The following is a 71,899-nucleotide window of genomic DNA, read 5'->3' on the forward strand; positions in this document are numbered from 1 at the left end:
TACACAGCTGAATGCTACAGGGCCAACTAAAGACACACATTTGGCCTCTTCCCCATTCTCTCCATAATTAATAATTCAATTTTTCAGTTACTTTATTAATTGAATTATACATAGAACAGCTTTTGGGTGTGGTGTTGCCTGTCCCTGAAAAGAAAAAGTAATTGCAATTTTTCTCCAGGTTCTCCTATTCTCAGTTATTCATCTGCTACAAATATTACTTTAGTAATGACAAGGTGGCAGCAACAAAGCATTTGGATTAATGTAATACCAGAAGTGAGAAAATTGTTGGATATTAATTCCAAAGGGTTAGGCATTCCCAAGCCCCTGTTGATTACACCCACATTTCTGGCAGTAGAAACCTAGGGTTTTTTTTTTTAAATTTTAAGCCCTTTGCCACCAATACTTTAATTATTCTTCCCTTCAATTCTTCATTCCTCTGTTTATCCTTAATAGCAGAGAATCCTTAATATCAGAATGTCCTTAACAGCAGAATAGCAGGATGGTTTGGGTTGGAAGGGACCTTAAAGCCCATCCAGTTCCACCCCTGCCATGGCAGGGACACCTTCCACTGTCCCAGGCTGCTCCCAGCCCCATCCAACCTGGCCTTGGACACTTCCAGGGATACAACATTTATTTATCCCTTAAAGCAATCAATTACTGAAGTTTAAGATGTGCAATATCTTTTAGAAAAAAAAAATTTGAGTCCAAAAGCAAAACCTTTGTATGCTTGAGAGGGTTTTTTTCCACAGTACCATTTTTTCCCTACAGACAAAACTGACAGAAACCAAAGCACAGAAAAGTTTGGTAATAAAAGAGAAAAAAAAATTGCTCTTTCTGTGAGTAGAAAGTTTTGTTAAAAACACACTTTCTTCTAAATTAGTATTATTTTCAGAAAGCTTCTCTATGCTTCAAAAGAGAGTTTCCTTCAGATGAAAAACGTAGGGTTTTTCTTGAGATGAAAACAACGTTGAAAAGTTTTTTGTTTGAAGTTACATTCAAGGAGTCACATTTTTTTCAGCTACCAAATATCCATAAAAAAGTCAGCCTGAGGATTTTGTTTTCCAATTAAAAGCAGACATTTTTCAATGGAGAGTTTTTGAAGATGAAAAATCTTCAGGAACTTAACCACAGCCTTAAGTGTTCAGAACTTAATCCTAACACATCTCTATCCAGATTTGTCAGTGATTTATTACCATAGTGCACTATTTGATATGCTAATAATTATTTTGATATTAATAATGTAATTTCTTGTTTGTTTAATTTTTACTTAATTCTTAAAACTCTTCCTATAGAAAGAAATACCAGTAACAAACTTTCCCTTTTTCTGTATACCTGCAAAGTTCTATCAAATAGAGGATCTGGACATTGAATAACACACATTATACTCATAATATTTTTATGAGAAAAGAAATTTTTACTGTCTTCCCCATGGAGACAGGAAGTTGGGAACAGAAGTTTAATTCCAGTTAAACTCTAATTAATTTTAAATATCTTGGTGTTTAGGTACAACACAATTCCCCAAAGCTCCAGGTGGGATAAGTGGGTGGGAGAAGCCTCTTCCTGGGAACGTTTTGCTCTCCTCCAGACACAAATCTCTTAGGATCCCCTTCCTTTCCCATTTACTACTTTGGGAACAAATTGTATCTCATCAAAGTTGGATGAGTCTGCGCCAAAGAGATTCCCAGGGGGAGGAGGAGGAAAGTATTTTGTCAGAGGAAAAAATGGCAACTGTGTCTTATACTCCAGACAAGACCTTGGTGGTCAATACCTGCTGATTTATTAATAAAATGTGTTTTATAGAGATTTATCCTTATTATTACTGTGAAATATCTTTATTTGGTTTAAGCAGGATTTGGTAAAGGGAGATTTCCTTAGAGATTTTTTTCCAGCACACAAGGACAGGAGCAGCTTTTAGGTGGGTGTAGAAGCTCGTACAGAAGTTGAACAGGAGCCTGAAAACCCCTTGTGAATTAACAGCCTAGCCAGGGGCCTGGGGACACTTCTGCCACCAAAGGCCATCCCACAGCAGTGACTTCTTTACATTCCCATGGGTGAAAGGCAGAAAAATGCCTCCAACAGAGTGAAGCAGCCCAAGAACTTTGCTGGCTGAAGCTCGCATGAGCTGAGAAGTTGGGTAGATTCATCTGAATTATTTCAAGAAATTCTAATGGCTGTTTGGAAAGCTCCAGAAGCAGGTGCCAAACACCTTGTGTCACCTGAGCAGCAAGGCCAGCAGCACTGCTGTGCTGGGAGCAGTGGAGCTCTGAGGATTTACACCAGGCACTGCAGGCTTTGGGTCACAGCATTTCTTTGGTTGTCCATCTCTAGCATCCACTCGGTTTGTAACTCCCATCCTGAAATCCCCTGTTCCTTTCCCAAATATAAAATGGCATGGAAAATTCAGCTTTCCAGAGGGAGCGTGGGTTTGTTGTTTCTTTTGAGCAGCAGTGCCAGGAGTTCAAGTTCATTTTAGATGAAATTCATCCTGCGAGGAGGAGATTGCTGCAGAGTGTGAGGAGATTTGCAAAGCTCATCACTCCCCTGCTGCCTTCAGCCTGTGGGCTCCTGTGTGAAGGGCTGCTCCCCTGAGGACATGGACATCCAGGCATCTTCTTTAACAGTCACATCAGAAAAACTTCTTTCCCCAAGTCTCCAGACTCTGAGCAAAGCAGCAGCTCTCTGAGCTTTGTGGTTCACTCTGCTCAAAAAAAAAAAATTAGCCATTGGAGGATGATATTCCTGTATGCGCCCCAGAGATGCTGCACTCAAGTGCTTAGTCTGACATTAGGTCTGCATGAGTTAATTAAAAAATAATAATTTTTTCTTCTCTTCTTCTGGCTGTTTCCAGCCAGGCAGATATGCTGAAATCACAAAACCAGCAAAGGGATTGCTTTAACTAGGAGATAGGATATGAATTCAGCATATTTTCTGCATAGAAATATGACATTTGTATGGAAATGACCCATTTTCTTGAACAGGCAGCTATACATCACAGAAGTTTCACTGTAACGTTTATGCAAAAGAGATTGGGAAGCACTTTCCCATAAAGTGCTGATTTCCCCCAGACGAAATAATAAGGCAAAGCACAATCCAGAAGCTCAGGAGAAACATTTCACTCAATGTCATATGTTCTGGGTGTTTGTTTTGATTTCCACGATGATTTCATGTTTGTCTCTCTGTCTTCCCCCTGAAGGAAGTGAAGGGCTTAGGAAGGAATAATCCATTCTCCCTTTTTTCTTTCTTAATCACATCCCAGCTTCCAAATGACGGCAGGACATTTCTACCCTGCTCCAAGGACCAGGACAGCCTGGGAATGGTCAGGGTGGAGGCACAAGGAGGTTTTTCTGCAGGACCGGACAAGGGCTCTGCCACAGGGAGCCAAAATGCCCGTGACAAATCCACGCTCCCATGACCTACATTTCTTGGAATATTTGCACAATGCATGTGGAATTCAGCAATCAGGCATCACTCTGAGCACACAGCTCAAGGAATGTTGAGGGATCAGTACTCTGCAGCTTTTCCTTTCAAATGCAGCGTGTTATGGCCTGGTATTCCAAGGGCTGAGCTGCTTCTGGCTCCGGGGCCAAACCCAGAGTAAGGATCAGCAACACAAAATCAAAACCAACACCAACTCCAACACATCTTATCCATAAAAAGGTGCTATAACCATAGAATACATAACTAGCAAATCATTTTTAGGCTGCTTTTATTACAAAATTACAATTTGAATTAATAGTTGCACAACTACAAGATTGTTTTTATGCCAGTGCTGAATGAAACGCTCTGACCTCGTTCAACCCCACCGAAGTCAAGTGCAAAATTCACCCTGATATGAATGAGAAATTCTTTGAGCTTATCATGAATTAAGGTATAGGTATATCTCGTTCTGATGATGAATTGAAATTATTTAAAATCAATTAGAACAGAAAAGACACATCCCAAACTAGATGTTCACTGAGCTCAGATTCTTGATTTACAGCCCAACATCCTGACCCTAAATGGAAATCCATATATCACTGAGGCAACATAATCAGACTTCAGATAACTTACTTTAGAGCAGGAATTTTTTTCCCCTGTTCAAGCCAGTTGCTGGGAAATTAACAGCAACCAGAGTAATTAGCAGTGCAGATATTTCACCATCAAAACTCTGAGAGCATAGCAGAGGTTTCCAATGCACACTCAACAACCCCTTTCCTTTGCCTATAAAACCAGCCCTGAGTCATTTTGGCCACCCCTTTATTTCACAAATATGGAACAGCTCTGGAGCAGCTCATGATTTACTGGAAGTCCTCTGGAAGAGTAAAAACCTTCCAGGCTTGTGCTCAGCCACTAAGCACCACTCCTTTCTAAACAGAAAAGAAAATTTAAGTTGTTTGTGCCAATATGACATTAATGGAAGCAGCTTCTTTTTGGGGGGGTGTTACAGAAAAGGACACGCCATGAAAATGTGATTTCCCTTAGTTGCATGACTATTTATATAGAGAAATAGAAATTCATATAAATGTATACATTTCTATAGATACACATTTTGTACACTGTAGGCATATACATACATACATACATATATACACAGGGTGTTATATACACATCCAGATTTGTATATACATATATATAAATATATATACACACGCAAATGCACACACAGCTTGCTTTGGAGCCAGCTAGAGTTATAAATTCTCCCTCCCCCACAGAGCCAAGATGATCTGAGCTGCCTCTGCTCAACACCCCACGGTTGTCTCTCCAGCCCGAATTAAATATAATCCTCATTATTCTGCCTCTCTGGTGCCTGAGAATCTTGGCAACCTCTCTGGGTGACTCGAGATGCAGCAATTCCTCCTGCCTTGCCTCTCCTAACCTATTCTAGGAGAGGCAATATGCTGCTAAGATTAAGTGTCCAAAATGCTAATATGTCTGAGAAGTGCCTCCACTGACCTACATCGGGAATGTAGGTCGGAAAGGAGCTATTTTTAACCAAAATGCCCACATTTTAATTACAGTCCAAAGCAAGCCACATTCCTGACTCTCCCAGAAGTTTGCAAAGATTGAATTTTACACTTCAATAGTGTAATTCTAGGTACATACTTAGATTTACACACAGTATATACAGCACATACTCAGCGTTTCTGTGACACACGAGCACTCACTCCTGCTTGGAGCTGACAGCGACTAATTTTAGGAACATCTCCTCCTTCTCCCTGATGCGTACCTGTTAGAGATCCTTCTTATCAGGGCTTTGTGCTCTGAAGGCTTGGACAGACTCTGGTTGGCTCTGGTTGGCAAAGGCCTGTGACACCACCACGGCCAACCTGGCGAGGCTGCCAGCAAGCTGAGGGCACTCCAGGCGGGGCAGAGGGAAGTCTCGAGGTGCAATACACCACTCTACAGAAAAACCCAACAGAGAGAACTGTGTTTTCAGTTGGTCTCCACTCCAGGCACGAACAGAGGGGTCAGGGTGTGTCCTCAGCCCAAGGAGGATCTGTGCATGCAGACAGGTAAAAGCAATTCTGGGAATGCCAGCGACCTGCAGGCTGGTGAGAGCTTGGGCTAAAGGCAGGAAAAATAGGGGCTGGGAGCTATTTGTTACCTGCTCTAAAACAAGGCTTTGCAACAAGAATTTCATGTAGTTATTGGCTGTCTCGAAGCCAGTGAGAGACACTTGACTTTCAGGTGCCATTCTCACTGTCAGCCTTGGCAAAATTCCCACTTGTCACAGCTTAACCATCGCCTTTCCATCCATCAGCCTCCATGGCTGCAGTGTCACAGCCCCCCACTGCTAACAGGAGGAATATATATATATATATATATATATATATATATATATATATATATTTACATCAATTAGATACATCCACAATTCTTCATTGGTTTAAAACTGAAGGGGATAATTAAGCATGGACTGAACAATTACTCTCTGCCTTAATCAGTGCCTTGACTCCTCTCAGGATCCCTCAGGGCTGTGACTTGCCCTTTTTTTGAAGAAAACACTGACATCAACTGGATCTAAAAAAGACTTTTTACTTGCCATATTTCTTTGCTTGCCAATACTATCCACTTTCCAAAGCAGCCAGGTTTTTGGGTCACTGCAAGAAAACATAACAGAAGTGATGCCACAGGAAATGTCTCTCTGATTAAGAAGAATGCATTTAGCTACAGATTTATTCCAGCAGTGCTTTGGGGACAACTGATCAGTCCTGCCCTTGCATGGCAATTTAACAGCACCAGAGAAACCTGGATGTGTTCCCTAAAAAAGACAGACAAACTTAACTGATCAGCATCCATTACCTAATTTTTGTAAAGCTCGTTTTTCCCCTAAGCAACACAACATGAATTTTCTCAGTGCTCCCAGTGCACATGGGGCCAGTGGCTCCAGCAGTGCAGGACCCCAAGGACAGGATTTCTCAGGTGGAGCAGCTTGGCTGGTCCCATCCAATCCTGAAACCTCACTAACGGGGATTTCTAGCATCTTCCTTTGAGTCAGACTGTGCTGGGCACTCTCAGGACACAGCAGAATGAAGACATTTCGGCTCTGAGTGGCAATTCCTGCGCTCTTTGGAGCAGATCTCCTTCACTCTCCAAAGAAAAGAAGCACAAGAATGAAAGTTCTATTATAAGAATTTTCATACTGCAATGTTTCCCTCTCTCTGGTCATACCAGTGATAAAAACAAACTGAACAATCACAGAACAAAAAAAAAACCCCACAAACCCAAACCATTAATAAACTTTGATTTGCAAAGCCTCCAAAGTTCAAAGATGGACTTTAGTTCAAGGGTTATTCAGATAATGGACATTTTATATATATATTTAAACACATAAAATAATTTAGAGACCAAGTACAAAACCAAAGGTTTATGTATCTTTCTATAAAACTCAGTTTAGGACAGTTACTGTTGGGACTGACTTAGTTTTAAACAAGTACAGCCTGAAAAAATGATCAACATACACATTCCTATAATTCTTTAAGGTGTAATCCACCTACTGTCTCTGAAAAAGCAAGAAAAAAATGCATAAAAGCCCCATAAGCAGTATATTAATGCCACTGTAATATTTGGGGAATGTCATTGACTGCAGATAAGGTCCCTGCAGGACAAAAAGTCACAAACATTTCTTCAGCTTTTTTCTGGTTGTTTGGTTGGTTTTTAGAGTTACTGTTACAGGAGTCCCTCCTCAGGAATGGTGCCAAGAGCCACCACCACTGGCAGGGATGGTAGTGCCACCAGAAGCAGCAGCACAAATGAAGTCTTTCCCATTCCAAAAGTGGTTTATCACAATTCAGGAATTCCTGCTTGGAATCATTCAAGCCCTACTGCAAAATCCGATCACTGCAGAGAACCTCCCTCCCTGGCACCGTGCTCCAAGGACAAGCCAAATTGCTGTGCCACATGCCATGGGCAGCATATTCCTCCACAGGCAGTGGCATTTGTTGGAATTCCCAAGTACAGAGAGAGTCACTCCTTGGCTAACCTGAAATATCTCTTCGGGATTCATAGAACATATAGGATATTCTTGAGAGATTTAGAAAATTCTAGTGGAAAAAGTAAAGTAAATGGACATTAAAGATTCAGGACATAGGACTTGGTTGTGAATATTTTATATTTGCTCTGCCCTCTGTTTGTATCTCTTCTTTTTAAGGCACCCAGCAGCTGAGTCTTGCATGTCTACACCTCTAAATAATGCCTAAAAACCCTACACTCCAGATCAACACCTTAATATTCAAAAATATCAGGATTGATGCAGCACCCACCCTACAGAGACCACCCAGCATGAATGTGGGCATTCCTACAGCTCTGCTCTTTGAGCCCTTTCCTCTCATTTTCCCACAAAAATTATCCATCTGACACCATCCTGAAAAACACAATACTGAACAATTTAGCAGAGAAAATGCCACCACAGGGAAGTGTTCCCAAATGCTTCCACAGGGATCAAAAGTAACCTACAAGTGTCACCCCAGCAGCCTCCTGGGGAACTCTGTGCTTTGCTCTCTGAGCAAAGTCAATGGTTTCATAGAAATCTGCCAAACTGCCCCAACAACCTGAATAAAAATGTGATAAGGACAGAATTTTACAACTGGGAAACTGCAAGGATCAAGGAAAAGGCATTTTAAAGAAGTTGTAGGAAACACAGTTGTCAGAGCCTGTCAATCACAGAAGCACAGATGCCCTGGGTTGGAAGGGACCTCCATATTCTTGCCCTCAAAGAGAAAAAATAATACTAATAAAGTATTTCCAAATAATTTGCAATTGTTACATTAGTAATCTTCTTGGCTAGTTGGTCACCAACGACATTAGAGCTAAACAAATTTGTCTTTAAAATCAAAAGTCTTAGAGATTGTTCAGTTAATTTGTGAGTGAGGTCAGTCAAAGAATCACTGAATTGATGGCAAACCCATTTTCTCTGTACCATTACTCATTTTATTCCGAAACAGTCCCATGGAGTACTTGTCTCAAAATACTTGAATCCACTTAATAGATGCTGTAATTTTCTGAGATCAGATTTTGCTCTTCATTCAAGTCTGTTGACTAAAACTGAGCATAATGTGGTGTCTCAACATTGGCTTCCAAGGGAGCAGAATTGAGCCTCCGCTCCATTCCCACTCAAGGGTTTGTTCCAAGCACATTCCAATTCCTTCTACTGCCCAACCAAACCCGAAATATTTCAAGAACTGGGAAAAAAAAAAGTGTATCTCCACTCACAACAGAATTAAAAAATAGGATTTTTTTTTTGTACAAAGAGCTGTTGTGAGCTACATCCTGGGTCGATGTGCATTTCCCCCATGGAGAAAAACCGTGTTGTACTGTGTACAACACAAATACATAATTGTGTGCACACAAATACATACATACATAAATTCACTGAGGACCTCAGCTACAGATTGAAAACCAAGCCTTGGAAAAACTCAGAAAATAGGAATATGCAGCACAGAGCAGCCTGATTTCCCAGTGTCCACAAATCCACGTTGTAAAAGCGAGTGCCTTTGGAAGAAGGGCAATCCTGGAACAAGTTCACCCTGGGGTGGCTGGAGCGCTGCCCAGAGTCGCACCCGTGGTAAAGCAATGTCCTGAGCAATGAACTCCCACACTTAGGGCCAAATTCTACATGCTACTCTTCACGTGAACATTTCTGTTAAACCTCAACCCGAACCATCACATCTTCTTCATGTGAAGTGGACACTTGAAGCAAGTGGAAACAGCACAGAGATCATCAAGTGCTGCTGGCACACCCGAGTGCTCACATTTTGGAGAGACCTTTCCCTCCTTTCAAAGTTCTCAGAGAACAAGTTGGACAAACCCACACATTTCTAGCTTAAAACCAAATCAGCTGTGCTGCCACATTCAAAGGTGGTTTTGTCTGGAAAGGTCTCTGGCAAAATCTGGAGCTGCCACTGCTTAACTCATGTTCACTGAAGCTCCTAAGAAATGAGATTCTCACTCTTCAATAACACTCTAACCAGAGCAGTAGGCAACAGACTTTCCAAAATTCACATTATTACTCATACCGTAACATTTGACATCTTTCTATGGCTGTTGATACACTCAAGAGATCCATGAAGCCATTTCCAAACAAATTTTTTAACCTAGGGTACAATGTGATGGTGACATCAATGACAACATCCAGAAAATACAAAAAGCACCAATAATTGAGCACCAGGATCATCCTTTCCATTTCCCTGTGTGCAGCTGTTGGCTGGGACTGGGGCTTACCTGGCCTTGCTGTTCTTTTCCACCTGTAGGAAGAATTTCAATGGTCAGTGAGGGAATAAACCAAACACTTGCTGAAGGTTTTACTACCACAGGCTGAGCTGCTCAGGCTGACACCAGGTGAAATCAGCTAAACCATGAAATCAGCTAAAAAAATATTTATTTCACATAGCATCCCATCAAGCAGCTCCAATGCAACTGCAGATCATTTGACTTTATTTGATTCCTTCCCAGTAGCATTAATGCTACCAATGCTACTGCTGATAAAGACAGAATTATCATTAATGCTCCCTATTAATTAGGAGGAACCTGGCTTGGAACATGCAAAGTGTCACCCACTGCAGGTCAGAGATGATGGATCCACTTTTTTTTTCCTGCAGTGAGAAAGGAATGCTGCTACCCACTCAGCCTCAGCTCAACACAATGAAAAAGCAAAATAAAAGTCATCAAAACACCCTTTAGACATCACACTTAGACATTGTCAACACTTCCAGAGCAAATCATCCCCAAATCATCTCAGTACGCAACAGAAAGGAAGTTTCCTACGCAAGGAAAGAAAAATAACTCAACGTAAGCCAAAAATTATCTCTTTTAATACAAAATTCCATTCTCATAGAACAAATTTATTTCCACTGAATAAATAGATCTGCTCACCGTCCACAGGTGAGATTACTGCCTGTAGTAAGGATGAAATTCTCTTGCCTTTCTGCAGTTTAATTAAAATATAAACATTATTTGCAACCGGCTTTACTCTATTTGGATACAAGTATGAATGCTTGGGGCTTTGAGGACATTGCCAAATGTATACAGCACCACTCTCACTGGGGGTTGTACTTTAACCTGATTTATACAGCTCCACGCATCACTTGCATGTAGGCTTATCAATGTAATTATTACAATTATGATAAGAAGGATCTGGCCTTTGCACTTGCATGTTTAATACTCTTAGCACGTGCATGCTCTTCCACTATCTATTAAAAACTCAGCAAAACAAACAAATGAGCAAACCCCAACGGGTCAGAGCTGAAGGCAGCAGTGAGGAAACACAATCTCAACTCAACAGAGAAAATTGCAATGGGTAATATTTTTACTCATAGCATGGAGGGTGATGCCAGATTTACAGAGGTTCTTAGCTGTCCCTCCATCTCCAGACACACACAGCTGCTGCCAAGGCTGGGGAAACGACTCTCCAAGAGAAAAAGCTCACCATGAGCATCCTGCCCGGAGCTGTAAATAGCGACATTGTGGGGAGAACAAGTATTTATGGGTTTATCTCTGTTAAAACACATTGTGCGGGGTGAAACCGAGCTGTTCCCCAAGGAAGAGCAGGTGGTGGGGAGGGTGACCTTGGCAAAGTGACCCTTTGCCAGGAGGTGACAGACCCCGGTCCCCTCAGGACAGCGGCAGGAGCGCTCCCAGCAGCACCCTTGGGGGAATAACCTCGATTCACCCGGATAAACCACCCTGACCGCCGTTCAGACAAATGGTGCTGATGGACACATTGGGGATTTCTGGACTGACCCCACTCTCTGAAGGCCCTCAGGGCAGCGCCCGGCTGTGGGGGCTGCCCTTGGCGGCCTCGCCCGTCCCTGGCTAAGGCGCCCGCGGGTTCATTCGGCAGGGCGGACGGAGACGGGGAGCGGCGTCGGGAACGGCTCCAGGCCGGGATGTAATCCAGGATCGAGTCCAGGACCGGGTCCGGGATCAACCCCGGGATCAACCCCGGGATCGAGCCCGGGCGCTCCGGCCCCGCCACCGCCCCTCAGCGCTGGGGCTGGGGCGCCACCTGGCGGCCGCGAGGGGCTGCGCTCCGCGCCCGGCCCGGGACCCGCGGGGACACAACAGCGGGGACAGCGCCGGACAGAGGGACAGCGGGACAGAGGGACACCGCCAGGGACAAGACACCAACGTGAACAAGATACCAACCGGGACCCGCCCGGGCAGGGAAATCCCATGGTCTTTGGTCTCCCTCCGGTTGCCGCGGGAGTGGGAGAAGGGGCAGCGCGGCCTCTGGGATGCTTTGCTTTCCCAGATCGCATCCCCCCATTCCAAACTGGAAATGCGGTTTAATCCGGAGGGGTGGGAGCTCTTTGAGTGCTCACCCCGTTGCCAGCACAGGCAACATCCCTGCGGTGCCTCCCGGTGCCTCCAGCAGGCCGGGAAGCAGCGCTCCGGCGGGATGCGCTCCCAATTTTCCCGATATTTTTAACTGTCAGGACAGTGCGGCAGGGATACAGATCGCAAATCGGATTTGTGACAGTCTCGGGTGGTATCTTGGCAAGAGACGCTGTACAGGGTTTTTTTTTCTTTTTCTATGTTAACATCACAGTGCATCGAACTGTTATTCATAAAATAGCGTTCAAGATTATGGGGGGAAGGAAATCTCTGTGAAGGAAGCTGAAGTTTCAGGTTCAAGCTTTGTATTCCTATATATATATATATATTTGGGGGTGTATATATATATATATATATATATCTGCATTTTTTTTTCAAAACGTTTTATTAGGAAAGCTATACCAGACGCATCACTGTACAATGATTTAACATTACCTTTACAATTTATATTCACTTGAAATTACAGAATAAATATATGCACATTGTTGTACCTTTGTGTGTGTGTGCGTGTGTGCGTGTATGGGTGCATGAGAGAAAACATTAAAAGTGCTTCCTACAAAGCTGTTAGTGAGAGGTGCCCATTAGCTTTTGTTTTTTTTTTTTTCTTTTTTTTTTTTTTTTTTTTTTTTTTAATCTGTATATTTGCATGTCGCTTTTATTAGGAAAGTGCGGATGTCCTCCAAAAAAAAACCATGGCGTCATGATGAAGTGTCACTGAGCATCCCCTAGGTGTGTGCGCCACGTGGTGACATCCTTTGGGCTGCTCGGCTCCGGGTGGCTTCCCCCAGCCCCCGGGACTGCCCCCGGGATTCCCCCCGCGGCCCCCGAGCCCCCCTGGAGGGGCTGGGCTGGCGGGGGGTGCGCGGAGGGTGAGGGTGAGGAGTGTGCGTGCGAGGGAGGGAGAGAGACAAGAGTGAGACATTCGAGCAAGACCCTCCCCTCCCTTCCCTCTTGCAGTTTCCAGGCATGCAGCAAACTGCGCTCGTTTGCTTCTTTGCATTATTATTTTTTTTTCCTCTTTTAAATAAATGTACAGAATCTGTGCCATGATGGGCAAGAAGAAAGCAGGCCAGAAAATGCCATCTTCCCTCCCCCTCCCCTCCAAGGGAAAAATATCAAGGAAGTTTGCTGCCAACGGAAAAAGAAAAAAAATTCAAAAAAAAAGGAGAAAAAAAAAAAAAAAAGAGCCAACGAACAAAACAAACAACAAGAATAAAGAAAACAAAAGAAAAGGGAAAAGAAAAAAGAGAGAAAGAGACACACATAGAATTTACTTGATCAGGATCAATACAAAGATCCCCGATAATAATAATAATAATAATAATATAATAATATACCTTTAGACATGGCACAGTCAAAGTCTCAGTTTCAGTATAAAAAATAATGATTGATTAACATCTGCTGGCAAAAGTCTGCGAAGGCACTTCGTCGATTACTGATCTGAGAAGGGCCCTGCCCCGCAGCGCGCACATCTGGCGGGGCAGAGCGCACAGCTGTATCCTCTGCTCGCGGGCGGCGGGGCCGGGCGGGCGGCGGGGCGGCGGTCAGAACCGGTACGTGGTCTTCTCCAGGACTTCGAGGTAATCCGGCTTGGTTTGGAGTTTGGCCCTTAACTCGAGGTATTCGCTTGTGGGGGTTTGGTGGTCCGGGAAGCCCTTGCCGGCCGCGAAGAGCAGGGTCTCCTTCAGCCTGGCGTCCTGCTGCAGGTCCGGGTATTGCATGCCGGGGGGGTGGACGTGCAGTTCCTTCAGCTTGGGCACGGTGCCGTACAGGCAGTCCACGAAGCCCACGGCGCAGGGCGGCGGGCGGTCGCGGTCCCGCGGGGCTCCCCCCGCCGCCGCCGCCGCCGCCCCGAGCGCGCCCGCCGCCAGCCCTCCGCCCGCGGGGTGCTGGGGGTGCACGGCCACGATGGTGTTGAGCTGCGAGCTGGACACGGCCAGGCTCCACTCCTGCTCCTTCTCCAGCAAGGTGCGGTAGCTGCTGCCCGGCTCCGGCGCGGCGGCGGGGGCGGCGGGGTGGGCGAAGCCGCGCTCGCCGCCGCCCCGCAGCAGCTCGGCCGCCTCGCCGCCGCCGCCGCCCGCCGCCTCTTCCTCCTCCCGCGGCTTGTAGATGGGGTTGTTGCACATCTGGGTCACCGGGTGCGGGATGTAGTCGTAGACGTGGCCCGCCGGGGGCGCCTTCTCCGGGGACCGCTCCCCGGGACCCCCCCCGCCGCCGCCGCCGCCCCCGCCGCCGCCGCCGCCGCCCTCAGGGAAGGCTGCTGCTCCTGCCATCCCCACTTCTGCCCCACCCATCACCTCTCCCACCATCGCACCAGCCCAGCCGTCTGTGCCGCTCACACAGCTCTCCATGCCTATGGAGCTGCCCATCTTCTCACCGCTCATGATGCAAACCATGCCCCTGCAGACATTGCCAGCACAGCTGCCGCCTCAGCTGGGCCCTGTAGACCCCCTGCCCGCCGACTTGGCCCAGTTGTACCAGCATCAGCTCAACCCCAGCCTTCTCCAGCAGCAGCAGAACAAGAGGCCACGCACACGGATCACCGATGACCAGCTCAGAGTCCTTCGGCAGTATTTTGACATTAACAATTCCCCAAGTGAGGAACAGATCAAAGAGATGGCAGACAAATCTGGATTGCCCCAGAAAGTGATCAAGCACTGGTTCAGAAACACCCTGTTCAAGGAGCGCCAACGCAACAAGGACTCCCCGTACAACTTCAGCAACCCTCCCATTACCAGTCTGGAAGAGCTGAAGATAGACTCACGGCCTCCTTCTCCAGAGCCTCAAAAGCAGGAGTACTGGGGAAGCAAGCGGTCCTCTCGAACACGTTTTACTGACTACCAGCTCAGAGTCCTGCAAGATTTCTTTGATGCCAATGCTTACCCAAAGGATGATGAATTTGAGCAGCTTTCTAACTTGCTGAACCTCCCAACACGTGTTATAGTGGTGTGGTTTCAGAATGCGCGCAGGTCGCGGCGGGCCAGCGGCTCGGGGCTGGCGCACAGCACCTCGCCCACCACGCTGACGGAGCTGAGCGCCTCCAGCCACTGCTTCAGCGGCACCAGCTCGCAGGTGCAGTCCCAGGGGTTGAGCTTCAGGTCGATCTGCACGATGGCGTGCAGGTGCTCCAGCACCCCGGCCACCGGCAGCGCCAAGAAGTGGTTGTTGCGCAGGTTGAGGCGCGCCAGGGAGGTGCCGGCGAAGGCGTCGGTGGGCAGCGTGCGGAGCAGGTTGTCGTTGAGGAAGAGGAGCTTCAGGTTGGGCATGAGGCTGAAGGCCGCCGGCTGGATTTCCCTGATCAGGTTGTACTCGAAGTACAGGTAATGCAAACTCTGCAGGCCCCGGAACATGCCCGGGGTGAGCCGCTCGATGTCGTTCCCGTTCAGGTACAGGCTCTTGAGGTTCGGCAGGTTGATGAACGCCCCGTCCTGCACGTAGGAGATCCGGTTGTTCCCCAGGTGTAAGAGATCCAAGGAGGAAAAATTCCAGAAATCGGAGCGGTAGATTTTCTGGATCAAATTCCCGCTCAGGTACAGCTTCTTGGCATTCAAGGGCCTGGGCAGGAGCTCGGAGATGTTGTGGAATCCCCGCTCCTTGCAGTTGACCGTCAGGCCCAGGTCGTTGATGTGCAAACTGCAAGAGCAGCCGGTGGGGCAGATGATGGGGATGGGGGGCCGGGTCTGGTAGGCAGCCACGGGAGGTTGGTTGGGCCCGGGGTACAGGCCACGGGGGGTCGGGGGAGGCCGGGGCGCCCGGGGCTGCTTGGTGGGCTTGGGCTGCTTGTTGGACGTTTTGTACTCAACGGAGGAAGCGGTGAAATGGAAGGAGGACAGCATGGAGGAAGGCTTCGTAGGCCACGCGTTCTCCTTGCTGGAGGACAGCTGAGGGATGCCCAGGCTGGCTTCCACCTCGGAGTCAGACAGCATGGGGCAGAGCTTGCTTCTCTTGATTTCCCGCAGGTCCTTCCCGTGGAAGTGGAAGGGGGTCTCACAGGTGATGTCCCCCACCAGAGCGGTGTAGGGGATGCGCTCCAGCCAGCTCTTGAGCTGCACAATCTCGCACGTACAGTTCCACGGGTTCTCCTCCAGCTGGATCTCCATCAGGCTCCTGCCAATGTGGTCCAACATCCCGCGGTACGAAAGGACTTTGAGGCGGTTCCCCCGCAAGTCCAAGTGGGTTAAGGACACAGACTTAAATAAATTGGTGGGAAGCATGGGGATAAGATTGTCATTTAGGATAAGGACCCTCAATTTACTTAGGTTTCGAAATGCCCCGCTTTCAATCCGTTTAATGACATTGTAATCTGCCTGCAGATATTCCAGACTTTCCAAACCCAGGAAAGTGTCGTTCCTGAAAATGTCCAATTTGTTTTCGTGCAAATACAACCTCTTCAGAACTCGGAGCCCGTTAAAAGCCCCCGTCTGAATGTCCTGCAGTGCATTGTTCCCAAGGTTAATAGACACAGCATTGTTCAAGTGAAGAAAACTGTTGGTGTACAATTTCCTCATGGAATTCCTCTGCAGATAAAGTTTAAAAGGTCTCGACCACGACTCTGTTATCTGACTAATATTTATAAATCCCTTGTTGTCACAATGTATATGGAAAAGGCTCTCCTTCACTTCACAGTAACATGGATCAAAGCAGGGCTCATCCAGTTCCTCCGAGTCCTCTATCAAGGGAATAGGTGTAGTCCATGCTAGAGCAATTGTGCTTAGAAGAATTATCCACAACATCCTTCCTTTATGAAGCGTCTCTGCCGTGGAAGGTTTCATCATTTGTTGATGTTTACAAAACTGCAACGGGAAGAGAAACACAGATTTCAGTATTTCTGCCCTGCCCCTCTCCTTTTCCTAAGCCCCTACCTGCTGGACTCATGTCGGGCTCCTGGAAAGTTCAGCAATTGTTGGGCAGACGTTCCCAACCAACTCCAGGGGTGTCGGCTGGGCGAGCCTTGCCCTGATTTATACTTGAGAGATGTTAGAGGGCTCCATCACGCGATAGCAGCCTGCCTCGCTCCCCTCCCCGTGGTAAATGCCACCTATAAAGAGGACAGCACATGCAGCCCCACACGGCACCACGAGCACACCGAACGTGTTGCGTCTCTCCACGTTTCCCAGGCTTCGGAACTGCCCGGATCTCATCCCCGGGTGCAGTTTTAGCCCAGGAGCCATCACAGCCCGCCTCGATTCCGGGGGGGAAACACACCAAGTGTGGGCACATTTCTCCAGTGTCGCACCACATCCTTCATCCATGCAAACTCCCAAAGTTATTGAACCTCCGCCCTCCGATCTCCCTCCCTCCCAGCTCGATGTGTTCCACACGCGAGTTCCAGGGAATGTGCGAGCTGTGCTGATGTCCCTGGCAGAACGGCTCCCCTCAGAAACCCCCACAGCATCTTCACCGGAGTAAATGGTTAACGACCCTGATTGGGAAGGAAATCTTCCCCTCGCAAATGCGCCGGTGAATTAATGCAACTGGTATATTATCAGATAAATACACACCACATATTAGTCATTTTAGCTGATTAAAGCATTTAGAGATGATTAATCTTTCTAAAGCACATGCCCATGCGATCAGCGGATCTAAAGGGAAGTGACAGCTGAAGAGGCACCTAGGATTGAAACGCTCAGCCTGCCTTGGATTAGGGCATTTTGTGCCCCCAGGACCAAGCAGGAGACCCGGTTAAAAAGCTGAAAGTGGAAGAAAAAAAATACCTTGACACTTACCAGCCGATAAATTCTCTATCCTACTATACACGATTCCGAATGAAGACACCATTCTTCTCCAATCAGATGAAAATAATACTGCCCTAATGAGATGCAGCTCCTTCAACATATGGTTTCACCCTTCCTTTCACCAGATATTTTAAATGTATGGGCACAGGGAAACGCTAAGGATGGGAATAATAGCAGTGGTGATGCAGCCTTCCTTGAATCCCTGAAATGCCCATTAGAATGATTCGGAGCGATCATTGCTTTTAGTCTCAATCTCCCAATAAAAAGGTCCTTTTTGCCTTCCTCGTGTAAGAGCTAGAAAAAATTGCCCCCCATCCGTAAACTTAAGAGCAGAAAGATGCATTTAGGGGAGAGAAATGCCAGAGGAACAGAAATCCTTAGGATCAACTTGCAAATGAAACCCTCCCCTGTGGGAAAGAGGAGATGGTTGAAAGCACGAAAAGAGAAATACCCTCTGCAATTAAAACCAGCATCTAACTGGGGAGAAGGGAGAGAGACGAGAGCTATGTTGCAGTATCAATCTCTCTGTCTCCTTTGCAAAATATTAGCCACTTAAGTTCTTTCTCTTCTGCAAGGGCTGTAATAAAAATAAAAAAATAAATAAAGAGGATTATTATATCTTCTTTTGGGAAGAGGGGGGTGTCTTTGACCCTAGGCGGAAACAAAAGGATCCAGAAAGGTTGTACTTACCGGTTTGCAGGAGAGATTTTAGCACATCGTTACCAAAAAAAAAAAAAAAAGGCAAAAGAAAGGAAGGGGGAAAAAAGAAAGCTCGAGTTTAAAGATTGCTGGTTTGTCTCTGCCTCTCCCTCTCTGTGGCTCTCTCTCCCTCTCTCTCTACTCCTGCTGAAGCTGAGGCAAAAGGAAAAAAAAAAAAAAGAAGCAAGCCTGAAACGTGCTGGGAATGCAATGAGCCCCTCAATGATCCTTTTTAGGATGCAGAGCTGCTGTTTGGCACACTCAATGGAGGAGGGAGGAGAGGGGCTGCTGCAGGCTCCAGCGCCGCCGCCGCCTTCTCCGGGCAGCAGCGGCAGCGCGGAGCGGGCGGCGGGGCGCGGCGGCGAGCGCGGGTGCGCTGCGTGCGCGGGTGTGCGCGGGGTGCGGGGCGCTGCGGGGCCGTGTGCGTGTGTGTGAGTGTGTGTGCGCGCGTGTGTGTGTGTGCGCTGCCGCTCCTGCCCTGGATCAGGCTCCTCCACGTCATGAAAATCAGCTTCAAGAAGGGGAACAAACGGAGGGGGCGCGCTCGGCTTCAGGTCGGGGGCGCGCATTTGGGAAGCCCTGACTACACAGTTTTTTTCCCTTGCCTTTTCTTTTTTTTTTCCCCCTATCCTTTTTTTTTTTTTTTTTTTTCTCCTTTTTTTTTTTTTTTTTAAGAGGGAAGGAGGGGGCTGGTTGGCGGAGAGGATGGGAAGTGGGAAACGGGCAGATGGGGGAGGAAAAAGAAGAATCAGAGAGGGGAAAAAAGCCGCCGGGATGGGGCAGAATTTGCACCCACCCCCCACTCCCCTTTCCAAAAAAAAACCCCAAAAAAACGGAGGGAAAAACAGATAACAAAAAGCCCAAGTCGGGAGGAAATCAGAGCTGCTCTGACTGCGAGTGCCAGCCGAGGGATGCGGCGGGGAGCAGCCCGGGGGTCCCAGCAGCCCGGGGGTCCCGCTCCGGCCGCCCCGCTGCCCGCGCATCCACCGCCTCCTCCGCTCGGTGCTGCCCGCCCGTCCCGGGGCCGCTCCCGCCCCGAGCCTCGCCGGGATCCCGCAGCTTCCCGCAGAGCCAAACACCTCGGGGAGACTCCCGGCACCTCCCGCATCCTCCCGGCGTGTGCGCGGAGGCGGAGGGGCCGCGCCCGCGGTGCCCGCCCGCCCCGGGAGCCGCCGCAGGTAACGGGGCTGCGCGGGGCGCGGCGGATCCGCGGAGGGGGCGCAGCGGGTGAAAGTTGGTGGGTGAGATGCGCAGGGGGCTCGGGGGGCTGCGGGCTCTGCCTGCCCCGGGGTTCGGGAGGGAAGGGCTGCGGGCAGGGAAGGGGGCGAGCCCCGCGCTGCTCCGCGCATCCCCGCCGTCCGCACCCGCGCACAGCCCTGCGCATCCCTACGCGCACAGCGCCCGCCCGGCCCCGCGCACACATCCGCGCGGATCCCCGCGGATCTCCCGGGGCGTCCCGCACCCCCCGCTCCGCGCGGAACGCGGATCCCCCTCCCGCACCCCGCGGTGGCTCGGCCGGGAGAGACTTAACTGGAACCGCGGCTCGGGAGAGAAAAGTTCAGGGGCAGAGCCGCGGGTGCGGGCGGGAGGTGCCGGGGGCTCCGCGGGGTCCCGCCGCCCCGGGGCCGCTCTGCGCGGGCAGGGGCGCAGCCTCCGCGCCCGCGGACGCGCAGCATCTTCGCCCGGCTGCCGAGCTCTCCTCCACCGGTGCAATATGGACGCACCGCTCCCTCCTAATTAAATTGCTGCATCATTCATTTTCTGACGCGGGAGCGACATGGGGTTCGGCAGGCTCCGTGCACTGACACCCCCCGTTCGGAATGGGGGGGAGGCGGGGAAAAAGGGCCAAAGGGGGAATCACAACAGTTTGTTCTCGCAACAAGCTTGCACGGCGGGCTTGGCAACAACTCAGGAAAGCGACCTCAAAGAGCAAACCCCGCTGGGTTTGGGGGGCAGCGCCCCTTCCCCATGGATGCCGCCCGTGGGGCAGGGTCGGGGTGCGCGGGGGGATCCCTGACCTTGCATCTTTCCCAAACGCCCCCGAATACCGCTCGTTTTCCTCGCCTGGGCTGCTGCCGTCGGGTTGTGCGGAGGGGCTGGCAGAGAGGGATGGCCATGGGATGCGGAGCGGGGAGCGCTGCGGGCACGGACGGACATCCCGCCGGGTCCCCCCGCAGGCAGGACCCGCCCCGGGACACACGGACACCCCTGTGCCCCTGCCCGGCTGTGACACGGGACAGCCCCGCGGGATGCCCCGGGGGAGGAGGAGGAGGAGGAGGGAAGGGACGGTCCCGCACCTCCCTTCCCATCCTTTATGCCCCTCAGAGGGCTGAGGAGACTCAAATCGACACAGAGAGGCGGCTCTCGCAGTGTTTGTCCAGGCCATGTCCCCTTGTCCCCTCAGCCAGCAGGCAGAAGTCACCGCGGGCCATCCCCTGCATCTCCCTCCAGCCACAGCAGCTCCCGGCCCGTGTCTCTGCTCGGAGACCGGTGTGAGTGTGACTGGCAGCAGCTCCGGGGAAGGGTACGGCTGATGTAACCAAGATTAGGACGTCACTCGATTATTAATGATAATTATTATTATTGGCAAGCGAGCCATCTCCTTGCCAAAGCCCATCCTGGAGCTGTGGGGGTGCTGTCAGCAGGGTGGGAGCTGGCAGGTGCCCTTTGGCTGCCTCTTGCCAGCCTCAGCTGTCATCACTGAAATGCACCTTTCTCCCCTTATTGTGAGAATAAGGGAGGGAGACCCAACTTAGAGGTGGCTGCTTGGGCAATTATTGTACTTTGCAGAATTATCCTTACAAGGTTCTGTTTCCACCAGAGGAGAGCGTTCCCCTGCTGCAGTCACTGCTCAGCAGGCACTGAGTGCTCCAGCAGCCTGCAGTGGGAACCATCCCCTTCCCCTCCCTGCCCATCCCTTCCCAGCAGAAGTGGCAGTGGTGGAGAGAAAAGAGGGAGTTTTCTCCCAAAGCTCGCCCTGACTGTCCAGAAAGAAATATTCTGAGCTTTAATAGTCTCTCTGTCCCCAGCAATCCATGGCAAGGGCAAAAGCAGTAAAGAGTGCAAGGGGGAGGGAAGCTCTGCTGTAATTATTGCAAATGGGAGCTGCTTCCCAGCTCGCTGGGGTTGTTAAGGACAGGAGGAGTTTGGGGTGCTGGGTCTGAGTGTTGGGAGGGTTCAGACACAGCTCCAGCTTCATTTCTGCCCAAAAGCCCTGCTGGGCAGTCAGGGATGGCCTCCAGCTGCCAGCTCCAGGGCAGGAGAAGCTGTGGGAAGCCCAGGGTGGCAGAGGAGGCCCCAGCAGCGTGTGCTGCTCCCTGATGGGATCACTGATCCCTGCTGGGATCTCCTGGCTGGCAGAGCTGCCAGCCTGTGCTCCAGGGACAGGCCCAGAGCTCAGAAGGAATATCCCATGGCTCTCCCTGCCGTGTTCCTCAGTGGAAGATGGGAATCCTGGAATTTAGGGAAGGCCAGGGTGCTGGGCTGTGCAGGACACAGAGCTGAGCTCTCCAGCACACAGAGAGTGGCCCTGGGCAGAAACACTCCCAGCTGCACAGGCTGCAAGAGGCTCATGCCATTAGACTGAGCTCAAAGCTCAGCTTAACCTCCTTCCCTGCCCTGATGACCCCTCTCCTTGTCCCCATGAGATTTCCATATTGCACAATGTCTTCATATTCAATATTGAGGTTCCCCTCTCCCTTTCAAATATTCTTGGGATTCTATCTTAGAAATTATTTAACAAGAAAAAGAAATGTTAGTGTTTTTGAAAATGTTGATAGAGGAAAATGAGAATTGAGAGTCTTCTCTGTGCAGCAGTTAGTGAAGCAGTTTATGAGGCTTCACTTTTCTTATTCCCTCTCTGTTCCTTAATTAATTTATCAAACACGGGCAGAGAAACAGAATCATCAGCTGGAATTTACCTCTAGCCCATCTCTGGAAGAGACTATTTCTGGTAAATCTCTGTCACATTGTCCCAGGGGTGTTTTAGGGACCACGACCTCTCTTGCTGTATCAACAGCTCAGCCTCACTACAAGGGGTCCCCATTTGGATGCAGGGGGTGCTCCTGTCCCCCTCAAGCCACTGCAGAGGTTTCCCTGACTGCTGGAGGGTGCTGTTTGCACTGGGAGAGCTGAGCCCGAGGCTCAGGTGCTGCTGAGCTCCCTTCATCCCGTTCTGGCTGCTCTGCTGCAGGCTGGATCCTGTTTTCCATACACTGCTGGCATTTGCCACGCCATACATAAAGTACAGGCAGGGATTATCTGAGCTGCATAAGCATTGCTGAGTGCACATGAAATGGAGGAAGTGTAAGAATTTTAAACTGGGTTTTTCCTGCTGGAATCCTTCAGGCTGGAGTAGCTTATGTCAAACTGAGGCTCCTGGCCACAATTTTTTCTTAGCCTTCTCATTAATAGTTATTTATTAAGGCATAACTTGATTTATTTTTCTTCATTCACGACAGTTGTGCTGTTTTCTGATGAAGTTAAGAAATAAAAATGCACCAAATGAAATTAACGTGGATTATTTATAATGTAAAAGTGTCCTCAGCTACTTGAAACTCGATGGGACACTGGAGCAGCACAGAAAGCCCAGCCATGCCCTCAGTAGCAAGTTATTTGTAATTGATTTACACTCCTGGGATTTTTCTTTTTTCCAGCAGAAAAATTTTGCCCAGCATTTGATGATATGTGTAAATATTAAAAGGAAAGGAGGGAAGAACTAATAGACAGCATTAAAACAGAACAGTAAATACCAGCAAATTGTAAGTGCAGCATTTTTAATGGATAGCTATTAAAAATAAAAGAGAAAAGTAGGCTAAATAAAAGGGAGGTTTTATTGGACAAAATTGACAGTTGTTATCCTTACTGGTTCCTGACATTTCAAGATCAGGTTTTTATCTAATGTTTCAACAGCCTTGGGTATTTCCTTCTAGTGAACCACACTCAGTTGTAGCTTCTTTTCTCCCTTTAAGCCCACAATTTCTTTTTCTAAATGTGCTGATATTTATTATAGCCAGTGTCAAAAAAACCTCCACACTCCACTTATATATATGAGCTTCTCCTCAGCCTTTCCTGGCGTGATTCACAGCCCTGGGTGGGCACGCACAGCTTCCTCTGGCAGCAGCTGGAATTCCATGCACGGATGCAAGGCAAAATAATGCTCCCAGCGTGATGTGTCCCACCCAAACTGAGAGTTCTGAGCCAGCCTCCAGCCCTGAGAGGGCTCCTCCAGCCCTTCCCATCCCTCACAGAGGCAGTTCTGGAGCCACATCCCGGAGTCATGGAGCCACTTAGCTTGGAAAAGGTCTCTAAGATCACCGAGTCCAACCATTAACCCAGCACTGAACCACGTCCCTAATGGGCATCAAGACATTTTTAAATCAGTTCCAGGAATGGTGATGCCACCCCTTCCCTGAGCAGCCTCTTCCTGTGCTTGACAACCCTTTTGGTGAAGAATTTTTCCATAAAACCTGATCTAAACCTCTCCTGGCACAACTAAAAGCTGTTTCTTCTTGTTCTGTCACCTGGTACGTGGGAGAAAGGCCCACAACCTCCTTTCCTCCATCACAACAACGTCCTGCAGCCTTTTAAACCCTTTTTATTCAGTAGAGAGGCTTCTTGTCACCTGGCAGCCCAAGTGGAGGTTTTAATGTCCTAAATGAGGCTGAACATGGACCACACAGAGGAAGAGCATGGACTTGGAACTGTGTTTTCTGAATCTCTCCATCCATTGCCCACAGGCCCTGGTGGCAGAACACACCTTCAGATGCCAACTTCATTGTTCCCATTAGAAAAATCTTAGATAATGCAAAAAACCTGTTTGAATTCTTGTTGTGGAATAATGGTTGTGGTTTATTTTGACACCTCCACACTCTGCAAGTGGATATTTTCTATTGCAATTTCTTCTTTGGCTTCCTTTCCTTTTCACCTTGTGGGCTCATCTTCCATACATCCCAACTCCTGGATTTTGCCTGGGTATGCAAAAATGGAGATTAACCTCCAGTATGTGCTGTAAGCAACAGCCTGGATTTTCAGGGCATCTGGATTTAGAGTTGCCAGAATTAGAAACACGAGCCAGACGAGATCATGCTAGGGCCATTCCCCAGGACTGGGCCATAAAGCCAATCAATTTAAAATGTAACAGAAAGCATCGAATTCTGGGTGAAGGAAGGCACTTACTGCTCATTTGGAAAGCAAAGCTCATATTCTAAATTGCTTTTCAGATCAGACTTGAGCCTACTTTTAGTGATGTCAGTGGTGCCACTTCCGTTCAGTCCAGTGGTGCCAGAATTTTCTGTTTACTGCTGTTACTTCTCCACTTCCCCCTCTCCTCCTTCTCCTAAGAACCCTGGCAGCACCACTCCTTGCATGGTTCAGAGGAGGCTCCAGGATGAGCAGAGGGATGGAGCAGCTCTGCTGGGAGAGCTGGGATTGTTCACCTGGAGAGGAGAAGCTTTGGGGTGAGCTCAGGGTGGCATGGAGGAGCTGCAGGAAACATGGAGAGAGACTTTGGAGAAGGGATGGAAGGACAGGACAGAGGGAATGGCTTCACACTGACCCAGAGTAGGGATTGATGGGATATTGGGAAGAAATTCATGGCTGTGAGGATGGTGAGGCCCTGGCAGAGGTGCCCAGGGAAGTTGTGGCTGCCCCTGGATCCCTGGAATTGCCCAAGGCCAGGCTGGACAGGGCTTGGAGCAGCCTGGGACAGTGGGAGGTGTCCCTGCCATGGCAGGGACATTAAGATCACTGGGAGATCTTTAAGCTCCCTTCCAACCCAAACCAGTCTGTGATTCCAGGATTCCTCTTTGAGGACAGTTAGGACATGGAGACAGAGCTGATTGCTCAGAGGTAGTGAGATGAAATCATTTTAATCTCATAGAAAAAGGAGTTTACCAGCCATGGAGGGGATGGTGACAATGATGCTCTTGCAAATCTTGCCCCAGTTTTGTTTTTGCTCCCAGTGACAGAAGGTGACCTTTCATCCAAAATGGGCTCAGCTGGGAAGTTCAAGATGAGCTGACTCACTCCCATTTCACTCATCCCTAATGGAAGTTGTGGACTAATGCACCTCTAAAAATGGCCAAAGAGATCTGGGGCCTGAACTTGTGGCTCTCTCCTAACACCAAACACTGCAATACTTGGGTTTCCAGTGCATGGTGCATTAACTCATTAGCAAGCACTTAGGATATAATTTTTCTTATGCTAAAATTATGAAATGGTGAGAGCCAGAACGAGCTGAGGAATCTGAGTGTCCTCCTCAGTCTCCAGCTCTAAGTGACCTCTGGAAGAGAACTGCTCTCCCTCTTTCCCACCAGCCAGGAATCCTTCTGGATATTGCCATCAGAAATCAAATATCTCGGCTACTTTACATGCAGGAGTTCCCTGTTTCCTTCTCTGATATAATTTTGTTGTAGAAGAAAATTGCTGGTTTTCTTTTTCAAATTCTGAGGTTTTTGGCAGCTTTACAAAATTGCCAAGTTTCTTTCACCAGGAACTTTGGGAACTGTCATTTTTGGTCACTGCATGCAGGGAGTCATTACATGTGGATGTACAAAGAGAATCAGAGGTCTAGAAGTCAGACTCACCCAGGAAAGAGTAAATTAGGATAGTTCTGAATGGAAGAGTGGAAGGAAAATGACAATACTTTTGAATTATACAAAATTATGTTTAAAAATAAAGGGAACACTTTACTCTCTACAAATAACATCAGAGAGAGAACAAGAAATTGGTCTTAAATTGGAACTAGAAAGATTGATATAAAATATATTTGATGGAGAAGATGGCAGAGACTGGTAAGGAGGTCACAACCCCACAATCCTGTGGCTGTTCATGTTGACTGACAAATTGTTTGTGACCATGTACTACACTCCTTAAAATAAATATATGGTCAATAAACACAGGAGGAAAATCCAGTAAAAAGCAGATTTGGAACCAGATTCCAATAGAAGCAACAACATAAAAATGTAACAAGGAAGAATTGAAGGTTTCTAGATCAACATGGCTAACTCTTGTTCTGGGAATTTTGTATCCAGGCCCTGAATTCATGGAATTGGCTAAAATCATCTTTTTGGAAGTATTTACCTGGATATATGGATACACAAACACCCACATGCCTGCACACCTGCATTCTTTGATTATTTGTCTACATCTTCAAGTTTTAAAGGTTTTTGTGTTTATTTTCCATCATTTTCTCTCTTTCTGCGCCATCCATCTCCCCCTGGCTGGCTGCATAGCTGGGAAATACCAGCTCCTTGGGAAGTCACCTTCCAGAAACCAGAACTTTGGGAAAAGAATCTCAAATAAGCAGATTTACAGCAAGCTCTGAGCATTGGGATTCCTGAATAGAGATAAAATCTTAGGCATGAGTGTAATGTTGGAATGTAAAATCCGTAACAGTTTCCTCCCCACTTCCACAGTTTCAAATGTTTGCAGTTCCAGGGAGTGTGAGCGAGGCTCCCTTTTAGCTCTTGATTTACCTGGGCTTAAAATCCAATGAATAAATTGTCCATAGTTCATCAGCTTGTGGGGTTCTCAGTGCCCACACACCAAATAATAAGCTCCACATCCCACTGTGAGCAGTTTATGGCCAGAAGACGGCGGGAACACGGCGGTGGAACTGTCAAAATAAAACATGTAATGGTCTCATAAATGAAATGAACAGATATTGGTTTACAATCAAGCCCACAAATATGTGTCACACCTGTCCTCTGGGTGGTCAGCAGCAATCAGGCTGCTGAATTCTGAGCATATTTCTGAGCTGGTGCTGTCTGATTTGTCCTTCCCTCCTTGCTGAGCCATACCCAGGGCTGAAGCGAAAGGCTGAAGTGAAATCGTGCCACAGCAGCCGAGGTGATATTAATGTTTCAAGCTAAACATCCAACAAATCCAGGATAATTCAAGGCTAATTGTGTTTTACTGTGTTAACCCTTTTAGGAAAAAAAAAAAAAAAATCAATGAAAATAGGTTTACAGCAGCTGTTTTCACCTCCCAGCAAGCTTCTGCACTTTCCCACAGAGGTTACTCTGAAGATGGAAATATTGTAACATAAGGATTAATAATAATGATAATGATGATGATGATGATGATAATAATAATAATGATAATTTACACCGTGGGAGTGCCAAGGATTCTCTCTATGCAGGGTACTGGAGAAATAAAAACTTCACACAAAAAGCTTCCAGCCAGTGGCCAGAGTGTGTGAATCTACCTGTGATTGTCCCTTTTCAAACCTAGAACTCCTTATCAGGGCCTAATAAATTCAGCTCAAAGGTTCTCCTCTCCCAAAGGTTACTAATTTTAAGAGGCCATTTTCATTATTTTTCTGAAGAAGCCATAGAGGCAGATCCAATATTTGATGCTTGATATTTGCCCCAAATAACCCCCTAACTGATTTTAGGGTTGGACCCCAGCTGCTAAACCAGCCCCTTGTTTCAGCAACTTCTTCAGGACTTAGGTGGGATTTAGTGCAAAATCTTTTTTCTTGCTTATTTAATATTTAAAGATAGCATTGTTAAGTTGTGAAATTGTGCTGTTTAAACGGCAATCTTTTATTTTGCCATTTAAGCAGTAGGGTTTTTTTTGGGAAGAATTCATTCCTGATGGAGCCATTGAAGAGTCCTTCAAACTTGAACAATTTTCCAGTTTAAATGCGCAAGGGAGATGAGGCCCTCTGGAACTCCCTGCCAGGGCTCCATTCCCACCTCTCCTTGCTCTTCTGCATCCTGAAAACCCTGTAGAAGTTAAAGTTTTCAGGTTGTCAAAGGAACACCGGGATTACCCGGGTAGAGACCGATTCCTTCATTTTAAACATATGACTAAAACACATTGTACTGCTGAGCTGGATCAAAAAAACAAAGCAGCAGAATGGCAAAACTGCTGCAGACCTGTGAGAACAGAGGCGTTGTCTGGTTCCTTGGTGTGCAATGCAGATGCAAACAGCACCATTTCTTTCCCTCCATTTGCATATCTGTAAATGACTGCGAGGCAGGGTGGGAGGAGGCCAGCTGGATTCAATTACAGAAAAAGGTAAAAATCTTTTGCTTCTCATTTTTCGTTTTGCAGTTTTGAGCAGGGTCACATTCTGAGTTTCTTTCCAGACTTTAGAGAAAGGAGTGAAGCTCTCAGCGGCGCATCCCAAGCGGGGAAGCGCACGGTGATCGGAATCATAAAAAGAAATTCTATTTTTGCGCAAATAATTAATGTTTTGTCCCGTGCAGCCTTCCCAGTGAGCCACAGCAAGCACATTTGAGGGCATTAGAGCTGCTTAGGAAGATTTCAGGGGACACTAATCTGCAGGACTTTCGCTGGCAACCCAAAGGCAGCGTCATGTGAGAGCCTTATCAGGGCAAACCCACCCCAGCCCATCTGCAGAGCTCCCTGGCCTGGGATTCCTCTGCATGCTGGATTTACTGAGGCTACAGCTGGGTTTTTGGTGTGCCAGAATGATTTCTATTATTTTAGAATTATTATATTAATAATTATATTAAATTATAATTTTATAACGGTAAAAGTATAAAATCTTATAATTTTATATTTAAATATAAATATTTAAATTATAAATGTAATAATTTATATTAGAAATAATATAAAGGCTCCAGGTTAGTGACAGAGCTGCATCCCAACCCAGGATGAGATGCAAATCCCTTGCTCTGTGTGATTTTCACATACTTAATAATAATAATGACAAACAACAACACTCATCATCATCACCACCCCCAAGAACAACAACAACAGTGATGACAATAACAACAATGTTACCTTTCACTAGCTCTTATAAGCCTTGATCATTATTTAATGCATCTTCTTAAGCATTTTTTTTTTATTCTTTGCTTCATAGTTCAAGTTGCAGCAGCTCTTGGCAGTGCCATAATTTCTGCACATACAGCAAGGCAAGGGTGGTCAAACTGGGACACAAACCTAGAGGAGTAGGTGGACAGTAAATAATTATTAATTCTTTCCAGCCATTTGTACCTTAGAGAGGTCTCCAGTTTATTGTCACTCTGAATTATTGGCCTTTGCTGATGAGCACAATCCTAGGAGTTACTCACAGACAGACCTTTTGTACTTGGTGCATCGTGAAATTGAACTAAACCTTCCCCCTGCCTGCATTCCCTTATTTCTCACAAGGCTTTAGCACAGCAGAGGATTTCCCAGGTAACCAGGTGCTGCTCAAATGCCCTAAACTTGGAGGGGGATAAAGGCAGAGCCAAGTAAGTAGAGCAGAGAATTCTCTGGGTTACGATGACAGACAGGTTAAGATGACAGACATTGTTCCCCCTCCTACTTAGTCAGCTATATTTTTTTTTTTTCCAGTGGATTTTCTCCCTTTCGGAGTCTCTCTGTACCCTGCAGTGTCAGGGAAATGTGTTAACAAAGCTCAGCCACCCAGGGAAGGGCATGGTCTTCAATTTGTGCACGGGGAGGGGAGCAGAGAGGGATATTTGGGGTTTACAGACAGAGGCAGGAATTTGAGGGAGAGCTGGAAAGTCTCGACTGTCTGGCAGTGGTGCAGCGATGGAGACTCCTTCCACGCCCAGCCTGTGGCACGGGTGCTCCCAGCAGCAAAAGCCAGAATCCTTGGCACTTTGGGAATAGTGAGGGGTTGAGCTCCTCCTCCAGCCCCAGGGAAGTGTGCTGGTGGTTATTTCAGTCCCACATTAGCACTTTTGGGAGGAATGCCTGGCGGTGTGGGGATGATCAGAAGGGAGGCGGGAGGTGTGTGCATCTCCATCCTGTCTGCAGGAAATCAGAGCATGTTTTGGAGGTGCTGTGATTCTCACAGGACTGGGGAAGGTTCCCACCTCCTCCAGCCTCTCTTGTGTAACCCTGAGGGCTGGATTGGAGCCCTGGCTGCTTGGCTTGGAAGGTGCTTTCAGTCTAAGGCTCCTGGAAGTCCATTTGTTCTCACCAAAGTATCATTTGTTCCTACTTTCTCCCATGCAGGTAATCTGCCTCTGACACAAAGTAGTCCCTCAAAGGATCCTTGGCTAATTTTAGCAATCCAAGGGTAACTTGCCCCATTTATTGCAGGAGGAAGGAGCAAAAAAGCCTTTCTGCACCAAGGCCTTTTTTCTCTGTTTGTGCCAATGCGAGTGAGGCAAGAGCCTGACTTTAACAGAACAGATAAAAATAAACCCAGCCATGGACAAAGCCAATTATGTTCTCCATTGCCTAGGGATGGGCAGCCTAATTTGCAGCTGACAGCGATTTGATGGACTGAACCATCCTTTTTCTGATCCAGCATTTGAAGTAATTTTTATTGTAAACCAATCATTACCATGCAGGACTCTCCGTACCGCCGGTGTCACCGTGACAGATTCCCACAGCAGTGCTGCTGCTGCTGCTGCTGCTGCTCGGGGTTTTTCCTGCCATCCCTCACTGCCCTGGCACGTTCTGGGAGGTGCTGGCCATGGCACACCGTGGCCCTGTCCCCAGCAGGGGCCCTGGGCACAGCAGCTGCTGGGTTGGGTGAGAGGGGCAGTGCCAAACCCATCCCAGCTCTGGGGGACATGCTTCCAATCTCCTCGCTGGCATTTTGGCAGGGCTGCTAAATTCAGTCCTCCAGTTCAGAATATGCAGACAGCACATTAGGCTGTGCACATTTCCTCCATCTTCACCCGCAATGGCCTCTGATTTTGCTCTCTTATGTGGTTTATAGGTCATAAAATGATTTCCCCCTCCCTGAGGACATTGTACTAGTTTGTGTCTGACATCTGTGCCATCCAGTAAGTCCTAAGCTGTCGTGTAGCATCCTTCTGTTCCCTGCACGGGCACAGGGGCACAGCTCCTGCCCAGCGTTGTTGGACAGAACACCACTTCATTAGAACCAGCTGGAATTTTTTTCCACCAAGCTTCAGCAATTTCTCTTTGCAGCAGCCCCAGAGCTGTTGGAATTTACTCGTCTGCACCAGAAAAACTTCCCCATGGAAGCTGTGGGGTGCAGAGGTACAGGGAAATTTGGAGAGGATACATGGAGGGTGAAGAGCTGCTGCTTTTGCAGAGGTGGTGTGATCTACATCCCCTTTCCAGGTCCATGAGAGCTCAGTATGGACCCAGGAGGTTCCATCTACATTTCCCACTATTTTTAGCTGTGAAATCTGCAATTTCTTCCTTTCCACTGTAGTGTTCAGTAAGGACTGATTAACAAATGATAGACACCCACTGTTGCCAACAGGAGCAATAAAACCCTATAATTTTCATGAGACAGGTCACCAAGACTTTCCTCCAATCCTGCAGAGTTTCAGCAACTCCACTCCTGCAAAGTCCTGAGGTGAAGGAGGGTTTTAGAGGCTGTGTCACCGAGCACAGGGATGGTGAGACAGGCCAGGGTCAAGGCAATTTGTGCACCTCAGCTTCTGCTCCTTCCATTCACCTGTGCCAAGGTACCTGTGTGCTGAAAAGCTGTGAGGAGCAAACCCTGTATTTTCCACTCATGCTTTGTCCTTTATAATTTACGTTGATTACATGTTTGTATTGGCCAAACACAGATATACTGCTTTCATTAGCTCAAAAAAATCAAAGGGAAGATGGACAAATATGTTTAATCATTTCAGAGTAATTTGAAGGTGGTTATTTTAGAAGCAAGTCTAAGCAGGATGTGTCCTGGCAGGGAGACTTCTGGAAACATGAAGGCACAGGGATGCTCTGCCACAGAGGGAACCCCGTGCCTGGTGTTCCGAGGTCCTGCAAGCTGGAGGGACTCAGGTGTGGCTCCTGCCCTTAGTTTTGGGGTGGGGTTTGGTCACACAGGTGCTGGAGAGGTGTAGGATCTGCACTGAGCATCGGGAAGGGCTCAGGGTGGGGTTGGCAGAGCTCAGCTGGCTGTGCTCCACTGGGGCTGGGCTCTTTCTCCAGCAGCACTGACACAACCAGAGCTCACAGCCTCCAGCTGCACCAAGGGAAATACAGGCTGGATATCAGGAAAAAGTTTTTACAGAAAGAGTGATAAAGTTCTGGAATGGCCTCCCCAGGGAGGTGATGGAGTCACCATCCCTGGGTGTGTTTAACAAAGCCTGGATGTGGCACTGGGGGCCAGGGTTGGGTTGAGCTGTTGGGGCTGGGCTGGACTCGATGATCTTGAAGGTCTCTTCCAACCCAGGGATTCTGGGAATCCTGTGAATTCTGTATGATCCCACGGGAAGGGCAGAGAGGCTGGAACGTGCAGGAGACACGCTGGGATGGGTTTGCAGCAGCCACCAGATTTTCTGGGATCTCTGCACGGATCTGGGGTGAGAATCGTGCCCTCATCGAGCGGCGCCGCTGGAAGTGCTGAGAGCAGCCCTGTTTCCTGAACAACCCTGCGAAAGGAAACAGATTGCCTCGGGCAAGACATTGAGAGGGTCTTCGACTTGTCTTTGAGCTTTTAAAGCTCCCGTTCTCGCTGTGGGTGAAGCCTGTCGGGGATGGAGCCGGGCAGGGACACGCTGAGCACACCTGCCAGCAGCATCCTCCCGGGGGAAACCTGGGCCGCCAGGAAGGTCACCGAGCACCCACACCCTGCTGCTTGTCTGCTTTGTGTCACACGGTCCCAGAAATGCTTGGGGTGGAAGGGACCTTAAAGCCCATCTAATTCCAATAAATGATTCCATGGCTGGGTACCTGCTGGTGCTCGGCTTCTTTTTCCTGCCTCTGTCGAGGTCGGGATTGAGGCACTAGAGAAGTGATTTCATGATTTGGCTTAGGTCTGTGTCACGAGGTGTGTGTTCTACAGCATTCTAGCAACAAGCTGCAAAATGGCTAACTATCTTTCTTTGCAAGGTCTTTTAAGGCTAAACTGTCTAATTAAGAAATGACACCTAAATTATTTTCACTTTTAACCCAATAATTATTCGCTTGAAGTCCACAACATGGACTTTTCTGTCCAATTGCAAAATGCCACCCAAACCCATGGAGAAGAAGAAGAAAGAAAGAAACCTCTGCCCTAAAACCTTCATCCTGCTCTCTATATATTACTATATTCTAAAACCCTAAACTGTAAGTTTTCCACCCTGTGACACCACACACTTCCACTCAAACTCCACACCCACAATCCCAGTGCTGTCAGTCAGTTTTGGAAACCTTCTCCACGGCCTCAGGTGGAGGTGACCCCCTCTCCTGGGGGGTCAGAGTCTGTCAGCACAGAAAGTCTGAAGCTCTCAGCACCCAGAACTCCAACAGGTACAGGCACAGCTCTGTGCAGAGGAGATTCCCAGTCTCAGGAAATACCACAGGATCATGGAATAGCATCAGAGAATTGGAAGGCACCATCCAATCACCCCTTTCCACCATCCCGGGGTGCTCCAAGCCCTGTCCCCCTGCCCTTGGGCATTTCCAGCCACAGCCATACCCCAAAACCCTCATACAGCTGTTTGCAGCAGTTAAATATATTTCTAGCAAATGTAGATTACGGCCAAATACTGCTGAAATTGAGGTTTCTGAGCTCCAAACCCACAGAGTTTGGAGTTTCTGTGCACGTTTCCCAGTGATTTCCATAGGCCTGGTCCTCCCACCTGTTTAAAATAAGCTTTAAGACTGTTCACCTTGCAGCACTCTATGTTTAGACACTTATTCTAAGATTTTCATTTCAGTTTTAATGTATTCCCTCTTTCTGGAAATCAAAAGAAAGCTTGCTAGGAAAATAATTTAAATTTCCATTTCCCCCCCCACACACACATTTTTCCATGTTGATTACTCACAGGTATCTCTTATTCTTCTGCAAGTTCTCTGAATCATGGATCCTCCCCTAACAACCACTGCCATGCACACCCAGCACAGGCCCCAGAGCAGAACAAAGGAATTCTTCAATCAAATTACATTTTCCAATAAATTTTCAAACCCTAATTTATCTTTTAATTAGGTAAACAGTTGAGACAATAAGCAGAAGTCTTGTGGCAGCAAGTTCCTGCAAATAGTCACTCATTCTAGTTCAGTTCTTTGCTACATGATAAACCAATGTGTTGATTTTTAAGTATCCTCAAGAAATTTGATCTCATTTTAATTGGTGGAAAAGTTGGTCAATAATTGTTATTATATGATCAGTTTGCCTCAAAGTTTGTCTTCTGTATAGATTTTGATATGTCTATACAGCTTAAACCAGTTTTCTGAAAGGGGAAAATAACATTATAACTCATTCTGGGGATTATAAAAGGAGTAATTTTATTGAAACTGGTCTTTAATACAGCTAATAGCTCTTGGCTTCACCTCGAGATGCTTAACAAGCCCATCATTAACTGTGGCTAATGAAAAATTAATTAAACTTTTTATAATCTAATACCAGATGACAAATCATTATAAATCATGCCCTCGGTTATTCATGTCACTAAAGCCAATAAATGAGCTGGAAAGTTCACATATACGTATAAAACCGTAAACAAATATACAATCAATCGTGCTGGCTGTCAATAGTTATTGTTATCAGTAGCTTTTAAAATTTCTTTTTAAGATTCCCAGAATTCTCACTAAGGTATGACCCTGCGTCTAATTTTTGGAAGATTTAATGAGAAACCTTAATATTGCACATGGTCAGAGACTCCTGGCATCTGCACCAGGATGAGCCACACCAGCCTGGAAGGGAATTAGCAAAACTGGGGAGATTTTGAAGGAGGAGAGCAGAATTATTGCAAAGTCTGGCAGGACGTCATTAAAAAAAAAACCAAAAAAACCCTATTGTGCTGGATTTGAAAGTCTTGCAGTAAAACCAGGGAACTATATTTTTTTTCTGTTTGGAATTTGCCAATGAAGGAACAGCAGCAAGAACAATTAATTGCGTCTGCCAAGTTTAAATGCCTCAGATGTGCAGGATTAACGGGGGGAAACGCTGAGCACTCCTAGAGCCTTCCACAGGACAGGTCAGAATCCATTTGAAAACCCTTTGGATATTTCCAGGATAGCAGGACTAGCTCACAACCCCCCAAAACCTGCCCAGACATGACCCACATCAGCTTCCTGAGAGGAAGCAGTGCTGGGGTTGGCATGACCCCAACCCTTCAGAGCAGCTGAATATTCCTGAACTGGGGACATCCAAACTGGGGCAGCCCGGGCGGGCTGAGCTGGGGAGCAGCAGCACTGTGGGTGCTCCAGGAGCAGGAGGTGTGGGGGGAAGTGGGGCAGGACAGGGCCAGGTCAGGAGCTCCTGCCCAGCTCCAGGCCCCATCCATCAGCTCCCAGCGCTTCCCTTTCAGGGCTGCACCCGCTGAGCCTTTTGTAGGATGAGAGGAGAAGCTTTCCTTTGAAGTAACTCCTGCTCTGGGCGTGCTGTGCTCCCTGTCCTTTATCTTTCAGCGCTGCCCAGCCCACACCTGCTCCTCCACAGGGCCACAGTTCCCGACCTTGTCTCTGTGGTTCCTTTGTCCTGCTTGCCTTCCCCTCCCCTCAGCTCTGCGCGTCCCCTCCGGGCTGTGCCCAGCCCCAGTTCCAGCCTGGCTCAGCTGGAGAGCATCCCCAGATCTATAAATACCCCATGGCACGGCGGAGCTCAGCAGCACATCCACACCCCGTGGAATTGCCTCCCTCGCGTCCCCTTTGTCCTGCTTTTGGGGTGCACTTGTTCTTGGGGACAAAAGCCCTTTTCAGTGAACTTATTAAAGCCCCCAAAGTTGCTGATGTACTCCAAAAATTACTGCAGCCCAACACAAACATATTTTACTGCCTCTCCCTCTCGCTTGCGAAAGCCCAAATTGATTTATTTTCAAACTCAAGCATCAGTTTGCCAAGTGCAGGAATATGTAATGCAGCAATTATGGGCATTCCCCAAAAGCTGCTTTTATGTATTTATGAAGAAAGCTCCCATGGGTAACACTTCATCTCAAATATTTGACTTGGAAATGCTTTTATTTTTCCAAGTTCTTTTCAGATTTCTCTTCTGAAAGCTGATGTGATATTTTTCGTCTCATGTAACATTTCTTTGAAAGGCCACATTCTGTAGCCATGGTTTTGCCATGCAGGACTTCTAGGCAGAGAACAAACTTTTATGGTGACATGAGAAGTTATTTCACAAAAGAGATCACAGCACCACTTGTTTTTTTTTCTCCAAAGCCCACATTTTAACTGATTTTTTTTTTATCATCTGTAATTCAGACATACCAAAAATGTAATTAATTTCCATCACAAAGTTTCAGTTCTGGTGCAGAATATGGTCCTGGGGATATAATCCAGACACTGCTTCCAGCATGTGAAATATGCAATTATAAAAAGGAAATATTTAACTCCCACTATGCTCTTGGGATCACAATGTCAATTAGAGACCTCAAAAAAAAAAATTAATTGTTTCATCAAGTGGAAACACCTGAGGAGGGTCCATGGCCAAGGTGCTCTGCCAGGGCTCCCCGGGGCGCAGAGCTGGGGATGATATTTATAAGACATGAAGATCTGCTTTAGGGTCAAAATATTGAGCATAAAATGAATAATCCAGTTATGACAACAATGAATGACAGTGACACTCAGCTGATGGGAATGTCAGTGGAAAATAGGAGAGTCTTGCATTGAGAGCTTCACCAAGGGCTGCCCAGGGGCTCTCACCCGCAAGAATTGACCTAGGGGGTAAATTTACCTCAGGAATTGAGCTCAGGGGTAAATTTACCTCAAGAATTTCCCTTGGGTACAAAGAAGGGCTGTCCCTGTGCCCACTGTGCCACAGAAGGTGTCACTGCTGCCTGGCTGTAGCTCTGAGAAGGAAAAAAAAAAAGATTTCTCTGTGACCCCCCACTACCTTTAATATTCCTTCAAGTGCTTGGGACAATCCTGAGGACAGCCCTGGCAGGAAATGAAAATAAAAATGGAATTTCTCTCCCTTCAGAGCCTTTCCACAGAGCTGGAGCTGCTCAGTGCTGGCTGGGGCTGTAATTCTTGGGCATTTCCAGCAGGAATGGTAGGAACTCTCATTTTCTATGGCAGATTTCTTCTGGAGCCAGCATTCCCAAGCCATGATTAGATCAGATGACACCATGGGAAATTTCAGAGGGAGAAAAAGCTGGAGCAGGGACACTGCAGAGCTGGAATGTTCTGTCCTCAGTGAAGGGCCTTCATTCCCAGGGACCCTGTGAAAGGCACCAGCTCAATAATTTGGATTTGACAATCCCCAACAGCAGCCACTGCCTGATGAAGGTCAATAATTTGGGTTTTAATACCTAGCAGCACTCTCGGCCTGGATGCTTGATCACAGTGTGATCATTTCCTGCCAGCCCCTTGCTCTGCAGCAGGATCTGTGGGATTGCATTCCTCAGGCTGAAACAGAGATATTTGTATTTACTGAAACCATGCACCTTTGTATTTATCTCTGCATTTATCCATTTTGCTCTCTTTCCGAGGCAGGATTTCCACTGACTAACACCATGGGAAATTCAGGATGAGGCAGAGCCAGGGCCAGTTAAAAGCAGAGCTGGGAATTCATCTGCTTCAGTTCCAGTGCTCTTTTATGGAAATCAAGGCTCTAACCAGGAGCCCTTTGTTGTCTCTTTGTGAGGGGTGGTGTGGCAGGATAAACTGAGTCATTAATTGCAAACCCACCAGCGGGAGCTCGGGATATGGATATGATGTGTGGGAATGCTTGGGAAGTTGAAGGAATAGGATGTGCAGAGGCTGCCACAGTGAAAAAAAAATACTGAATGTGAAAGGTGAGAACAGAGGAATTGAAAAGTAAAAGATTATTTTAAAGGAAAGACAACTATCATCTGCAAAAAAGGGGGAAATCACAATAAGAATGAAATGCTGGATATTCCATATTATTCCAAACGCTAGCTACAGAAAGCTGCCATAAATTAAATTTCATCGTGTTCTGTAAAACATGGGGATTTTATGGGATTCCTATCCCTGACTCCTGGTATTTAACATGAGCCCCAACAGGTGGAGTGGCAGGAAAAGGACAACTGGGAAGGGGTGATCCAGAGGGGCTTCAGGTGCTGTTAAAGGGGTCTTTCCCCTTGGGAGCTCAGATCCTCAAATTCTCCTTTTTAATTTGGATTTATTTAACATTTTCAAATGGCTTGTGATTAAGTAATACAAATAGAAGGAATTTATGAAAATTTGTGGCAGATGTACTGAAAATATTGGCTTTTCCAGCAGAGCAGAGGGGGAGAAATCACTGTTGGATCTTGTGCAGCTCTGGCAGCAACTTTGATGATGTAACCTCAAAAAAGCACTGAATTGGGCTGTCAAATAACCTGAGCAGCCATGTATATATATAAATATATCTGAAGTGTTACATAAAATAGGAATTTTAATGTATTACAAAAACTGGTAACATGATGGCAAGAAATCTGTTAATTAGCATGTCTGCCATACATCTTTTTGAACAGTCACCTTAAGAAGAACTGAAGACAGTGTTAGCAACAATGTGATACAAAATAATTAGCTTGTTTTCAGGGCTTAAATAGTCATTACTTTCCTGTGAAGTCCCTAATTAAGCTAATCCTAGTTTATAATACATTAGCAACAACTATTTATGTAGAAGCTACTTCTTAGGGGCTAAAAATAAGATTCAAGTTTTGAAATGCTCAAAATTATCTGCAAAATTGTAGAGCTCGGGACAGGAACAATACAGACTGAGAAAATTATGTAAGAGCTTGATTTATTCCTCACTGCCCACATGAAATTCTCTCACCTGAAGGCTGCAGATACAACTGTTTAAAGGCTTTCATGAAACAATTTTCTCCTTTCTGCTCTCAAAGCCCATGACAGGCTGTTACCACGATTTTCTCAGGAGGTCCTGTTGCAGCACTGCCCAATTATTTCCTAAAAAGTGTAAAGATTTTTCTCCCTGACTCACAGTGTAAGAGATGAAGGAGTGATTTTCAGTTTGATGTTCCACTTCAATCAAAGGAAAAGAACTGATAACATGAAGTTGACACAAAACAAAGCACAAAAGCCTGCACTGTTGGATGAAATGGGCTTCGACCTTCATCCACACACACAAAAAAAAGGAACTCTAAAAAGGTGGAAAAAAGATACAAAAGGAGGAAGATCCATGTCTTGCAGTTGCTGTTTTTTCCCAAGTGAACAGAATTATGGCTTTCCTTGACTTTTTGCTTTGCTTGATCATCTACCTGTGGTCAGTTGGAGGCAATGTTTAGGTACAAAGCCCTCAATGAAATTATCTGATGAGATTATCTGAGGTGGGAAAATCCAAACTGATGTGGAAGAAAAAGGACTCCCCTCCCAGCCAAAAGGAATAATTTACTGGAAAAAATTAAACAGTCAATGAATCCTACAAAAGATCAAAATGAAGCAGGAAAGCTGGATCTCCCCGTGGCTTGGATTTACAAGGAAGGAATTTCAGTTTCCATTTGAAGACAGAGCTGAGCTGCTCACTTAAATAATTTGTAGAAGCTTTTTTATGAGTTTAGGCTCAAAAGCTGAGTGAGGTAACCACAGTGAGAGAGAAAAGTGCCCGAGATCCACCTGAAGTGCCCTGAGCCAGGAACCATGGGGTTCCCTCCACCTGGCATCCCACGGAAATGTGTGCTGGCTGTGTCACACCATGGAACATCCTCTCTGTTCCCCCTGTTCTCCCCTGTACAGGATCATTCATCCACTTTTCTTACACGGGCTGTTTGATATGCTGCAAGAGGCAAAAGACACACAGTGTGTGTGAGGGAGGGAGATTTCCAGCAGGAGATATTTGAAGAGCTGTAAAGCCCAGGAGCAGGGTAGGGCAGAGTGCAGGGATGTGTGTCCCTCAGGTGTGACAAGAAACTCCTTTTCAGGCCCACTTTTAATTTCTTTTTCTGCATGAGAGGTGCAAAAAACCACTCCATAAACAATTTGCTGAGACAAATATCAGCGAGTCCCTGATTTTAACACATACAAAACAGAGAACAAATTCGCCACAATGTGAAAACCCTGCAAAAACGTGATCTTGTGTTCAGAGCAGAGGCAACATGTGCACAAATTACCTCATTTTTGTGTTGTTTGCCTCTGAATTGAGAGTCCAAACTCCTGATTCTGTGCCCAAGTGAGATTTTGGTAGCACTGCCCAAGCCAGTGTGTCCAAGCCTCCATTGCCACCCTGCTGAAGGCTAGAGCAGGCCTTTTAAATTCAGAAATCCTTACTGCACACATGTACAGGCTCAGGCTGATTTTTTCATGAGCGCCTTTAAGTTGGAAAAGATTAAGTGGAATTAAACATGGATGCCTTTTTAACAGAGCCCTCTCCCAGAAGAGATCCCTTTTTTCAGCACTCACTCCAAAGGCTCCTTTAGCAGTGTTAGATTTGACTGCAAATGACAAGCTGTACACAGGAACCAGACATTTATGTCCCTATCATCACTTATTAACTGTTGTTATTGTCGCTGACAACGCCGTGATAATAATAGGGATCCTCTCAACAGCTGGCTTGAAGATGTAGGAGTTTATGACACTCACAAGTGTCTCAGCAGAAGTGACAGGTGAAGGCATGCTCAGAAGCAATTTATCCTGGGAAGAGAATATAAAAGCCATCCGAGCTGCCTGGGACCTTGGGGGGTCTTTGCTAACCCTCAGGATTTGTTGTAGAGGTTGAAAAGCAGCAGAATGTTCTTTTTATAAAGTATCACCTGTAAATCACTCCCCAGTGCCAGCGTGCTGCAGCTCATCCAGGGAAATCACTGACAGGGAATAATGGAGTCGCAGTGAACACGGGGAGGGCAGCTGTGGATGAGTGGGAGAAAGCAGGAAAAGCAGCTGTGGGCTGATTCAGCCTGGAGGGGATGTGCTGAGAGGTTGATTTCCTTCAACTCTTCTGAGGTGTCAGGTTCTTCTGAGAGGGCTTTGGCTGCTGAAAGGCTCGGGCCTGGAGAGTGGATAATGCCTTCAGCTTCCCAGGTTTTTGTGCTGGGGGGATCTGGGCCTTTCAGGGACCACCTCACCTGCAGTGCCAAGAGCTGGATCCTGTGTCCTCATCCACGAGCACTTCTCCAAACTCTCCTGTGTCCTCATCCCCGAGCACTTCTCCAAACCCTGGCCCACCACAGAGCCACCAGCCAAAGCCTGAGGATCCATCACCACCTGCAGCTCACATTTCGATGCGATTCTCAAAGGGATTGCTGTGATGACCTGAAAATTATGGATATAGGCTGAAATCATCCTGAATCCAGTAAATCTACAGCCACAGGACTTCAAACAAAGGATTTAAAAATGCAGAGTCTTGACGGAAGTCCAGCCCCACGTGAGTTTCTCACAGATGGGTGGGAAGACAGCACAGCCTGAGCAGCCCAAAGTCGTGCCTGTGCCCTGTGGGTGGGGAGGGATTCCAGCAAGGCTTGGAATGCCAAGATGTGGCCAAAGGAATATTGTGTTGGATGGTTTGCAGCTCAGCCTCCAGGAGGTGTTTGGACAGCTCTCTCAGGCACATGTTGGGATTGATGGGGTGGTGCTGTGCAGAGCCAGGAGCTGGATTTGGTGATCCTTGTGTGCCCCTTCCAATCCAGAGAATTCTGAGCCTGTGAACTGTTGAGAGCTCCCTTGTCAAGGGAAATATAGGTTGGATATTAGAAAAAAGTTTTTACAGAAAGAGTGATAAAGTTCTGGAATGGCTGCCCATTCCAGAAAAAAAAGCCTGGATGTGGCACTGGGTGCCAGGGTTGAGTTGAGCTGTTGGGGCTGGGCTGGACTCGATGGTCTTGAAGGTCTCTTCCAACCTGGTAATTCTGGGAATTCTGTGGAGGCCATCAAGTCCAGCCTGGGGTGCCCAATGCCCTGATTATCCATCACTGGCCCTCCAGGCTGGCACTGCCCCTGCTCCACCAGCTGCAGGAAATCTTCCCTGCTGTCCAAGGAAATAAATCTTTGCACCCTCTCCAGCCGTAAACTAATGATTCTGAATGATCAAAATAAAATGGCTTAGGCAATGTGTTATCTGAAGGTGGAAGAGGCAGGTTTCAGCTGTGACAAACTAAAGGCAGGGGGAGCATTATTAGCCAGGCTGTGTCTCCCAGGATTAGAGGTAGGAGATCTAATATATAGAAGGACCCAAGGGTGAGATTATCTCGGGATAATACGCCCTGTAGGTTTTGAAACTGCAGCCAAAGCAATCAAACCTGTTACCATAGCATTCGTTTTAATGCACAGATAAATTTGTAGCTCTTGTTTATATAGCTCATCCTCTGGAGGCACTAATATGATTCCCTTTAAAACTCAAGTTAATGAGAAAATAATGGAGCATTGTGGATATAAGAAACATTTTTTCCCACTGTCGCTGTCATCATCTTTTATACAGTCAGACTGATCTTTGAAAGTATAAGTTGGATTTATTTTATGTACCACAAAACCTTTAAAAATCTTTCTTTAAACTGAGCTTTCTGATTCCAGCCTAAAGCCAGAAATACTCACTGTCTAAACATATTTATAAATCAGTATATCACCTGTAAATCTTACCTTATCCCTAATAGGAAATTTAAAATTGTAACTCTCGAAGCTTCACCTTGGCAACACACATTCTTATTTTATTGGCTTTCCTGGACAGAAAGCACTGATGAGATGGAGAATGTGGCCAGGGAAAAGGGGTTGCATCTCCCTGGCTGGGTGCAGTGAGCTGTGTAACAAAGCCATGTGTGTTTACTTTCCTTTGGATACAGCACTGCAGCAAATCTCCAGCCTTTTTCAAGGTTTTTTCAAGTTTCTTTTTGCCCCATAAGTTGTCTTTCAACCCTTTTGGACCAGCTGAGGAGCTCCATTCTCATGGAACATCCTCCAGTGCAGGGACGAGGCGTTGCCAAGCCTTGGTACCAAGCTGGTTCAAAGCTCAATAATTCACTTTGTCTGGGAAGGATTGGTGGTCTATACATAATTTACATTATCTAGCATTTATTATTCATACCTATAAACAGACACCTGTGTGGATTGGGCCTTCAGACATCTCAAACTTGCTAAGATTTAATAACAACGGAAGTAATGTAATTTGCTGGGACTGACGCTTTATCCTTGGCCTCACTTGAAGATTGTGGGAGTTCTGATTTGAGCAGGAAAACTCCAAGGCTGCTGGTGGCTGTGTCTCTGATGAGAGGCAAAACTCATATTGTTTGTTTCTCCATAGTCTGCTGCCTCTGTTTTTTCTTAATCTCACCTGAATTTGGGACTGTTCCTGCTCTCCTTCAACTCAGAAGTGTGGCCTTGCCAAACCACGCCTGCTCTTCACTGCACCTCTGTGCTGCTCCTATTCTGGGGACACTTTGCTCTGTCTGGAGAGGCAGAAGGATGAGGGAGAAGAGAGAAGAATGTAATAATGAGAAAAATTTTGTGGGGTCATGACAAAGTTAAATTTCATCTCCCTGGGCTTCTACGGAGGCTGGTGCCTGGTTCATGAAGAGCTGCATTTTGCTTCTCCCCCTGGACATGCAGGTTGAGGTGGTGAGATATCCCAGGATTTTTGAAGCCTCGTTTCCACACAGCCCAATGTCAAGGCTTGCAATCCTGCTGTTAAAATGGAAATGTAATTATTGACTTGGAAAAACGCTGTGCTGGGAAGTCACTAATGAAGTCAGCCCCAAACGAGGGAATTGGAGAGGGTTGCATCGTTAGAGCCACTAAAATTTCATCTCAGTTGTCAGCAGTGGCAGGGGAAGGAGTGCAAGGCTTTGGCTCAGGGTTTGTGGCTGAGCACAAAGCAACAGGGCTGAATTCGGATTTTGGGAATCCAGAGCACAGGCTGATCCTATTAAAAGCCAGGACTGGGGATTTAATAAAGGCCAGGCTTAATTCTGCTGTTCCTTAGGCTTTGGACAACTCAGCAGAGTGGGAGATTCCTCCTCCAGCTCGCCCACCTCTGTGTCACAAAGCTCTCCTTCTCATCCCTGTTTTCCTTTGTGCTGTGGAGCTGACACAGTTGGAGTCAGACTCAGCCTGTCCCGCTGGGATCTGAGCAGGAAAACCAGTCCAGTTTTCCTCCTGACAGATTTACTTTAAATAACTTTATATTTCTAATTGCTTTGGGACATGAAACATGTATGGAAAGATCTCGAGGGATTGGATTAAGTAGTTTTAATTATGACTCTGGCCTCTACGGAGAAGCATTTCTTGAGGAACATTAACAAATATACTCTTGTTTTTTTAACCCCACTTGGTGTGTGGGAATTTTCTATATCTGAAAAAGAGACATTAATTTAAATTTAATGATGGTGTCTCATTAACTCTGCACACCTGCTGTGATCTGCCATGTACAAATGGAGGTATCACAGTGCAGGAATGAGGGATCTGATCCATACTCCTTGCAAATAACCCAGGCAGCTGGAAAGGCCAGGGATTCAGTGAGGTTGGTTTAGGATGCCCCCACACCTCTGGGCAGATGTAAAATTGTTCTCCACTCTGTGTTTCCAACAGCAGAGACCCCAAACAGCCCTGTTTCTGTTCCTTCCCTGGGGACTATTTCAGCTCAGCTGATTGTGCTGCCGGGAAAATATTCTTAATACTCAATCCCATTTGCCCTCTAATCCTGTTTATCCTACTTGTAGCCCCCAAAAGGATCCTTCCCCTCCTTGGGGTGTTTGCCACAGGAAATTTTAGACCATTCTTGATGTTGTCTTATAATTATAGCTCAGCTGATCTCCATGTGTTCCATATATGCCAGGAAACAGGGAAAGCATCCTGAATGAATCCATTCAACTCTGAATCATTTTCCTGAGCTCTCAGCAGCTCCATTTCACTGCATTTGGGGTTTGATTTGTGAAATAGAAATCCCCAACTGCTGCTGCAGGATGGATATTCCACTGAACAGAGAGAAAGGATTATGTAACAGTGATAGCAACAACAATAATAACAACAACAATAATGATAAATGAAAATAATAACAACAATATCATAATCATCACCTCAATTTTTTGTCTTGCCAGGGAAATATTCGGGTTTATTTTGAGGTTTACTTGAATTAATTTTAGCTGGAGTTGGGGCTGTCAGAGCCTGAGCCCAAGTCCAGTGAAGACTTCCAGCTTATTTTAATGCATATGAGCAGATTGGGATTTGAAACCTCAGGTCTTCAGTTTTCAAGATCCTGACTGACACAGATCAATGGGTTTTATTCCAGAAACTCAGCTGGGACAGTTAATGCCCATTAAGTTGGAGACAGTGGGGTCCAGGCAAGTGCCAAAGTGCTCTTCTGAACTGGATAGTATTAAAAAAAAAAAAAAGAAAAGAATTTGTGGCTTGGTATAAATGTCTGCACAGTATTTTAACTATTGATGAGACATGCCAATGAGATAAAGAGCAGAGATAAATGAATGCATAATTTACACATTTGTTGAATGACTACTCCAATATTTTTCACTCTTTCCCACCAAGTGGGCCTTTATGTCCTGTGTAATTTGCTTAAGACCCCCTTCCCTTTCCAGTAAAATCAATTCCCCTCCAGTCTGTGACCATAATTCCCCATTCTGTGGTGCAGCTGGGTGTGTTTGGGAAGGTTGCTGGTGGGACTTTGGGGGATTGTGGCATAAGTGGAATGGGGGAGTAGGAGTTGAACTTTTTATTTTATTTTGGGAGATAATAAGATTTTAAATGCTAGTGTCTTCTAATTGCCTTTCACAACCCTTTGGAGCTGCAATCAACTGGTTGAGAAAAGCAGCACTAAAAAAATCAAATTGTGACTTCTCAGAATTAAATTTCTCAAGGCTTTCCTCAAGGATAGGACATTTTTGCATTTTTTACTTTGGAAAAATATGGCTGGAGGGACAAAACAATCACATCAGTGATTTGGTCACTCAGGGTAAATCATGGTTGTTCTGCTCATTTTTATCCAGAAAGGTCCTTCCTTACAGTTTTGGAAATGCTGTCCATTCACAGCTTAATTATCTCAGATCACCTTCAGAGCTTTGCAGAATATATGATTTTCTCAAGAATCCAGTGGTATTAGAATTTATCTCCCAGTAGGGAATTGTCATTTTAAGTGCAGAGATACAAATAACAATCCTTTTTTTTCCTTTTAAAGATAACTTATCTAATACTATAATGCCAATATTAAATAAATTTGGGAATGGAACAAGGGGCTACATAAATAATTCACTTTAGCTATTAATGAAATACCTGTGCTAATACTCATGGATTTATTGCGCACCAACTATACACACATCAAATCTACCCAGAATTTTTCTGCTGAAGACAAACAAAGCAAAGGGGCTTTAAAGGCAGAATTGAAATAATGTGGAAGCACACAGCTGACTTTTATAAATACATGAGCAAATACATGTTGATTGCTACTCCATGCTGATAAATGCAGCCTATTGAAAACTGGGAGAAGGGAAAATGTCTGCTAAGTATTACAGTGTGGCTGAATACTAACCAGGAAAGAGATTTCAACTTCATTGTTGGGAATTCCCCAAAGCTTTTGCTTTTGCTGGTGCTTCAATAGGCAGCTGTGGCACGTGTAGGACAAACAGAACTCTGTGCAAAAACCTAAACCCTCCCAAAGGAGCTGGAATTGCAGAGTGACAGATCCCTGGGATAAAGATGCTCCTGGGGTAAATAAATTGGTAGGATTGGTGTGGTGCTGCTGATGGAATTGCTCTCGTTAGAACAAGCTGATTTAAATGAGTAAAAACATCTGGAAAGCTTTTCTAGGGGTTTTTCTTTTTCATTTTGGTCTTTTTGTTTAGTGAGAAGTAAAAACCTCTTTTTAAGTGTTCTTATGTGTGAAAAGGAGGGAGGCAATCAAATCTTCCCCTCGAGGAGGAAATCCAGCACTTCAAAAGGGACACCTTCCTCTGTCCCAGGGAATCCAAGTGGCCTTGGACACTCCCAGGGATCCAGGGGCAGCCACAGCTTCTCTGGGAATTCCATCCCAGGGCCTCCCCACCCTCACAGGGAGGAATTCCTTCCCAATATCCCTTAACCCTGCCCTCTGCCAATAGGAAACCATTTCCCCTTGTCCTGTCCCTCCAGGCCCTTGCCCAAAATCTCTCTTGGAACCCTTTTAGGGTTTTATAAATATATTATATATATTGAGTTTCTTTTTTGAGAATGCACATTGCAACATCTCAAACGTTATAATGTCATTTAGATGCATGTTTTTCGGTTTTTAAAAAAATTTATATGAAGATTAGCAAATACAAACTGAACGAGTATTTGAATTAAGTGAAGAAGTGTTCCTTTAGTGAAAACCAGACTTCTTCTTTTCAAGTTTCTGGGCTTCTAGATCCAAAAATGAGAATAATACCTACAAACACACCAAAAATGAAGGAGCAGCAGTGTGGAAAGTAGTATATTCTAATGGGAAAATTATAAGACATGCAGCTGTGCTTGCTCTCCCTACCGACCCCAACCTTCCAACTCCTCCAAACTGAATTGTAAAATGATGATCTCCTTTTCTGTTTTCTCCCAAGATGCACAGTTAATCCCTGATATAAAAATACATAAAGGATACATATAGTTGGAAAGAACTATTATTAAAATAGAGAAGGCCTCAAACCAAAGCGTTTCCATCATTTCCAGCTCATATTTGAACCCAGATCTAAATTCTCTGCCTGGGTTGGTCTCTGTCTAATCCTTTTGTTTATAACCTGATTTTCAGGGGAAAATCAGTCTATGGCTTTAACAGGAACATTTGGCTGGTGCAGCGAGCACACATACTGAAATAATCTGAAACAGCCTGTCTGCTTTAGCTTTTTTAAGCTCCTGATTATTTTTTTTTGCCTGGTGATTTCAAATGGCAGCGTAGTAAGAACAGCAGACAGGCCTGGGAGAGGCCCATCACTGTTATCATCAGCTGTTAAACAGAACAGAGCTCCCAAGCTTGTACCCAACAGAAGAAAGGTTAATGACTTTAATTGAAGTTACCCAGTGCCATGGCTTTCCTGAGGTCACTGGTGTCAGGGCAGGGCAGGTGCCTCACCCCAGTGCTTGTGGCACTTGGGCACGGTGTCAGCGTGGGGGACTTGGTCATTCCCTCCAAGCAGTGGTGCCTGGAGAGGCTGCCTGGAACAGAGGCTGGACAGGGTTAAAGGAATAAAGCAGGGATTTATTAAAAGGATACACCTTGGGCAGTACAAGAGCCTGGCTGAGGCTACACCCAGGATGGACCCAAGATGGACCCTTGGGTGAGGGAATTCTCACCCTTTTATAAGTTTTGGTCCATTTCCACGTTGGGTTCACTGTCCAATTCCAGCTCCAGGCTCTGCAGTCCCACCCTCCCAGGCTGCTCCCCTCCATTCCCTGCTGTTTGCACTGTTGGGCTGAAGCTGCAGCGGTGTCCTTGGTTCTGGGGCTGGAAATTGATTGCTCTGTGTGCCTGAGCTGTAAAGCTAACACTTTATATGGAGTTCAGTCACACACTAAGGCGGTGCAGAATCTGGAAAACATGAAAGCCAAAACTGAAGGCTTCAGCAGGAGCTGTACATTTGGGGAGCAGCAGCTGTGTGGATGGGCCAGCCTGGGCTCTGCACTCCCTGGACTGCAGGGTTGTGTTTTTGTCTGTTTGGTTTACCAGGCACCAGTTGTGACCCGATTGCAGATGGCAGCTGGTGCCATCCAGTGTCTCTGTCCTCTGGTGCCCTGAAGACATGCAAATGAGGAAGAAATGCAAGGGACAGCTCCTTTGTATAAAAACCACCATGTTATGCATAATATATAACCACCTTTTCTTCCAGACTGCTGTTGGTTTGTTTTTCCTAACCTGCCCTCTTTCTCTCCTGCATCTCCCGCCACCAGGTCAAAAATAAAACTAAGGGGACAAGAAAAAGAAATAGACTGACAACAAAGAATTATTCTGTGACTTTCGAGAGAAACCAGGATATTTATGGATTTACTCTATTCCCTGTGATAACAAGTTTCTGAGATGGTAATACACCGTCAAATATTTTTCAAGGTTAACAGTTTAGGGACACAATTATGTTGCAAGTTGTCGGCAAGATTAATTAAGGGTATTTCAGAGATATGGGAGAAAAATTGTTCCAGCAGCTATTAGAGGGTGAGTAATCCCAACTCGAAGAGTAGTTCCCCTTCAGTTCAGCCCTCCTCAGAGAAAATATTCCCATGTTTAAGGCATACTAAGAAGAGGATAAAATGTGCATGTTTGGGCTGAGAAGAGCAGTGATGGGGAAGCAATTCTAGACACAACCCACACAGTCTCACAGCCAGAGCTGGGATGGCCCCACAAAGGTTATTTTTAAATAATTTTAAATAAATATTTCCCTGAGCCAGAAAACACCAAAAATCTCCCACAGGCAAAGGAGGTAGAGGCGAGAGCCAGGCTCAGCAGAGCTCCCCTCAGCATCAAGAACCACTGGGAGGGCAGTGGGGACCTTATTATCCATCACTGATAGATAAAATCATTGGGCCAGTTAATAAAACGTCAGGGACTGTTTGTGAAAATAATTGCAAGGTCCAGAGAACTGTGAATATGAGAGATCTTAAATAAAAGAGAAAAAAACCCATCAGCAATCCAGCACTTAATCAAACCACTGCAACCAATACACATATCTACCCATCTATTTATAATCTGATATTATTTTTAATCCCTTTTTTAAAATCCCACTCACTAATGAGGGATAATGCTGGATTGAGGAGGGCCAAAGAGATTTATTGATACCAACTCAGAGCCGTGGCTGTAAATCAGGACAGTGAAGAAGTATGCCACTGCTGGCTTATGTTCTCTTCCTGCAAAAGGACAGGGATGAATGAACAAGTGTCTGAATGAATGACTGAATAGATGAATGAATGAAAGAATGAATGCATCATCAAATAAATACATTAAAACACATTGCCAGCTCGCAGGGCTCGCATAGCACGGGAGCTCTTCGGGGCCTTTGTACAGAGAGAGGCAACGGCGGCCTTGATTTATTATAAATTAAAATCTGCTTTGCCCAGTCCCTCCGAGTGTTTAATTTTTACTGAAGGTCAAAAGGTGTTTTGCATTTGGAGAAAATGCATCCCAGTGTGTCTCCTGCTTCCAGTGAGGAGCACTGAGCTCCTGCTGCCTGCCGGGGCCGCCTGTGCTCAGGGAGGGACCCCGGCGTCCCCAGGGCACTCTGTCCCCAGCACAGTCCCTGTGAGAGGACACATCTGCTACAATAACCAGCCTTTTTCTCCCTCCTTGCAGGGCTCAAGGCCCTTTCCTCCTTGCTGACCAGAAGCCCAGCCCGTGTTTCATGGAATCATGGAATTACGGAATCAGGGAATTTTTTACATTAGCAGAGACCCATCAAGAAGTCCAAGCAGTCCACCCAGCACTGCTAAGGCCACCACTGAACCCTGTCCTGAAATGCCACTTCTACACATCTTTCAAATCCTTCCAGGGGTGGTTATTCCACCAGTGCTGAGGCTGGACAACCCTTTTTCTGAAGAAATTTTTCCAAATATCCCACCCCTCTTCTCTGGTGCAATTTGGGGCCATTTCCATTTGTCTTATCAAAGGGCAAGATTTGTGATGCCTCTCTGAAATTTAATTCTAGGCTTGCCTGCCATGCAGCAAGGTGGCATCTTGTCCTGGATAAGGGGTAGGAAGGGCAGGTGGAATCCTGACAGGGACCCAGTGACAGTTGTGGCTTTTCCATCACAAGTGCCAGGTACACAAAGAACATTCCAAATCTCTCTGCCAGCTCCAGCATGCAGAAACCATCTCTGGAGCTTCATGGGACCAGTTTTATTCCCTTTGAGAATACTGGGGTGACCCAAATTTAATTATTTTGGGGTTTTTTTTCTGAAATCCATGTCCATTTTGAACTTTGCACTTGTGTTTGATTCCCTTTCCCTCTTCTCTAACGAGGTCCTGGAGGATGAAGCTCTTCTAGCTTGAGATGAAGGTCCTCCAAATGAGAAGTAGAGACATGGCTGCCAATTTAATTAGCACTCATGCATTCACATGCAGATGGAAGGATTTTTGGAAGGAGAGAATCTATTCAAGATGAATAAATTACTTCAGTTTTTAAATAACTAAACCAGCAGTTTTATTCCCCACTGCTAATATTTCTGTCAGTCAGGTCAAGGATAATGAAACAGAATTCTAGAAAGGGTCACCTAAACCTTGGCTTTTTTTTTAAATTGCAAATGTTCCCATTCATAAAACCTACTTCTGCAAGTACAAAATCAACAGTTAAATGTTTGCCTTTTCTCCAAGGAGAGAAGATTTTTACCCAGATTTCACTTATAACATTCTGCTGAAGTTTCTGAAGGAAGAACAAGTCTTCTAAACTTTGTCCCTGTTATTATTTTTACCTGTGGGTAAATATGTTCTTTGCTGTTAATAGAGTCAGTGTTTTCCTTCCGTAATAAGAACTTTTTCCATGTGTCTCCATCATGGTTTAGAGTTCCTTTTCTCCCAATTTTTGTAAGCTTATTTTTAACTCCTATTGAAAAGAAAAACCATGAAAACCCAACCCTATAAGGGAACATAGCTTATGGAATAAAAGATAATGACTGAAGTATTATGGAAGATATCAGAGATATACAAAGAGCAAAGTGCAGTGTAGCAGGACCCAGGTTATCTGTTTTAGGAAACCACTTCCAGCAGATGAAATAACTGCTAAAAGCAGGTGTTTATTCCAAAAGCTGCAGCAATGTTGCTCTGTCATGTCACATGAAATCATCCCTGCTGCATCATGCCACGTTACACCACATCGTATGGCGGGGAACCCAGCGGGACTAACGGGATGTGACAGACAACATTTAGCAAAAATATTCACTTATTTGACTCAGATCCTTGCCATCAGCTCGAATCAGGGAGCGTGGTCCCAAATGAGGCTGACAGATGGATGTGAATTCACCGAGGAGCAGCATCCAGCAGAAATCTGAAAGTTTCTTGTGCTGTACCTGGTCCTCGTCCTGCCGACGGTTTTGCTGTGCCCAGCTCCTCTTTCTCAGCATTTCCTCCCTGCTGTGAGTAGTGAGACAGGTTGGTTGTCATTTATTTTGGCATAACTCATGACTTTCACATGAGGGATTAATCACATACTTGGTGCAGAAGTGCTGTCAACTGACAGCTGATGGAATTGCTGTAAACAGTTTTTGTATGAGATGAATTGTGAACTACATGAGAAGGTGCTTGGACTCTGTATTTATGTTTAGAGAGGGACTGCTTTAGGGAACAAGAGGTTTATCTCTGAAGGCACCTCTATTTTGCAGTGTGACAAAGTCTTTTTGATGGACGTGAAAATATGGGATTTTGTTATTGCTCAGAATGAACTGTTTTATGGTAATACTTCTAAAAAAAAGGTTTAGGAAATAGGGGCATGTTCATGGAGACAAAAAATCAAATAAAGCCAGGCAGCTGAGGTGCAGAACTTGCCATAGATGGATTTTTATAATTATCAGTTCTGACCTGGATGGCAATTTCCAACCCCTAGGCCAGACTTGGACAGCTGCAGAACTGTGTGTTTGGGCACAATTTGTCCTGGCAGAAATTAGGATGAGAAATCCTCATTCCAGGTGTTACAGAGGGTTTCAGGGGTGCTGGTGAAGGTAGTCCAGGAAAATCTGTCTGCTGAAGTGTGAACAAATTTACACGTGGACTTGAAGCTTCTCCTCCTTATGAGGAACAAGACAACGCAGGATTCTGAAAAGAAACCTATAGAAAAAAAGTTCTTATTGTGTCAGCAGTTCACAGAATCCATGGTTCTTTGTCCTCCCAGCCTTCCAGAGGGAATTTTCAAGACTCTTCTCATTCAGGCATTTGTGGTTCAGTCTCCCCTCAGCAGCTCACAACCTTTGTGCAGATGCATTTTATGGGGATGGCAGTAAATGCCAGCAGTAATGCTGATGATGGAAGGTGCACCTGGGGAATACACAGGCTCATTTCACGGCTGAAATATCCCCAGCCTCCTGTGTGGTGGTCTCAGAACTCTGCCCAAAGGATGCTGACGGAAAAAAGCTATTAGAGAATCATGGAATATCCTGAGTTGGAAGGGACTCACAAGGATCATCCAGTGCAGCTCCTGTCCCTGCACAGGCACCCCAACAATCCCATTCTGGGCATCCCTGGAGTGTGGCCCAAATGCTCCTGAAGCTCTGGCATCCTCAGGGCCGTGCCCATTCCGTGGGGAGCCTGGGCAGTGCCCAGCACCCTCTGGGGGAAGAACCTTTCCAAAAATCCAACCTATGGATAATGCAACCTATGCAGAGTCAATATGGAAAATTCAACCCATGGAAAGAAGAAGGAGAAAGGAGCAACACTGACCATCTGTTTCCTTTGGTATGTGCCATCTTAGCTGATGCCAGAAGCATGTATTATATTTGAGAAATTAATTCCTCATGGCTCTTGGGAAATTTGGGAAGCAGGCCCTGCTTTGCATGCCCCCCAGACGCCCCTGGGTGAGCCCCTGCTGTCGCTGGGTTTGTGCTGATGCTGTTCACTCTTCCCAGGAAGCCTCAGGAGCCTCCTGGCCTCCTCAGGGCAGTCTCCTGGAGATGTGGGCATGGCTGGGAGGGTGCCTCAGCAATCTCAGCTCCTGCTGCCGTGTCCATGAGCCAGGTGTGGGCTGGTGGCCCCGCAGGGATGTGCAGCGGAGCCCCGAGAGCGGAAGCCCTGGATCAGCGAGATTCCCTGGAATGCAGCGTGGGATGGCAGCGTGGGAGGATTGTCCAGCAGCCCAGGGGAGCTGGGACGAATAAATCCCTATCCAGAGGGGAAGTACCAGCTCTGGGTGAAACAAACCCAATGCCCAAAGGGCCAACGCCCACCCTGGGGAGCTGCTGAGCATCGAGGAGCTGCTGGCTCTGCAGCATTGGCACATCCCTGCTGCTCAGTCTGGAGATGAGCCTTTATCAGACATTCCACGAAGTGCCAGAACATGTGAAAAAATGCTGCTTCTTACTCCTGGTCACAGCAGCCTCTCCAGCAGTTTTTAAGGAAAGGTTTCTGCCCATCTCCCAAGGCATTGTGCCTTTGGAGTCTGCCTGACATTGGAATTTGATATTCCAAGTGTTTTGTAAAAGAAATCCTTTGAGTAAGCATGTTATTCACTTCTTACCTGATGAAAAATAATAAAAGAGTGATTAAAAAATTAATACTGGATGTTGCTTAACAGTTTTAAGAGGTTTATTTAATAATTTTCTGATGCTTTCCCCCCACCACCACCCCAATTTAGGAATAAGACAGACATAATTGAGCATGCTATTCTGAAGCTTCAAATTGCATTGTGAAGAGAATTGAAGGAAACACATTTCTTTGATTTGAATATTTTTCTCATTAACAGGATGCTCAGAATAAAGCAGAAATATTTGATGCACAGAGCCTGTGGCAGTATCAAGTTAACACTGGCGTGCTCCCGCATTTTACCTCATGTTTACTAATCACTCCAAAAAGAAAGGTCACATCTTTCATCACAAAATGGAAACTTTTTGACAGCAAACAATTGGATTTTCAGCACTCCATTTGAAGTGGATTTCAGTGTGGAGAGTGAGAGCCCAAGGCAGTGGGATGAGGTAACTGAGCAGAGCTGTGCTCTCGAGGTGTTGGGTACCACAAGCTCTGAGTAAGGGCTCTCTCAGCTGTATCAGGGTATCATGCTACTCTAAAGCAGGGGTATCTGAGTTGAAATTGTTTGGAAAAGAGAAAAAATAAAGTTTGGGTAGGTGTTGGAGTGCAGTTTTGGCTCCCAGAACAATGTCAGGGTTGACACACTGCTGCATGTCTGGGTCAGGATGCTGCAGGACAAGTCAGTCTGAAGGGTAGGAGAGACACAGTTACCTGCAGAGTGTTAAAACACATTCCTCCTCTGAGGAGTCTTTGTTTTATCTCCTCTATGCTTCCACCATGGCCTCCTAGCTCTATTCTTCTGATTTTTTAATTTTTTTTTTAAGACCTGTGTTTTGACAAAGTGAATTTACTTGGCAGCTGGAAAAACACCACTTTTTTTCCCAGGTAGAAAATACAGCTTGGTATTTTTCAAGCAAAATATTACCCATGTAATTTTTTCTGTTTCTCTCTCCTTCCCATTCCTTCTGCTCCAAGCAGAGGAGCAGCCCTGAAGTCCTTTTTGGCTGGGTGAGGGAATTTCTGCCTCCCTGGGAGCAGCTCCCACCCATCCCTGGGTGCAGACAGGACCTGGACCAGGGGCTGTGAGTGGATGTGACCAGAACACAGTGCTCAGAACTCCTCTTCACCCTCCCCTAGGCTCTGCTGTGAGTTACTCTTGAGACAACGAAGTGAAATCAGAGGAGTGGCCAGGAAATATCACTGGCTCTGTTCTTCCTTCCCCTCCACTGGTTGCACAGAATCAGGTGCCTCCAAGGAGACTCCCAGGTGGTGACATCGTGAGGACACAGCCTTACCCCTGGCCAGGTTTACACCTGGCTCCTGCAGAAATCACTGGTATGAAAAGATGCACAGGTTGCCTGCAGCTCTGGCACATATTGCATGGCATGGCACACACCTAAGTGAGATTAATTTGAGTTCTGGGCATCATTAGCACAATAAAAACTGTGGGTTTTTTTTTTAGTTCAGACCTACAGGCCATTGCAGAGAAGAGTAATCATAAGACAGAAACGAGTTCCCTAGTTAAAAATTAATTCCCTAGACTAAAAATATAATCAAACGATGTCTACAGTATTTTATGAAGAGCTGGGAGGATAATAAAATTTAAAGCAGTGCAACATTTGCATTTTGTTCATTTCTATCCATATTTTTCCATAGACTGCCTTTCTGTGTGCTTGTTAATCATATGCACTGCTACAGTCCTGGCATTTTAAGATCACTGTTCACATCGAGATTGAAAGGAAACTAATTACAATCACATTTCAGGGTGGTTGTTCAAAGCTCGTTCAGTGCCAGCTACAGCACAGGAGCCTTGACCTTTATTTGTAAGCATGAAAATAAGGTAAAGATGAAAGATTGGTTTTCCTGCAGCTCCTACTCAGGGATCAGAAGGCCCTCCGGAGAGGCAGAGGTGTGGGAAGCGTCTCTCCTCTCCTCTCCTCCTCTCCCATGCTGGCAGCAGAGGCCAGTAGTGCTATGCAGAAGCTCTGCTCCACTGCAGCGAGAGGTGAACAAAATCACGGTATTTTTCAGCTCTCCTTCTAGCTGGAAGAACCAGCAGACTCGAGGAGTTTTTTGACCCCCGTGCAGAGCTTTGCAGGGATTTGTTTGCAGTGCCTGGTGCTGCACTCTGTGCTCGGGTGGTCGAGGTGTTGGCACGTGCCAGCTCTGAGCAGTGCCACAGTGTCTTCTGCCACACATTCCATGGTTTAACAACACTCAGTACTCAGGTGGAAGCACTGGGGCAGAAGAAGGTCCCTCAAACCTTAGGGAGTGCAGGTAATCCTAAGGCAATCCCTGATTTCACTCGATGGGAATGCATTGAGAGTGTGCTGGATGGCAGATTTATCCTCTAGGTTTCACCCTCTGTGTCCCTGAATTTTCCAAACTGCTGTTTTAATAAATTTGTGCTATGCTGAGAGCCAGCTGAGGGCTGGTTACACAAATGGGTTTCACCCAGGAGCTGCTGATGGGGGGCTGTGTTCAAATGCTCCTTTCAGGGTCATTGCCCTGTGTTCAAAGCCATTCTGGGCATCATTAGCACAATAAAAACTGTGATTTTTTTTTTTTAGTCCAGACCTACAGGCCATTGCAGAGAAGAGTAATCATAAGATTACTGACTTGGGGGTCAGCAAGTGCTAACCCCCAGAGGATCTCCTGAGCTTCCACCCAGCCTGGATTATCACAGTTCTCCCTGGAATTCATTGAGGAGAAGTTCCCCAGCCCTGGAGAGAAACAATCCCATTCTCCTCCCACAGTGTGTTTACCCTGCACCATCTCTGTGTGTGCCCAGCCCTGTGCCCAGGCAATCTCTACTGCAGCCCTGATGTCCAGTGGGTTTTTTGGCAGGACCCACCAGGTAATTTGTATTTCCTGGCTGGCAAAGCTCTATTTGGGGCACCAAGCAGTGAGAGAAGGGAAGCTCATCTCACACCCAGCTCCCAGCCTCCCTCAGCCTGCTGCAGGCACAGGACCACCTGGGCCATGCTAAGGACACAGAACTTGCATGCTGCTGGGACCCTGGATCCCACTCAAACCAAGCAGCAAAGATGATTTTGCAACACTTTTTGTGATGTATTCTCCTTCTCTCTACATTCTTCAAAGCGCAAATTTACCCAGACAAATATTTACAGAAATGGAAGGAAAAAATAGTCTGGTGCTATAGACACTGCAGCAGTGAACTTCTAATTACAATCCACAAAGTATTTATGAATAAATTTATCCATTATTTGTCTAGTTCGAGCACTGCGTACACTTTGCCTTGTACCATTACATGCTGAAGGAAACAATATGCAGCATGAAAATGAAAACAATTTGACTTAATTATTTACACCATTACCGCCACTTTGAATTAGGCCTTCCATTTCTTCGGGATTTTGTAAAATTTAACCGGCAATTACGCTTGCTTAATTAATTTTATTTATCTACTACTACAATGAGATCAAAACAAAAAACCTACCGGAATGCAAAGTACAGGCTGAGTCCCCTAATTGTAAATGTTGCTTTTAAGCCTTTATGATAAAAATGTAGTATTTTGTACCATTTCATTTCAAGCGTATCTGGCCATGCTCCAGTACTATTTAAGCGTAAACAGGAAAAGCCTTGGAGGACGAGTAATCACACTTAAATGACACAAAGATCATTATAATGATGTTCCAAAAACATGGCAAAATTAGATATTTCAGAACTGTTTTCTTCTCTGAAGTGTTCCACCAGATGGTGAAGAGTGCTGAAACCGTAGATCCGAGAAAGGGGAGGAAAAACATCCCCACACTTCCCTCGCTTGTCTCAAGTGGCACCTCACACCTTGGCTCCATCAAACCTCCAAGCTCAAGATGACACCGAGGTGTCTGAGTGCTGAATCACAGCCTGGGAAAGCCCTGCTTTGTTCCATTAAAGTTGTCAACCGCATTTTTTTGGATCCGAGGATGAACGAGCGCATCAGCAGAAGTGATGGTGGTAATTTGTGAAACTCTTAATGAGATATTTTCAGAGCTCATAAAGAGGAAGAGCCGTGTCTTTGAATTGCTGCACAAGGAGTGCATTTTGATACAGGAAAAGAGTTGGGCTTTTATCAGAAATGGCACTGCATCAGTGGGGATGTGTCAGGGAGCATTTAAAGAGGGCTAACAAGGGTTATATAAATGGGGTTTATATCAATGGGGAGATGTCTCTGTGTGTTGCTGCTCTGCAAAACGGCCACAAGTGAGGTGAGTCTGCATCTTTATCACCGTTGGTCTTCCTTTCCAAAAGACTTGACAAAGTTACCTTCCACAGGACCTGCTACATCTTCAGATGTCATTAGACTCCTGGTTTTTTTTGTTATTAGAAATACCTGAGAAATATCTAGAAAATTGGAATTACTCATTAAAGGAACATCTAATTTTGTTACTTAAATATTGGTCGGGGGGTTCTACTTTTAAGAATATCAGTGAACCTCAAGTACCTGCTGTCTGTCCATCCATCCATCCATCCATCCATCCATCCATCCATCCATCCATCCCCTCCTGAACTTCTGATCTCTTTTAATACATATTGTGGGGAATCCATAAATGAACAACATGAAGTATTGGGGTGCTGTGGTTTCTGCTGACCCATTCCCAGTCCTAGCTCCCTTTGGAAATCCTGACATGTCCTGGGAGACAACGAAGTCACAGTGGGGACAGGGGCTGTGCTCTGGAGATTTGGGCTGGGGTTCATTGAGCGAAGGAGAAAAGGATGTAAAAGTATTTCTAAACCTTCCACCTTCCTGAAATGTTTGGTGTAAATGTATTTCCAAGCCTTCCACCTTCCTGAAATATTCAGTTTCTCAACATTTCCTCAGGAACACACATGACAAATCCAGATCCACAGGAAAACTCGTCCTTTTTCACTGAAAGATCCTGAAATGGAAGGTGACTTCATTCCCAACTGGCAGTCATTCTAATTCCATGCTGAGCAAGGGAACAGCCTCTTATTCACTGTGTTACAAATATTTTTGAACTGAATGTTCACAGGGTCCGAAGAATGGCCTACATGGTGCATTTGCTGCACTTCCGTTATTCAGAGTTAGCAACAAAAATCATGCAAAATTCTCCCCCTTTCCATCTATCCCCATTCAGTGGACATTTGGAAATGGGGCTTGCAAACGGGAGAGGGTGAACACAATATCAGCAATCCTGTTTATCCGTTTGCATCCAGCTCATCTGCTTAAGTGAGAAGCCTGTGCATGGCTGGTTTTCAATGTCCTGTGTTAAATGAAGGGCTGATTTCACCCCCCTGCCTCGAGGACAGAGGACCATTTGCTGAGCAGCCACTGTAGGTGACATTAAATGTCATCCCAACCGTCCCTCTCAGGTGGCATCGGATGGAAATTATCCATAATCTTAAAAATTAACTCTGAAACAGTGGGAGCTTGCACCGACCCCAAGCTTAATAACTTGGGAGAATGGGCTCTCAGGGACACTGTGCCTCAGTTTTCCCTCTGCAAAATAGCAAAACAAGGATTTGGGGAAAGCATTATTGTACTTTCACTCAACATGGATTATTCTCTTTTTAGAAGGGCTCTTCTAGCAATGCCAAATCTTTCCAAAAACTTCATTTACCAAAAAAAACCCACTTTACAATAATTAGTAACCTCTCTGTCTTGAGGAAGGCAAAGGTTTTATTCTGCTGTCTGAGCTTAATTATGTTTTCAGAGCCGTGTCATGGAGGCTCAGATGAAATTCTTGCTTTGTGTGCAAGAAAGACACACCACATTTGCATTTGTTTGACAGAAGCCCTGATCTCATCCAATATGGAGTGCACGAATCTGGCAATGCTCCCGTTGGACATCTATTTTATATTCTGCCTAAATTCCAGGCAAAATATCATTCCTTGCACTTAAATGCTGATACCTTTGTGGGAGGGAATAAAGCCTGGTCCGTCCAAATGAAATCCCCTGTGGGGCTGTGCATCAGAGCTCTGTCTCCACCAGCCAGCAGAGGCTGCTCTGATGTTAATGATTCATTATTAAATCATTCATTATTTACAGTAATAAAGCACATGGAGGAAATCAAACCCAAATATTGAAATGATGAAATGATCTACGAGCCAGAATGCCATGGAATGTGCTATGTGGGAGTAGGTTGGGAAGCAGCAGCCCCTAACCCAAGTCTTCTGAACAACCTGCTGCCCACTGGATTTTCCAATTCTGGGATGTGGCCAGGTGGGATCCAGGAGCAGCAGAGCACATCCTGCTTCTGAAGAGATGGTAAGAACTGGGATTACTCTTCTAGCATATAAATTCTGTCACTCTGGTGGCTCTTAAAACCCAGGGTTTGTTCAACGAGGAGAGCTCTGGATTTTAACTGGATACTTGAAATAAACCGATTGTCTGCCCTTACTTAGCAAACAGGATTTTTTTTCTTTCCCAGTTATTAATTTCCTTAAATGTAAAGTGACATCTAAAATGAAAACAGTTTATTGCTTGCCAGGAGCAAAGCCAGCCTAATTTAAGAAATCCAGAATTAAAGCTTTTGAAGCATATCGGGGCATGTTTATAAAACAATTATCATTGCAAACGTTCTCTCTGCTCAATGCAGCCTCTTCAGGCCACCTCCAAAGCCTGAAACTTCCTCACCAGTCGTCTCCACCCTGAAATGTTTCATCAAAAATGAGGTCATCCTTTGATTGCAGCTTCCCTCTGCCGACCCAGGCACTGTATCCCAAACCATACCCACCTGGAACATATTCGATGCTCAAAAAAATTAACCCAGTGTTTAAAATTCAGTAGTAGGCTCATTATTAATAACTGACAGCAGACAAAGGAGTGCAGTGACCTCTCCAGCAGAGCATTTAAATCTTTGCACAACATGCTCTGCTTGTGCTAGGCTGGTTTCACAAACAACAGCTGTGGAGTTCGTTAACATATGAATCCCCTTGAGGTAATTTGGAGGAGCCAAATGTGCTAAACTAAACACCTCATTAAAACAGTACTTTAAAAAACAAAACAAACCAAAAAACCCAACCCCAACCAAACCCCGAACTAATTTCACATTCCACGTCCACACGTGGAGATTCTATTATGTGGAATTCATTCAGCTCCGTGGCTGGAAATAGTGGGGGTTAAAATCGGTAATATGGGTTTTTTCTCTGCTAAGATGCACTTGAGACTAAAGTGCCTTTGAAGTGTGCCTGTCACAAAGAAGCAATTAACTGAGGACAATAATGTTTCCTTTTCCTCCCTGTTACTGAACACAGGACACAAGTTTGTACTCAAATATGCAGGACCCCATTTCTCTTGGGTCTGGGGAGAGAATGGACAAAACCAAAGGGATTCTCACTTGGATGGAGCAAGGCAGAATCACACTGAGTGCTCCTGGGGCCACTGTCTCCCCCAGGAAGGCCTTGCAAGAGATTTTCAGAGAAATCCTCCATGAAAACACTGCTGCAAGTCCAGGTGACCACACACAGGAGGTGCAGTCCAAAGGGAGTGGGAGAAACACGTCCTGCCCTTGTTCCTGCAGGCTCCAGAGGGCTCAGGTGCCCTGATCAAAATTTGCACCAAGAGCTTCTTCTTTCAGTCCTTCTTTATTTCTCCACGATGCTACTGGGATAATTCTGCTGGTAAAAAAGGTTCACAAGCTCCTTGGAGCTGCTCCTCCTGGAAGACAGCATCTCCTGCCCAGGTAACGCTGCTCAGGGAAGCGCTGGAGCTTGAATATCTCCTGTGATGAGGCTGTTCAAAAAACCACACAGAAATCCAGGACTCTCCTCAGAAAATCACCTTTTCTTCTCTGTCTCCAGCTGAATTTGTTGGTGACTGGAAGGAGGGATGGGATGGACACTTGTTTCACGGTCCACAGGGAATTTTACAATATTAAAAACAATAAAAAGATTGAACCCCAAAACTGCCTGCCCCCCCAAAAAATATAAATTAGTCACCCCTCTTTTTTACCAATGGTTTTCTGTCTACACCAAGATACTTTTTAAGAGATGTTTCTAGAATTTATTAACTCCTAAATGGGAGTGCAAGTTTTCTTTTAAAAATGTAGATGCATTTTCAGATTTTGATAATGATCTAAAAGGCAAATAACTGGGAATTTCTTTGGGTGCTAGAGTCTTATGAAGCAACAGCCCATTTTCCTTCAGGAAATTGTGGTTTAAGGTTCTCCTGAATGATCTCAAATTATAGGGTGCTATAGATCTCTTGGGTTTTTTGGTTTTTTTCCTTAAAAAAAAATCTTATTTTAATGTTCCATCCACATCTATTTTATGTTTCCTTTATCAGGAAAACAGCAACCTAATTAGCAATGATAATTTGGAACTTCCATAAGAAACCTTTCACATGGATAAAAACAACAGAAGTTGGATAACATTGAGGCACTTATGCATGCTCCATAGTTTTTATTTTCCTTTTTAAAGCCTTTACTCCTGAAACTTAGGCAAGGAACTTGGTTTTAGGGAGCTGGAAAAAAAAATCTCATGCTTACAATCTTATTTTTGTTCACTTTAAAGCATAGCTTTATAACATGTTGGAATTTCCTCAAGGTTTTGTAAATACTCGTCTGAATTCCTCCCAGGTATTAGTATGTCATCCAAAAACCAGAAAATACTATTTATTCTCTGCAGGATTCAATCCATTCATCTTTGAAATCCTGCAGGTAACTGGCTGCCCCCAGGGTAATCTCGCCTACTTCAATAGGCACGAATGTGTGAGTTCAGTCAGAATTAGTGTGTTTTTAAAATTCTGATTCCTGCCGTGCTGCCAGGCTTTGGACAAGCACGCTTTGGAAAAGTCTATTCCTTCTGCCAATTTCTGGAGTAAATCCTGTGCTTTGGGGGCTTTAATGGGCACACAGAGTGCAGCACCTGCCCTGACTTCCACATGTACAATCAGTCCCACTCTTCCAACCCCTGTTACTGCTTTTCCACTGCCTTTGCCTGTTCTGCACAATTATACCTCCAACAAGCACAACTATTCTGCTGCTTTTCCTTCAGCACAGTTTTTGGCTTGGTAAATCCAACTTTCGCTCCTCCCATTGACATTGTTGTGCTGCTTCTCAACCTGGCTCCAAGTTTTGTCTGATTTTTGTAATTTAACAGCTTTACCAATGAAGCTATTGGTTGTTTATTGTTGATATGTTGATACTGGTTTATTATACCTGGATTATACCTTTTTCTAACCTAGAGATGAGGCAAGTAAGATGTGTTTTAAAACCTTTTGTTCTAGTTTCAGTTTTATGAGAAGAATGAGACAAAATAGATGTTATAATTCACACCATCACAATCAGAAGCCAACTATTTCTTAATTACAAAACACTATAAACGTTTCTCAGCTTATCAGCTTTTACTATCCTGTAAATACCTTAAAACCAGTAATCTAAAATTACTCCTCGTGGGTCCTGCTACAATACATCTTTCCTAGTTCTAGTTCTCCAAAATATCTAATCTTATTTACAAAACCATCCTTTAAAACCTTTTTCTAACTGCATTTCTCTCTCAACAACAATATCTATGCTATTCTATAACATTAAAAAAAAAAACCCAACCCATCAAACCCCACAAAACAGACTGAGAAGACAGTGGCAGCTTTAAGAAGGAGCTGCTCCAAAGCTGAAGTTTTTTTAATGGAAAGCTCTCATTTGGATCCTAACACAAACCTGAGAATTGGCTGCCACACAATTGCAAACTTAAATCATCACCCAGGCGAAACCAAGAGATTCAGATTATGGATTTATTTAAGTTAAACCCCTGCCTAAGTTCCTCATGCCTCTTTCTGCCTGCAGTCAGTGCCTCCAAAGAGCAGCTCTCTCTCCTTTGCCAAGAGACAAATTTTGCTCTCAGAGCTGCCCTGCCTTGCTCTGAAAAATGAAATTTCATTTGAGGCGTTTCCATCAGCTCCTGATGGTGTTTAACCATCTTTGTCCCACGCTGGAGCAGAGAGCAATAAAAGAGCAGGTCACCACAAAATGGATTAAGTGCAAACTCACATGTGTCACACCGAAGTTCAGCATTGACTGAAAGTAAAATAGATTTAAAAGTCTTTTGAGAGCAGCAAGATTTTAGAGAAATAGATCAAATTACTTACTTTCATATTGCCATAAAGTTACAGAGACATTTTCTGTCTCTTGTGTGTTTTGAAAGGATCACAATTTTGTCCAAGGGCCAAATGAGTTAATAATAGTAATAATAGTGATATTAAACCCAAGCAAGACTACTGGGAAATAATTGAGAATTAGTAAGCATAATTTAAAAGGACCTTATGGTGTGACCTTTTATCTTACAGAGTTGGATTCAATTACAGAAATACTTTCACCTCAAGGTGATTAAAATTATAAATTTTTTGATTTTTAGTAAAACTTCCTGTGTTGCTCATAGAGTTCTATTTGGTATCACAAAATTAAAGAATATTAATTAAGGAAGAAACAAATATATTCAGCCCATAAAAGGAGCAGGACATGCATGATAAAGAAAGAAATAGAGAGCTGAAAAAGAAAATAATAGAAAATAAATAAATAGCAAGTTGTTCAGTGTTGAATTAAGTAATGGACTAAACACAGACTTTTCTTGCCCTCCCTACTCAAGATACTCTACTAATCACCCAGTTTTCAAATCCTTAATATACAAAAGCATTTGCCTTTAAGGCATCAATAATTTAGGACTGCCATCGAAAGGAATGTTTTTTATCTATTAGACAAAATAATTATGTCATATATCCCACCAGTGTCTTTGGACTCCCATCTTGGTGTGAAGGAAACCATCAGCCAGCTGAGATTGCACAGCAAATCTTCATCAACAGCTGCTGCATCAAAGGAATGCAAATCAAAAGTGACTTTTTCCATGTTATGAAAACGATCACGTGCAGGACAGGCCCCGTGTCACAGCGAGGCCTGGTGCGTTCTGAGGCAGCCATCCGAGGTTTTATTTACGTGTTTGGAAGGCAGCACCTGAGCAGATTTAAAGGCTGCAGCCCTGCTCAGCAGAACTAACTCGTATATTTTACTGTGCCTTTTCACGGGGCTGTGGGGCCGTAGCTGTGAGCACAGTAAATCTTTACAGTTTTGGGTTCCTCGCGTGCCGCTCCCGAGGCCCGAGGCCCTCGTCAGGTGTTTTACTGCCCCTCGCTCATCCAGAACAAACGTCGAGAATTTCTGCTCCGGGTGTGTTTCAGAATTCACCCCGAGGTAAGAATTTAGGGGAAAATTAAGGGGATTAATTTATTACCTGACTGGTGTTCTGGAAGATTTGAAAAAATCGTATTTACCGGATTTAACTGAAGCTTGTGCTTAGGTGCTGCCACACTGGATCATGCCCCCCATCCCCGTCACTGCACAAAGTCATCCTGAGCAAATCCTTTTTCCTTCCTGTCGTTTAATATCTGTTGGTCTCTTTGGGGAGCAGGTTTGTCTGTGGAGAAGCTGCTGTAAGGCCATTCCAGGTGATCCCATAGAATCCTTAAGGTTGGAAAAGATCTCCAAGATCGTCACGTCCAGCCATTGAACAAATATCATCACACCCACTAAAAAATATTGAGTTTAAATGCCACACCTACTTGTTTTTTGAACCCTGCCAGGGCTGGTGACTCCACCACTTCCCTGAGGAGCCTGTTCCTGCAATGCTGAACCACTCAGTGAATAACTTTTCCCTAATATCCACCTGCACCTTCCCTGGTGTAACTTGAGGCCATTTCCTCTTGTTCCCTAGGAGAAAATCCTGATCTGCACCTGGCTGCAACCTCGTGTCAGGCTGAGAGCCATAAAGCCTTCCCTGAGCCTTCTTTTCACCAGAACAAACTCCAGGTGTCCATGGAATTCCAAGGATGGCCTTGGGATCGGCCTGGCTGGCTGCAGCCTCTCCCAACATCACTTTGAGATGTTTAGGAATTAATACCCATATTGGCATCTCACATGGAGGGTGAGACCTGACCCTGTTGGTCCAGAGATTTGGGCACATTCTGCCCCATTTAGGAACCACCTCATGGGATTATTATTTTTTTTTTTTGTAATCATAAGGAGTGAGGGACCTGCTCTCATTTCTCATCAGAAGAGGTCACCTCCAGCAGATCCTTTGGCACATCCCTGGGGACCCAGGTGTGTTTTTGGAATGAGAGGTTTGATGGCAGAAGTGTCAGTGGGAGAATCCCAGGTGTGTGGGAATGCTGAGAGAGGGGCTCAGGAAGGAAACAGAGCCACTGGTGTTTGCACAGATTTCAGTGTGTGTGATGGGCACTTAGCAAATAAATTATTGTCCTGCCTTCCTGCGGGATATGGAAAATGGAATATGGAGAACGGAATCACCACAAAGCACTCACAGTTGACCCTCTGACAGCTAGAGTCTTCTCAAATGTCGGGGTAATAAAAAATAATTTTATATCAAAACTTGTGTCGAGGGGTGGGTTCCAGTTTGCTGCTCTGCCTGGTGTGACAAATAAAGGATTTTAGCACAAAGCAATTTATTAAAAAAAAAAAAAAATTCTTCTTCAATTTATCAGAAGTTTTCTCTGAAAAACAGCCCCCATTTTATACAGACTGTTTATCCTATTGGTGCAGGATGCTCTTAAATATAGATCCCAGGTCCTGTCAGGGATCCCCGTTTGAGGATAAACTGTGGGAAAGCACCACTAGAGGTCACTCAACATTAATTGTTACCTAATTAGCACATTTTGACCCTACATTTTAGGTCATTCTATCGCTTTCATACTTAAAGCATTGTCAGCTTTCACTCCTCAGCTAATTCTGCCAAAACTCAGAAAAGCTGGAGACAGAAAATTTTCCTTCAGCTCTTCCCTCATATGACTCTTCCCAAGGCTCCCAAATCATCTTTGCCATAGACTCTGCAGGCAGCAAATCATTCTTTCCTCAGCTTTGAGCTTAATAAAGCTGGCAGTGATGGACCTCTGGAAGTGCTGGGTTTAGAGGCACTCAGCCCTGGCTGTGTTATCTCAAATAGCTGCTCACCCATTTCGAAAATTAAACCAAAGTGAATTTTACAAGTGAGGGAATTATATGGGAAAATAATATCTTCATGGCTTTCAGGTCCATCCCCAAACACATTGTAGCCCTGTATCTCTTTTACCAATGATAAATAGAAAAAAAATGTAGATCTTTGTAACAACTGACAAACTAAAAATAAGGTAAAACAAAGTTTAACTTTGATTAATGGGTATCTGCTGAAATATCTCTGCATGTGTTTAATCAAAAGGCAGATGTTCTATTTGCAGGGATTTTTCCATGATCTCAGAAAACGATGGTAGCAATTTGTTTGCCCAAGACAACAGGGAAAGGGAGAGCTAATTATAGTGTTCTACAAGGTTAAAATCACCCACTGCTGGTGCCATGCCCACATCTCCTGGTGGATGTTATCAAACACACTTGGGACACTCAGAGTTTCACTTCAAACCCAGCTCAGTGCAGGCAGACCCTTGGACAGCCAACCTCTCCAAATGGGTGCTCTATCCAAAATGACCAATTCTTATTTAATTTCTCTTTTTGGGTTGCTGCTGATCCTCTCCTCTTCTTCTCCCTTCCACTCAGCTGAATTGGTGCAAACTCATGTGTCACACCAAAGTTCAGCGTTGACTGAAAGTAAAATAGATTTAAAAGCCTTTTGAGAGCAGCAAGATTCTAAAGGAATAGATCAAATTACTTACTTTTGTATTTCCATAAAGCCACAGAGACATTTCTGTCTCTTGTGTGTTTTGAAAGGATTTGTCCAAGGGCCAAATGAATAAATAATAATAATAATAATAATAATAATAATAATAATAATAATAGCAATATTAAACCCATGCAAGACTATTAGGAAATAATTGAGAATTAATAAGCATGTTTAAAAAAAAATTTACAGTGATCTTTACCTTACAGAGTTAGGTTTAATTATAGAAATACTTTCACCTCAAGATTACTAAAATTACCCATTTTTTGATTTTTAGTATAACTTCCTGCATTGTTCATAGAGTTCTATTGAATATCTCTGTTATTCACAAAATTAAAGGCTTGATTAGCCACTTTTTCCTTATGTATGAGCATGACAACTGTAAAGAATATTGCAGTTTCCTGAGAAAACATTCAGTGTTCCCCGAAAAATCATTTAGTAACCTCTCAAGACCAGCATATGTGCAGCTGGAGGAGAAAACATTAATGACCATTAGCCATCACCACTGTGAGTGAGAAATTTATCAGAGGCTCTGGTTTTCTGGTTTCTACATCAAGGGGATAAATAAATAGATTATCAGCATCTGAGAAGTCACATGGCTCCACTTTGTAGACAGATTAATCTTGCAGAGGTATAAAGCAAAATTAGCCAAAAAAAGCAAGCTCATAGTCTAGATTAATAGAATTTAGATTTCATTCTAATTTTTTAAACAGTGAACCGTCCTCTAAGCTTCTACCCAAGAAGCTTGGAGGGCCTGTTGTGATAGACAAGAGGTGATGATTTTAAACTAGAAGAGAATAGATTCGGATTGGATTTTAGAAAGATGAGGGTGGTAAAACTCAGGCACAGGCTGCCCAAAGAGGCGGCAGATACCTCATCCCTGCAAATATTCAAGGTCAGGCTGGGTGGGGCTTGGAACAACCTGGTCTAGTTGAAGATGTCCCATGGCACTGGATGACCTTGGAAGGTCCCTTCCAACCCAAACCATCCCATGATTCTAGGATTTGATTCCAAGGTCTTCCATGATCTGAGGCCTCCTCCATCTGCTCATGCTTTGTGTGTCCTGCAGGCACCACCTTTCTAAAATGCATGGAATTCCTGCCTGGCATCATTCCATCACATCTGCCTGTTTATCACTGACATCTTTGGTCACTCTTTGCTCCCACTGAGGAAGTTCTTGGTTGGGCACGTCCCCTTTCCTCAGGTCCTGCTGCATCCACAAAGATTCAAATTGTGTTGGAATTTAATGTCTTCATGTCAGCCCCGTAATTCCTGTGTTCTAAAAAGTGCTGGATAAAGAAGATTAAGGGCTGCTCAACAGAAACCCAGCTAAAAAGACAAGTTTATCCAAGCCTCTTCTTAGGCAGATCTCTACTACTGTAGATCTTACCCCAGAATGGGTCAAAGAGTTATTTAGAAAGAACTCAGAAATATTTGCTGAAATGTCATCACACAACAAAACTCGATTTTTAAAACCAAAAGGAAGAAGCCCTCACTGATGAAAAGTTAATACAAAAGGCCAATGGCTGAAGAGTCTCGGTGGAGAAAATGAAAATCAAGTGGGCTTAGTCCAAGAAGCTGTCACTCCTTTTCAGGGGAAATTACAGCTATTGACATAGAAATAGCTGAACAAGTCCAGAAGTCTTGAATTCCAGCCCCCTGAAGGGATCAGCTGCCCCAGCTGGGTGATTTTTGCCAATGATCCTCCTGTTCCCTGATCAATCTATTTTTCTGACCATTGTTATATCAGCACCTATTCTAAAATACTCTCAGTTGGAGCAAATAACTTCCTGTTTCTTTCCTTTTCAGCTCCCCAAAAAGATCATTAGCAGCACAGCAAAGTTTCTTGCAAGATTTCTACCCAGCTGACACAACAATTTGCAAATACTTCTCTTTTCTACCTACAAACCTGCTTTTTATTCTTATCTCTCATCATAAAAAGCTCATTTCCAAACTACAACACCCAAATCCCAGAGGAGCCTCTCAATCCCCTGCACCGTTTTAATGGAAATATTAGAAAATAAGGAAAAAACAAAGTTTTTTCTGGTTGAAAACATGCACAGATGTTCTTTACCCAATATATGGATTAGGTAATGCAGTTGTCAGTGACACACTTTTTTATCAGACTTTTAAAAGCATTTAATGCCGTAGAATAAATGTATTTTTTCCAATCAGTGTTAAAATCTTCAGTGAGGATAAAATCACTTCATACACATGGTGGGGTTTGGGTGCTTTGATTTTTGCAAGAATCCAATAAAAGCTCAAAATTAGCAGTGAAAACGAAGGGAAATCAACCAATTCTGATCTATTAGGGAAATTATAAAACACAACTCACTGCGGGTATTATAATTGAGTGCATGGAGCTGATGAGCAGCTGAACTCATCTGCCATAAGTTTTTATTTCAAACTAATCCATAAACTGCTTTTTCAATTCTCTAAAAGCACATAAAATACCAACAATTCCTTTAGAGTGTCCCCATCAATCCAATCAAAAAAATCATAGGTTTCAAATGACCACCCATAGCTGTGATACTAAAATTATCTCGGTTATCAATCTAAAACTGGTTTTGCAGTGATGTTGGCCAGGATATTTTGCCTCATTACTTCATGGTTCTCATTCTGTTGCTTATTGTCCTGTCATCTTGTATTTATATAATTTGGCCTCCATCTTCCATAGAAATTAAAAATGGCATTTCTTTAACCCTGATTTTGCTGGTTTTCCTGGAGCTTTCCACACATTTCCATTCCCTGGATTGGAATTTATTGTCACCACCAGTCTCTGTGCAATGACCTCTGCCATTAAAAAGATCTTTAAATACTACATTTACTCCATTCTTTGTTTTAATTTTTTTTTTACCATGATGGGATATGTAGCTCTTTGGCACACACAGTCACCACCTCAGCAGAGAGACTCTGGAAATGCCTGATTTCTGGATGTGGATTCCCTTTGTCACTGGACATGGTAAATCTGGAATTGCTGCAGCTTGGAAACTGTCCCAGACAGGGCACACAAGAGACACTGGGAATGACACATTGGACTCCAACTCTCTACATTTAGTGACAAAATCTTGCATATGGGAAGAAAAAAGAGGCTCAGCCAATATTATGTGGTAATGTGAAGATAACCACAGCTAAAAAGGGCTTCGTGTGTCCAGAAAAGGAGCTGTTAGACTGGATTAGATTGGACTGGGACTGGAGGGATTAGTGGAGAGGAGGCCTGACAGCGAATTCATTATAATCTGCAGTAGATATTATAAAGTGCTGCTTTGCTGGTCGCATTCATCCAAGGCTTTCCCCAAGAACTGTATATTAGGGGTAGTTTGGAGCTCAGTTTTCAGGACTGGCTTTGGACATTTTTGAGTGTCCAAAGCTGGAGTTCTGAAGCCCATGGACAAGTTATCAGGAATTCAGAACATGCTGTGTGAGGGTCACCAGTGGCTTTACCTATCTCAGAGCAGGAACCTCTAAAAGTTATTTCACTGGCAATGCATTTCCATTCACCAATGTTCCCACAAGGAGGTAACTTTTTCTTTTACCAGGAAAAGGTTCTTCCCCAGAGGGTGCTGGGCACTGCCCACGCTCCCCAGGGAATGGTCCCAGCCCTGAGGCTGCCAGAGCTCCGGGAGGGTTTGGACAACATTCCCAGGGACGCACAGGTTGGGATTGTCTGCCAGAGCTCCAGGAAGGTTTGGACAACCCCAGGGATGCACAGGGTGGGATTGTTGGGGTGCCTGTGCAGGGTCAGGGGCTGCACTGGATGATCCTGGTGGAGCCTCTCCAACTCAGGACATTCCATAATTCCATGATCTTTGAATGGAAGTGCTGGGAGGCACAGAGAGGTTAATCTGTACGACCTGCAGGTGTGCCACAGAGATGCCCCTTCCCTTTCTCGTATTCTTTGCCAGGTGTCTTGTTTGAACATTGGCCCAGCTCTGTCCCCCAGCCTGGAGGTCTGAAATGAAATGACAATCTGCTCCTCTCCTGGCTAATTGGAACTGGAGCAGAGATATTTCACAAGGGAATAATGATGAGCTGCTCTCCCTGCATCCCTCTTTGTCTCCATTTTTATTTTTGTAATGTCTCATCTGCTCTGCTGAGCTGCCAGTCACCTCCTGGGGACACTGTCCCTCACTGGGAGCTTCTGGGACTGTCTGACTGTCCCTCAGCTGTTTTCAGCTCCCAAGGCTGGGACATTCCA

General features: G+C 45.3%; 1 protein-coding gene across 1 annotated transcript; it reads right to left on the reverse strand.

Moving 5' to 3' along the window:
* Positions 1–6,022: 6,022 nt before the first annotated feature.
* Positions 6,023–18,072, reverse strand: SLITRK3 (SLIT and NTRK like family member 3). The gene is made up of 4 exons (XM_041467995.1): positions 14,775–18,072; positions 14,189–14,484; positions 13,149–14,019; positions 6,023–6,080 (listed from the first exon to the last, which is right to left on the reverse strand). Exons 1-3 carry the CDS (start codon positions 16,584–16,586, stop codon positions 13,356–13,358), a joined length of 2,772 nt encoding a protein of 923 aa, XP_041323929.1. The 5' UTR covers positions 16,587–18,072; the 3' UTR covers positions 6,023–6,080; positions 13,149–13,355.
* Positions 18,073–71,899: the final 53,827 nt, after the last annotated feature.

Source organism: Pyrgilauda ruficollis, unplaced genomic scaffold, assembly GCF_017590135.1.
Source record: "Pyrgilauda ruficollis isolate IOZ18807 unplaced genomic scaffold, ASM1759013v1 scaffold21, whole genome shotgun sequence".
Taxonomy (NCBI): Eukaryota; Metazoa; Chordata; class Aves; order Passeriformes; family Passeridae; genus Pyrgilauda; species Pyrgilauda ruficollis.

What these genes read in the sequence shown, in the direction of transcription:
- SLITRK3 (XM_041467995.1), bottom strand. Translation starts at nt 16,586, where the DNA reads ATGATGAAACCTTCCACGGCAGAGACGCTTCATAAAGGAAGGATGTTG. An exon ending in TGGCCCGCCGCGACCTGCGC is followed by an intron (nt 14,485 to 14,774) that starts GCATTCTGAAAC and finishes CTCCTTGAACAG; the next exon opens with GGTGTTTCTGAACCAGTGCT. An exon ending in CATGGTTTGCATCATGAGCG is followed by an intron (nt 14,020 to 14,188) that starts GTGAGAAGATGG and finishes CGGCGGCGGCGG; the next exon opens with GGGGGGTCCCGGGGAGCGGT.